Source organism: Henckelia pumila, chromosome 2 (genome assembly GCF_033568475.1).
Source record: "Henckelia pumila isolate YLH828 chromosome 2, ASM3356847v2, whole genome shotgun sequence".
Lineage (NCBI taxonomy): Eukaryota > Viridiplantae > Streptophyta > Magnoliopsida > Lamiales > Gesneriaceae > Henckelia > Henckelia pumila.
The window spans coordinates 153,456,015-153,528,103 of record NC_133121.1 but is presented as its reverse complement, the minus strand read 5'-3'; the positions used below and the strand labels follow the sequence as shown (position 1 = coordinate 153,528,103).

The following is a 72,089-nucleotide window of genomic DNA, read 5'->3' as shown; positions in this document are numbered from 1 at the left end:
AGGCTTTGTGTGATTTGGGTGCAAGTATAAATTTAATGCCTTACTCTGTTTTCAGGAAACTGAGCTTGGGAGAACCAAAGTCCACCAGAATGTCTTTACAACTGGCGGACAGGTCCATCAAATATCCACGGGGTATTATCGAGGACGTGCTTGTGAAAATGGACAAATTCATCTTCCCCGTGGACTTCGTGGTGTTAGATATGGAAGAAGATCTGGACATGCCACTCATCTTGGGAAGACCTTTCCTGGCAACAGGAAAAGCACTTATAGATGTCCAGAAGGGAGAGCTGTTGTTGAGAGTGGGAGAGGAGAAAATTTCTTTTGACGTTTTTAATGCTTTGAAATTTTCTCAGAATAATGAAGAATGTTTTCAGTTAGATGTAGTAGACTCACTCTTATTTGATTATGTGCAGGATAATTTTCAGGAACCGTTAGAGGCTGCACTTGTATCTGAACAGTTGGGCGACCTCAGTGACGGAGTAGAAGAGATGACCGCATACTTGAATGACAACCAGTCATGGAGAAGAGGTGGAAAGCTTAGACTTGAAGACCTTGGTGACCGGAAGGATTTAGTTCTTCAAAAACCAAGCATAGAGGAACCACCTACTGTGGAATTGAAACCATTACCCATTCATCTTAAATACATGTTTTTAGGTGAGAACGATAAGTTACCTGTCATAATATCTTCTTCTTTGACAGATGAGATGGAGGACAAACTAATGGAGGTGCTTAAGAAACACAAGAGTGTGTTTGCTTGGAAAGTGGCGGATATCAAAGGAATCAATCCATCCATATGCATGCACAAGATTTTAATGGAATAGAGCATCAACCCATTAGTCCAACCACAGAGGAGACTAAACCCAAAGATGCAGGAAGTTGTGAAAGCTGAAATGATCAAACTGTTGGACGCAGGTATCATTTATCCTATATCTGATAGTCCGTGGGTGAGTCCAGTGCAGTGTGTACCAAAGAAAGGGGGGATAACTGTCATAAAGAATGAGAATAATGAATTAATACCTACTAGGACAGTTACGGGTTGGCGTGTGTGCATAGATTATAGAAAATTAAATGACGCAACCCGTAAGGATCATTTTCCCCTCCCGTTCATTGATCAAATGCTAGAAAGATTGGCTGGGTATGAATTTTACTGTTTTTTAGATGGGTACTCAGGATACAATCAAATAGCGATTGCACCTGAAGACCAGGATAAAACGACTTTTACCTGCCCATATGGTACGTTTGCCTACAGACGTATGCCTTTCGGATTATGTAACGCTCCTGCTACTTTTCAGAGATGTATGACTGCTATTTTTCATGATATGGTCAAAAATTTTCTAGAAATTTTCATGGATGATTTTTCTATTTTCGGTCAATCTTTTGATGCATGTTTGCATAACTTAAATTCTGTGTTGATGAGATGCGAGGAGACCAATTTGGTGCTTAACTGGGAGAAGTGTCATTTCATGGTGACAGAAGGTATAGTGTTGGGTCACAGAATTTCTGAACAGGGGATCGAGGTGGACAAGGCTAAGGTGCACGTTATTCAAAATCTGCCTCCACCTACGACAGTAAAGGGAGTTAGAAGTTTCCTCGGACATGCTGGTTTTTATCGGCGATTTATTAAAGACTTTTCAAAAATTGCCAAACCTCTGTCCTCTTTGCTCATGAAAGACGCCCCTTTTGATTTTGATTCGAATTGTTTGCAGGCCTTTGAGGTGTTGAGAGAAAGACTGGTGACTGCGCCAGTATTGACATCGCCGAACTGGGAGCTTCCATTTGAAGTAATGTGCGATGCTAGTGATTCTGCTCTTGGTGCGGTACTTGGCCAACGAATAGACAAGGTATTCCGAACCATCTACTACGCTAGTAAGACTCTTAATGAAGCTCAGCTCAATTATGCGCCACCACTGAAAAAGAGTTGCTAGCTGTAGTATTTGCACTAGACAAATTTCATTCGTACCTTGTGCTTTCAAAAATCACAGTCTACACAGATCACTCTGCTATTAAACACCTGTTGGCAAAGAAAGATGCGAAACCTAGACTGATTAGGTGGATCCTGCTTTTGCAAGAATTTGATTTAGAGATCAGGGATAAGAAAGGTGTTGAAAATGTAGTAGTTGATCATCTGTCTAGATTAGAATGCATTTCTGATGATGCACAAAATGAAGTAAAGGATATAGATGATTGGTTCCCTGATGAAAAACTTTTCGCCATAGAGAGTTCACCATGGTATGCACATTTTGCTAATTTTCTGGTCACAAGCACACTCCCACATAATCTATCTTTCCATCAGAAGAAAAAAAATTTATCGGATGTCAAGCACTATTTTTGGGAGGAACCATTTTTGTTTAAAATATGTGCTGACTCAATGATTCGGAGATGTGTGGCGGAAGGAGAAATGCAAAGCATCCTCAGTCATTGTCATGATCGTGAGGTAGGTGGCCATACTAGGCCAATCAAAACTGCAGCGAAGGTACTTGAATGTGGGTTCTATTGGCCCGACCTTTTTAAGGATGCGCGCCGGTATGTTTTAGCTTGTGATAGATGTCAGCGGACAGGTAATATCTCTAACCGAAATGAAATGCCTATGAATAATATCATTGAGTGTGAGATATTCGATGTTTGGGGAATCGACTTTATGAGACCATTTCCACCTTCTTTGACGAAAAAATACATTTTGGTCGCAATCGATTATGTTTCAAAATGGGTAGAGGCTGAAGCTTTTGCAACAAATGATGCACAGGTTGTACTAAAATTTTTGAAGAAAAATATTTTTAATCGGTTTGGTACACCCCGTGCAATCATTAGTGATGGTGGCACCCACTTTTGCAATAAACTTTTTGACAAACTTTTAAAGAAATATGGTGTCAAGCATAAGGTATCTACCCCATATCATCCCCAGACCAGTGGCCAAGTGGAAGTGTCCAATCGAGAGATCAAACAGATCCTAGAGAAAAGTGTGAGTACTAATCGGAAGTATTGGGCACTTAGACTTGATGATGCCTTATGGGCCTATAGGACGGCATTTAAAACCCCTATCGGCACTTCCCCTTATAGATTATTATTTGGAAAGGCATGCCATTTACCTGTTGAATTAGAGCATAGAGCATTTTGGGCTATTAAGAATCTAAACTATGAATTTGCTGATGCAGGTGAAAAAAGATTGTTGGAGCTAAATCAACTGGAAGAATTCCGCGACAATGCATATGACATGGCGGTTTCATACAAGGAACGGACAAAGAGAATACATGACAGGCGTATTCGTCAGCGGGAATTCAAGGAAGGAGAGGCTGTGTTGCTGTTCAACTCCCGGTTAAGACTATTTCCCGGGAAACTGAAGTCTAGATGGTCTGGGCCCTATAAGATCACCAGGGTGTATCCATCAGGGGTCATAGAGATCAAAGATGCCCGCAACGAGTCATTCACGGTCAATGCTCAAAGGTTAAAACACTATGTGGGGGGTGATGTGGATTCCACGCCAGTAATCACCACATTGACTGACCAAGACTAGTTTGGGGAGGGTGAAAAGTCAAGCTCTCGACTTTAAATTGAGAACTACATTCTACTTTTCCTTTTATTTATTCACGTTTTTGTTCATTTTAGTTCAAGTGTTAGAATTTTTAGTTAATTTCCTGTCTTTCTCGAGTTGAGTTCTGTTTTAAAATTTTTTTTTTGAAAAAATGGGGTGCGCTCGCGCGGCAGTTTTTTGCCGCCCGCGCACCCAACTCTCTGTCAAAAATTTTTTTGAAAAAAAGGGGGTGCGCTCGCGCGGCAGTTTTCTGCCGCCCGCGCACCCAACCCTCTGTCAAAATTTTTTTAAAAAAAAGGGGTGTGCGCCCGCGCGGCACTTTTCTACCGCGCGGGTGCCTCGCGCAAAATCAAAAATTTAAAACACCCGATTCCTTCTTTCCTTCTTTATTTTCTCTCTTTCCTTTATCTCTAACCCTAATTCCCTCACAGCCGCCATCTCTCTCACTCTCAATTTCTTCTTCTTTTCTCAATTTCGCAGGTAATTCACTCGATTTCTCACATCTCTCGACATGGCGCCAAAGAAACAGAAGATTTCCACCTCTAGGGCCAACCCATCCCACTTAATAGATGGGAAATTTATTTCTGAAGAAGCAAAGGCACGTTATGAGGAAGCCAAGGCCGCTAGGAATCCCATTCCGGAGCGAGGAATTGATCTTTCTGAAAACCGCACCACCTCCCTTGGCATAGTAGCTCGAGGATGGGCCGAGTTTTGCCGCCAACCTATCGCGGCATTAGTCCCCTTGGTCCGTGAATTTTATGCCAACGCCGCCGAGCGTACCGATAGCACTACCTTCGTGCGGGGTAAGATGGTTTCTTTTACTCCCGCTGCTATTAATGCGTTATTGCAAACTCCGGAAGTAGACGATAGCCAATTTCAGGCTTTTAAGGCCAATCCGGATTACAATGAAATTTCGAATGAGTTGTGCTATGAAGCTAATGTGTGGAAGGATTCGGTGAAATTCATATCTTTTAAGGAAAAAAATTTGCGGCTGGAACCGGCCTTGTGGTATGCTTTTCTGACCCACAGGTTGATGCCGGTGTCCCATACACATGTTGTGACAATGAGCAGGGCGGTGCTTCTCTATGCTGTGCACAAACAATGGCCGATTAATGTTGGACAAATTATCAACCAAGAGTTGTACACTTCCATTCGCACGTCCAACATTTCAATTTTCTTTCCGACCATTGTTTCTTTACTGTGTGTGCAAGCTGGTGTCCCATACAAGGACACAGAAGAATGGTTGCACCCAATGCAGGCAGTGGATAACACAATTCTGAAAGCAAAACACGCCTTCCGCGTACGCGAGTTTTCACTTCCTGGCCAGGCCAGCTCTGGCCCTGGTCAATCATCACGGACTGCACCTCGGCCACCTCCTGCTCGCCGCACCACACAAGATTCATTGAGTGAAATGTCGGCATGGATGCAACATCAGGAGCACTGTCAAGAGGTAAACGCCGCCTACAATGAATCCACCCATGCCATGATGCGAGGACTTCTCGCCAATGCTGGGATGGACCCGGCCGTTTATCCTGCACCACCGCCATATCCTCCACCGTTCCAGTTCCAATATGCTCCACCGGTTTGGGATCTGCCCGAAGACATGGATGAGGAGGAGTCTGATTAGAACCAGGGGAGTTTTTAGTGTTTTTTTGTTTTTATTTTCTTTTACTTTGTTTTAGTTTTGGTGGTGTTAAGTAGCATTGGGGACAATGCTTGTCTTTAGTTTGGGGAGGGTGTGTGTCTTTTGTGTTTTCATTTTTGTTTTCGTGTTTTCTTTGTTCGTTTGAGTCGTTTGTAATGTGGTTGCACGTGTTGTGAATGAAAATCAGAAAAGCCAATGATGAAAAAAAAAAAAAAAAATTTGGGTTCACCGTTTGTTTTTGCTTAAGTCCATGACTATCTTCTTTGTTTGACAAATCGTTTTGAACTAGTATAACCAAGTCGATGAATAGGTCTCAAAACATTCTGTGAGGTACACTTGAATCTGTATTTGAAACACACAAACTTGGATATGATTGAGGCAATTTGTTTGATCTTTGGGCTAGAAAGAAATCTTTCGTGAATTACCTTTAGATGCCCAATTGAGCCTTCACATTTATATGAGCACGAGAGGTGCATAATCTGGATTTTAGGTTGGTGTAATCATCGCTTACTACTGATGATTCTTTTTTTTGCACTGATTGAGATCTGTATGAGTTAACTGTGAATTGAGATTTGTCTAGAACAAGTTCGAACATCCCTCGAGGCGCAATACGGGCATACTGTGATTTAGGAGTGATATAGGCATTTCTTTCTGAATTTCGTTTGTGCCTTTCAAACTACCCATGATTTATTTTGTCCCTAGTACCTTATTTGAGCTTAATAAAAAACGAATGGCATGCGTGAAAACGTGTGGAAAACCCTCATTAGACATTTTTTTCAAGAACCTACAATTACTACCCATAGCTTAAACACTCATTCCTACCTTGTTGGGAGTAAATTGAATGTAGATCATTGATGTGTATGCTCCTACTGAAAAGTTGAGAAATGAATGGTGTGTTGAGTGTTGTTCAAAAATCAAAAGGGGGTAGCAAGAAGAAAAGAAAAAAGAAGGGATATGTTTAAAAATATGAAAATATTGAGAAAAAAATGGTGAAAAAGAAAGAGAAGAATGTTGGCAAAAGGCAAGTGAAAGAAAAGAAAAATCTGGAAATCAATGAATGAGAAGAAGTGCAAATTTGTAATTCGAAAAGAGTAGTCTGTATAGAATGATCATTATTTACTCCCTCTTTGAATTCGTGTCCTTCATTTGGAGCCATTAGCCTAGCCTAACATTATAAGCCGAATAAGACCTATTGACCGAGTTACAGTTGCCTAATATACTAGTGGAGAGGGGTTGTGAGAATTTTGCCTATGGAATGTTGATAGACACAGTTAATGAATGTGGATTCTTGATCAAAAACATGCACACACTATTTTACATTGAGTTATACCAGTCATGAATGTGTGTATTATTGAATGTTTCAAAATCTTGATCCTGATATACCCGAAAAAGTCCTCATGATTCTAGAATGTGTGAATTGAATTTAGAGTAGAGTATTCCAAAATACGGAGTTGCGAGATTTTGAAGTTTGCAAGGTTTGCTAGTTGGTGTTACATTTTCAAAATGTCAGCATGTTGATTGAATGGATTGTTTATTTTGTGGAAAATATTCTGAGGCTTAAGAAGATTGATTTCACTTCCTTGTTTCGTCGTTCTGTTGTGTCTGCATGTTAGTCTATCACCTATTTTGCTCGAGGGCGAGCAAAAGGTTAGTTTGGGGAGGTTGATAGGAGTCGTTTTTATGTGTTTTTATTGCTTGTTTTGTGTTTGTTTTGCTTTTGTTTCGTGTACTTATTGTCCGTTCTTTTCCATTCTTGTTCTTTATATTGTTTTATTATGTTCGTTTTCACTCCTCTGGTTTATCTATTTTTATGGCAGGAAATCACCAAGAAATGCCGATACTTGGTGGGAAGGTGATGCACAGTAGAGGCCATGCAGATAGAACAAGAAGAAATGCAAAATTCTGGAAAAGAAGAAGGGCGCGTGGGCGGCCAATATCTACCGCGCGGGCGCATACACGGTTGAGAAAAACAGTAGGTTGGAACTTTAGGAGGCGCCCGAGCGGCCATATTCTACCGCGCGGGCGCGGTCACGTATTTTTGAGACAGTAGTGCAAGGAGTTTTGAGGCGCCCGAGCGGCCAATTTCTACCGCTCGGGTGCGGCGCACAGTTTTTATTTTTTTATTATTTTGAGAGTTTATTTCGGAGAGGATTCTGGGGAACTATAAATACAATTATTTCTTTAGTTTTTGAGGGTTACACGGGACGCATATCAGAAGACTACCGGCGGCTGAACGCTTGAGATTTCTCTTCTCCGTTGGGAGTTTTTCCTTTTCTTCTTCTTCTGAATTTTTATGTTGAACATCTTGGAGATTGAATTTTTGTAATGAATTCTAGTAGCTAAACTTATTATTTTGTTGGAATCGAGGGGATCCTAATCCCGAAACACTGTAGTGTGATTGAATCACCGGACGTATTGGGAATTGATTTATGTTTATAATTGATTTTATCATGTTTTTCTTTCTATGTTGATGATTAGCTACCCTTAACATAGATTCGTAAATTATGAATTGCTGTCGAGAGATAGGTTTATAATTAGAACGAATGATATAATCCATGGACTTAAAATATGCATAGAGATATGGTATTTAGTACATGTTGATAGCCATAGACCACCAGGTTGAAAGTTGTAGAATTCATAGAACGCAACGCAATCAGTCGTGATAAATAATTAGAGAGATTTAATTACTTCACTGATTTGATTAGTTTGGCATCACCTCGAGAGAGAGTGTCAATGTTATAGGAACTTCTGTTAAATTTATAAGAATAAATTAAGTTCCAATCGTCCAGTTCAATTAGGGAAAAGGTGAACCGAAATTCCAACAAAATCATTTTGAATTGTTATTCTTCACTCTGAGATTTGTTGGCTTGGTTGTGAAATTTAAGTTTATTTATATTGAGTTTTAATTTTAGATGTTAGTTAATTCACAAATCACTTTTTCGATACTTTGTGTAGTAAAAATTGAAAAGACAAATTATTTTCGTTAGTCCCTGAGGACGATACTCGTACTCAGTACATTATATTATAATTTGAATCGTGCACTTGCGATTTATGCGAGCTTAATTGATAGATATATTTACGTTGATTTTTCGTGGTAGTATTTGCTCGATCAGGAGACATGAATGAACCGATCCCGTGCCGGAATGAGAGGGATTCTGAGACTGTGTAGGTATGAGACTGCATAGTTGAGAAGTGCTTAAAAGATTTCATATGTACTACTCATATCAAGAAGGTGCATCTTCTTTTCGGAAGCTCATCATATAAGAAATCCAAAGTTAAGCGTGCTTGACTTGGGGTAATTATAGGATGGGTGACCCCCTCGAAAGTTTCTCAGGGTGCGTGTGAGTGAGGACATAAGCACGCTGGAAAGACTCGTCTTGATACAGTGGGTCATTACAAATGGTATCAGAGACGACCTCTCTTAGTACGGTATGGTTCGAGGACGAACCAAGCGGAAGCTGGTGGGCATGTGACGCCCGGGGCTGAGGAAAATAGGAGTGATCGCCGGTGCCAAGAGGTTGCACGGACAATGAGCGGCTCCTGGTAGGTTTCTAAGTGGAGGGAGACATGAATGAACCGATCCCGTGCCGGAATGAGAGAGATTCTGAGACTGTGTAGGTATGAGACTGCATAGTTGAGAAGTGCTTAAAAGATTTCATATGTACTACTCATATCAAGAAGGTGCATCTTCTTTTCGGAAGCTCATCATATAAGAACTCCAAAGTTAAGCGTGCTTGACTTGGGGCAATTATAGGATGGGTGACTCCCTGGGAAGTTTCTCAGGGTGCGTGTGAGTAAGGACATAAGCACGCTGGAAAGACTCGTCTTGATACAGTGGGTCGTTACACAGTGAGTCACATCCATGCAGACTGTTTGTCTGTGCACTGTGGAATGACCCAGTCGAGCATATTGGTGGGAGTTTGCCTTAGTCTTGATGTGTGTATAGTGATTGCTAGTATGTATAACTATCAGGAGGATGTCCATCGATTAAATTCATGGGTGAATAACCTATGGTCGGGATGATGTAAATCATCAGGGATGCGACAATTGTCATTGCGGCATATGCGTATGACTGCGCAGACCGATGGTTCAAGAAAGGATTTTGTGACATGATTGTCATGTGTTGAGAGTTCCTTATGACACAGTATTGAGTATACTAAGAAACGTGAACTGTGGTTAGTACTAGACTGGATGGTCTGAGTTCCCAGTAATTGCTTTGGGAAGCTTTTTTTTCTTCAGAGTATCATGGGAAAGATAATCAGTCTAAGGAATCATGTGAAGCAATTATGTTGAAGTATGACTTTGTGGCAACTGAATTCTCTTGGAGAGAAATTCGGGCTTTGTTGTGTCAGCACAGTGTTGGGATTGGTGTTTCCTGACTATAGGTGTTATGCATCGAGAGCTTTTGGAACCATTAGATGGTTAGATTAAGTTAATAATTTGACAAATGTCGTAAGCCAGTCAGGTTATGACTTGGTCTTTGTCAGTCTGATATTTTCCTTGGGACGATGATCTCTATCGAATGAATGTTAGTATCCTTCGTGATCAGTGAGATCTTGGTCAGGACGGAAGATGTATCAGTGTTGTGATACATTAGTGTCAAGGAGATTTGATGTTCGTATGTTAGCACACAGACTTTCAGAACCTAGTCCATAGATTTTAAGAGTGCTGAAAGTTGTTCAAACGGTTGAAGCTTGCAGAGAATTCGACAAGAGTCTTAGTGTGTCGGAAGCTATTTTGGCCAGACACTCGAGCAAGGGTCTCTAGTACGTTCTCGAGGTTTGTCCTAGATTTCGAGGACAAAATCTTTTAAGGGGGAGAGAATGTAGTGACCCTTATCCGGAATTAATGATTAATGAGTAATTAATCATGTTTAGATTAAGTAAAACATGATTAAGGAAATTCCAAATGGATTAACGGAGTCCAGAAATGGATCCAGGACGCTAAAAAATGGCCGGGAAGGTTCGGAGGGTTCGGAGGATCCGAACCTGAGATTGGAGGCTCCGAACTTGCATGGCCAGCTGTCCGAAAATATTACGTCATTGATGACGTCACTGATGGGACTTCGGAGGATCCAAAGTCAGGAACGGAGGCTCCAAACAGGATCGGAGCCTCCGAAGTCAAGAACGGAGGATCCGAACCGGATCGGAGGCTCCAAAGACGGGTTCGGAGGCTTCGAACTTCATCTATAAATAGGGGGCCGAGATTTCATTTTCAACTCGCCCCCTCCTTTTTCTCTCTCGATTCCTTAGCCTTCTAGCTTAGATCTAGGGAATTCTAGGCGTTCTTTTGGAATTCTGGGAGTGACATGGCAATCCAGGCGTCGTAGCGGAGCTGTGGCCTAGTTTTGAGGCAATCGCCATCAGTGGGCTAACGACGAACGCATGTATAGATATGGTCTCCTTAAATTATTTAGGAGTATACAATAGCTTAGTTAAGGCTTTTAGAGCTTAATGAATGATGCATGAGTATTTTCATTGTAGAGTTGTTGATAGTCTTGGAACCTAGAGTGGGACTGCTAGGACTGCCTGTAATAAGGTACGTAAGTAATGACTAAGATAGCCAGCGGCTTTTGCATGCTTATATGTTGCATTTGTGTGTCATATTATGCAACATGTGCATATCATATTGTTCTTGTCCATCTTTTGAGATGAGTCATGTAGGGCCGCTCAGCCCTGTTCGGACGATCGATGTCGAGCGCCCCGCGACCGACGGGTTGGCCGGCACTGGCATCTGTAGGACACGGTCTACGTCCGGTAGGAATGAGCAGTGTACGCAGGGTTTGATTCCTTGGTTGTACCACTCATGTACTAGGCGCCATTCTGAGCAGTTATATACAGTTATCCCAGATATGAATACCCAGTCATTTGCATGCATCATATTTATATGTTTTACTCGTGCTTTCGTATTGAGCTTAGAGCTGACGTCCAGTCTTTTCTGTGTATCTGGACACCCCATTTAACGGGGCAGGTGTAGGTGCAGGATTGAATACCAGGAGCTTGGAGTGTCCAGTTACCTTGGAGACAACATGATTAGCTGTAGGTTTTTCCCTATAGGCTTATTTATTCGATTGGGTTGTATAATCGAATTTGTTTAATCGGTTGTATTCTGCCGGTGTGCTTTTATTTAAGTCTTCCGCAGCGATTTATTTAATGCATGCTTAAATATGCTCTTAAACTCTGATTAGGTAGTGGATTCGGGTTGAGTCGCTACATTGTATGTTTGCAATAAAAGACAAAAAAAATGGGCTGTCAAGTTGGCCACAACTCACGGGTCTTCATGAGTGATGCGACTAGTCATTTATATATATAACATATATTTACATATTTTTATACTTGATTCTCCAGAAATTTCACGAGTTGTGTCATTGTAATAGAATCCAAAATATGGGTTGTCCATTTGTGTCATTTATTTACAATAAAATACTCGAGTATTTGTCACGATTTGTCTATTTGAAATAAATACCAACTCACGGGTTCAATTTGTCATGAGTTTTCTAGTAGCAGCTGTCACATATTGTCCATAATCGTGCAATAAAAGACACAAAACATGGGCTGTATAGTTGGCCACTACTCACAGGTGTTGATGAGTGATGTGACTAGTCATTTATATATATAACATATATTTACATATTTTTATACTTGATTCTTCAGAAATTTCACGGGTTGTGTCATTGGAATAGAATCTAAAATATGGGTTGTCCACTTGTGTCATTTATTTACAATAAAATAATCCAGTATTTGTCATGGTTTGTCTATTTGCAATAAATACCAACTTACGAGTTCAAGTTGTCATGGGTTTTCTAGTAGCAGCTGTCACAGGTTGTCTAGTCGCGATCAGAGACAACTTGATAACTGCATTTTGTATGCATTATTTTGTATTATTTTTATATTTGTTTTGCATGCATTCATAATTTTTTATTGTGTTTTTATATGTTTTAATTATTGTTTGTGTATTTCACTCCTCGGTAATTTTTGTAGGAATTGGAGATGCATTAAAGAAAGTATGAACTCGAAACACGCTGGAGCATGCATATCTCTCGCTCGTGCGAGAGATCCAATTCCAGAAGGATGAAAATTTGCGCACGCCCCAGCGTGAAATTTATGAGCTGGTGCGCGTGCCAGAAATTCCAGTAGCAAGGCTTTTTGAACGCGCTGGTGCGCGATATTTTCAAGCTGGAGCGCATGTTTGGAAGACTGAATATTTCGAGAATCCTAATTGGTGAAGGAAACTAGTTGGTACGGGATCCGGGTTACTAGCTTTCCTTGCTTTTCATGTATAAAATAAAGAAACTCGAGCTTGACTCAATATTTAATGATCTTAAACACATGCTAATTCACGAACACTCAAAAGGCTTAATGGCCAGCTTGTCTTACATACCTACCATGGTCCCCACAATTGCACATTCAAGAATAACAAATACAACATAGAGAATGCATTCTTTGAGCAAACAAGGATGTATACCTCGATAAAGTGGCCACAATCCTGGATTGTACCTGCATAAATACATCTTATCTTAATTGATAAAGAATGCCAAGTATAGGTGGTTTAACACACTGTTTTTTACTTGAATGGAAGAAAGTGAAAAGTAGACATAGGTAAAAGCACACCTCGTCTCTTTCTGATAGCGTCTAAAGGCTGAGTCACTGTGTACATGGATTACCATCTTGAAATGAAGATTCTCACTTGCCACAGAGTTGATCTTATGAAAGTTATGATAGCACTTAAAGGCAACAGGGAAGAGCTTTTCCCTCATAAGACGGAACATTTCCTGATGTTTGAGTTTGGTAAAGTTCATATATTGTTGAATTAGAAGACAAGTGCACATTAAGTTAGAAAGTAAGTTATCGCTGACAGAATACTCAGTTTTGCTAGCCAGGAAAGAATCACAATACACTTCTATCCCAAAGAATCATGAATCCAATGAAAACACCGACTTTATGAAACGTGTAAAAATCAACAAATAAACCCCAAAATGATGATTCACAAGCTCCCTCAAGATCGTCGATCATCAACAAGTTGATTAATAAGAGAATAAAGTACCTGAAGTTTTGTAGTGGAAAAATTTGTAGGGCGTGATTGCAGAAATTTGGACAAAACAGATTGATCTACATTTTTTGAATGAGATTGAGAGGCCTCGTGACCAAACCAATCCAAAGAATTTGGGCAGAAAGAAGGACCAACATCATCAAGAAGTGCCTTATAAGTTGTTTTTAAAAAAGTAAGATCACCCCTACTTTTTTAGAGAAGATCTTATTTTGATACTTTAATCCTCCGTATTAGCCTTATATATTTTATTAAATTCTCACCACGCTCTCTGCTCATTTTTTGTAGATAATTTATCAATTTTTTTTCTAAATTAAATAAAAAATAATTTTATTTTTTTAATATATGTTTAACATTTATGATAAATTTAAAACTATTTTTGTATGCATATTATTATTTACATTACTTTCATAGTATTATACCCTTTTGATAATTTCGACAATAAAAAGATCTTATAATAGCAAACATATCAATATCTTTAATTTGTTTAAAATAAGTTCATACAAACACTTTAACAGCTTATTTTTAAAATAAGATCTAACAGAGCTTATAAGCTGTTTATAATAAGTTTAGCCAAACACCCTCCTACTCTTTTATTTTTGCCCTTACTTATTTTTTTTAAAACCAAAACTTGATAATTGGTTTCCCAACAAACTAGATCGACGAGACAGAGTATGCGGTTACCCAAGACGTTGATAGTCCAAGATCGAGTTTAATATGTGTGGCACCACTTGGATCCCGCGGGGACAGAGTGTGCATACTGACGACGCTTGAGTTCTGAGCATGTTATTCCAGATTTTGATCCTAGTGTACCAGAGCATTCATATTTAATGTCACATATAGACTTAGGTACTCATGCTTACGTACTGAGCGAGTATCGCTTTCGTTTGTGTTGTTACCATGGACACTCCATTCGACAAGACAGACTCGCAGGTTGACCAGGAGCTAGATCGGTGTTTGGTCGACGACCAGGGCTTGGGAGGAGCAAGGGTTTCCGTGTGTTTTAGTTATGTTTGTTTATGGTAATTTATGTTGATTCAATTTGGTTGTATATTCATTTTATTTGGGTTTTCAGTTTATTCCGATTGTATTCTACCGAGTTGTTAGATTAGTTAAGTTTCCGCAGTTTACTCTGTTTATATTTTTGTTTAAATTAATAGAAGCCTAGAAATTATGGGAGGACGACTCTAACTAATAAGATTTATTGGACGGATTAAAATTTAATTTTAAAATAATAATAATAATAATAATAATAATAATAATAATAATTACTGTAAATAAAAGAAACAAATTCGGGCCGATAAACCACAAGCGTTCCCGCTCTTAAGCCCTAGGGTTTATAATGACAGATTCCATTTTATAATACTCAACGAGTCTCCCCAGTTTCACAACTATTCCAGGTATCTTATTCAGTTATGGAACTTGATATGGAGACTTCTCCCAGCTATTTTGACCCCGAAGATCTCAGCAGCAGAGAACGGTTTCGTCGATACGGGTGATTCATTTGGTTACGCTTTTTGTTCTTTTCATTATGTTTCAGAAATCTAAAGCTCAAATTTTACATTGTTGAGTCTCTATTCATCTTAGCTTTCAAACATTGTATAAAATTTGATCTCCCCGCGTTAGATTTTTTTTATCCGCCGGAAAACTCAAAAATCTTGTCCAAGACGTTATATTTTGTCGTTACACTATATAATTCTGGTGAACTGAAAAACGCTGTTCCTCTTCCTCATATGTATGAATCCTAATATATGGACCGTGTAGCGAAATTGTGCTTTCTTTTCCTTGTTCTACGAGTCCTCTGCATTTTTCTTTGTCAAAATTGTTGTTTCTAATAAGGCCTCGCATCATGGGTCACTCCTTACTCAATTGGAGAAAATGCACGCACGTGAGAGTTACTGGTGTTCCACACTAACGTGTACCTTTTTATATATCCATTTGATAAGATTCTTGACTACAAATGTTAAAATTTTACTCTGCACCATTAAATACATTTTATTCCGGTGAGTCGTGCAGATTTTATCCACTATCAAGTTTGTTTATACTAGAAGGCATAAAAGCCCATTTAGTCAGTACTTGGGATGTGGAGAATAAGAGTACGAGTGAGGAAGCAGTTGAGGAGTTAGTTATGAAATATTTTTCATACGTACTAGCTTGGCTACGGGGTTACAGATTCCAAATCTGGGATTTATTTGTTCTTCAGAATTATTATATTTTAATACAATTTCTTCCATTATCGTTCCATATCTTCTCTATTACTACTATTGTTGATGTCCAGTGAACCAACCTAATTTTGGTCCGACCTGCCGGGCTGAAGAGATGACCATGACTCGTTCAAAAGCTAAGATTGACGCTCTTGAGAAGTATGTGTTGGAGATGCTGGGAATATTGAGTAACTTACTAAGGCGGTAGCCATGGTTGCAGAATCACAAGTGAAAATGGTAGACTCACATGCCCTGTTGGAGCAGTTGGTGTTCGGGAAGGTCATTGATGATTGAGACGTCTCTGTCATACATGATGATGGAGGGGTGCACGACGATGAAGGTCGTGGATCCTGTCGAGACTCTGTAGGATTGATGGATGATGACATGCGCTTGGCGTTGCGGCGAGTGGAGATTCTAGATTCAATGGGGTGGACCCTCGGGCTTGTCTCGGCCGCGCTGAATTATATTTCGAACTTCATGGTACGCCAATGCATAACAGCCTCAAGTTGGCTCACATTCATCTGGAAGGGCTAGCATATCACTGCTTCCAGTGGCTCTGCTTGAAGATTTCGAACCTCAATTGGAACAGATCTGCAGAAGGATTGATTCGCCGGTATGGGGGAGCAAGACGGCAAACCCTTTTGTTTTACCTTCTTAATTGAAACAGGACACACAATTGGTGGATTCTTACATTGAATAATCTGAGGTGTTGCTCGCCCAGGTAGGCGATCTCACGGAAGATCAGTACCTGGGATATTTTCTGTCTGGCTTGCGTGAGGAAATCAGTTGGCGAATTGGCATCTACAATCCTCACACCATCTTGAGGGCAATGGATTTGGCCCGGGCCATTGAAGAAGAGGTTTTTGGGCATCAAAGGAAATATCCCTACGGGCCGGTAGCCGTGGGCTTTTGATCGAACAGATGGGGAGATCTTTAGAATGGGCCTTGGGTGTGTCCTCAGCTATGGGATAGAGACGAAACAGTCCTGGCCCTAATTTGTGCCATAACCCAAAATATGAGAAAGGGGGAGCGTCAATCCAAGTGTTGTTCAACAAACATCGACGGGATAAGGGGACGTGCTTCAGATGTGGCGAACCGTTTCATCCTCTCCATAAGTGTGCTCACAAAGCCCTATGCGTGACACTTTGGCCGATGATGAAGAGGAAGTTGAGTTGGGCATGAAGCAACAAATGGTAGGGACACGTGGAGTGAGGTTGAAGTAGAACTTAGCAAAGAGTATGGCACATCGGAATTACCAATGTGCTCGGTGGGTGGATTTTCCCATCCCAAGACTATGAAGTTGCGAGGAAAGGTAGCTAATGAAGTTGTGGTGGTGATGATCGACAGCGTTGCTAGGCATAATTGTCTCCAGAGAATTGACCAAGAAATTGGGACTTCCCATTGATGATTCAATGCGATTCGGGGTTCTGTTGGGTGATGGGTGCCACGTAGCTTGTCAAGGGGTTTGTCATCAGTTGGGCATGGATTTAGAGACGTGCGCAACGACAGTCATAAGGTATTTGTTTGAGTTGGGTGGCGCGGATGTGATTATAAGGATCGATTGGTTGAGAACTTTGGGAGAAGTTATGGTGAATTGGGAAAAGATGAGGATGAAGTTTCAGCAAGAAGGGCAGGAGATGATATTGCAAGGGGATATGACTCTTCAACCTAGCAGCCCAATTTCTTTTTTTTTTTAATAACTTAATTTCCTTGAAAGAAAAGACCCAAAGCAAACCCTAGCAGCCCGAAAAAGAGTGCAGACTCAAGAGCGACTAAGAAACCAAAGAAGTCAGCAAGCAGAAAGCTATGAATTTATTAATTATATTTGAGCTTTGGATTGTGACGAGTCAATGGAAGATTTAGATGATTGAGGAATTTTAATCAGAAAGCTATGAATTTATCAATTATATTTGAGCTTTGGATTGTGATGAGTCAATGGAAGAAGATGAATATGATTTAAATGATTGAGGAATTTAAATCGTGTTACTATCAATTAATTAATTATAATTTGCTTTGCGTGAAAATTATTTAAATTTAATAGCATTTGTCATGTGTTGATATATTTATTTTAAGATTAAGATAAATAAATGTATATTTCTAATTTTTAATTTCTAAAAAATTAAAAGTGTGCGCCTTGCTTCGATACAGCGCGCCTCGCCTTGCGCCTCAGGCTCCAGGGCCTCGGTGCGCCTTGCGCCTGTGACAACTATGCTCCATGCACATCTAGGGGGCTGCTGGTTTAGCAGATGAGTCTGGGAATGCTCAGCCAGCTGTGATCCAAAATCTATTACATCGGTATGCCAAAGTGTTTGACCAACCTAAAGGTTTACCCCTGGAGATGAGCCAACACCATACCATCCGAATTAAGGATGGTTGCGGGCCTATTCAGGTGCAACTTGATAGATACGCACAGGGCCACAAGGATGCGATTGAAAGGCTGGTGGCAGAGATGCTTGCAGCTGGCGTGATACAGCCGAGCCATAGTCCTTGTTCCAGTCTAGCAATCCTCGTCAAAAAAGAAAGATGGTAGTTGGAGGATTTGTAGGGATTACCGGGCGCTAAATGAAATCACCATTCCCAACAAATTTCCCATTCCGGTGATTTGACGAGTTAATGTATGAATTGCACGGGGCTGCGTATTTTTTGAAGTTGGAATTATGGTCGGGTTACCATCAAATCAAGGTGCAACCTGCTGATGTACCAAAGACAACATTTCACTCTCATATGGTGCATTACAAATTCCTCGTAATGCCCTTTGGGCTGAAAAACGCCCCCTCGATGTTCCAAGCCACCATGAATGAGGTGTTGCAACCTTATTTGAGGAAGTTCGTACTGTTTTTTTTTTTTGATGTTATACTGATTTACAACAAGGGGTGGGATGAACATTTTATTCATCTTGAAATGGTGTTGAATTGATGTTGAGGAGAATCTACATTTAAACCAGAAAAAGTGTGGCTTCGGGCTTTAGGAAGTGGAGTACCTAGGCCATATCATATCTGTTTTGGGTGTAGTTGTTGATCCACGGAGGGTCGACAGTATCCCGCACTTGACCACGACCTCTGAATGTGAAGAGGGTGCGAGGAATTGCCACAAATTCATTAGGAATTATGTGAAGATTGCTAAACTATTAACAAAGTTACTCGGAAAGAATAATTTCTGGTGGAGTGACTCTTCAAAAATGAAGTACTTAGTACCGAATGTCTTACAACCCAAACTTTGAGGAAGACTTTGAAATTGAATGCGATACGTCAAGGAGGGGCATTGGGGCTGTGTTATCTCAGGATGGGAAATCTTTGGCTTCTTACAATAAAGCTTTGGCTGAACAAGCCTTGGCCTAACCCTAATTCACGTATGAAAAAGAAATGATGGCCCTGGTTTTGGCTATTCAACATCGGCGGCCATATTTGTTCGGTCACAAGGTCGTGGTTATGACCGACCAGAAGTCATTACGATCCTTGCTTCAACAATGTATCATCACACCAACCAACAACATTGGTTGGCCAAATTGATAGGCTATAGTTTGAGATTAAGTACAAGGCGGGAGTGAACAACGGGGCAGTCGATGGCTCGATGCATTGTCTAAGAGGGAAAGGACAACGGAGTTATGTAGTGTGTCAATACCATTTTGGGTTGAGTTTGAGGGGCTGCGACGGGTAGCGCATAATGATCCCGTGTTACAGTAGGTGATTAAGAGGGTGGGTTCGGCCACCGAGTCCATGGGACCCTATAGGATGGTCAATAGTAATTTGCTACATGAAGGAAGGTTGGTGCTACCTAAGAGGTCTATTTGGGTTCAGAAGATATTGGACGAGTGTCATACTACACCATCGGGGAGCCATTCGGCGGGTTACATACACTAAAGCGGGTGGCAAGAAATTTCTATTGGGTGGGAATGAAGGTGGAAGCCCTTAAAATGGTAGCTGAGTATGACATATGCCAAAGACACAAATACTTAGCAATGAAACCTTCCGGATTGGTACAACCCCTTTCCATTCCAGGGGCAGTGTGGGAGGATGCGTCCATGGATTTTATCATGGGGTTACCAAAATCGCGGGGTTTTGATGTGATAATGGTGGTGGTGGTTATGTTATCCAAATACAACCACTTCATTGTGGGTAATAAGAGTGAGAAAGGAGTTGAGCAGTTAGTTATCAAATATTTTTCATACGTACTAGCTTGGCTAGGAGGTTACAGATTCCAAACCTCTAGTACAGATTCCAAACCTGGGAGTTCTTTGTTATTCAGAATTATTATATTTTTACACAACTTGTTCCATGACCATTATCCTTCCATCTCTTCTCTGTTGCTGCTATTGTTGATATCCAGGGAACCAGCCTAATAGCATGGATTTAAAATACGATGTCTCTATCTCTAGGAAATATTACAGAAACATCATTTGGATACATTTTATGTGGGCCAAACTTTTATGGGTATTTTGTTTAAATTCTCCTGATTTGATGTGAAAGAAAAATTAATACGTGCAGGAAAAGACATCCAGGTTCAAGCCTGTCGCCACACCATGATAATTCAGCTTCAAGATTTCGTAATGCTGCGCTTTTTCTCGAAGACATAAAACATGAGGTTGAAAGCCTCGACACAGATAATTATGGAGTGCCTTTTGAATCTGCTTCTAAGAGAAAAGCATCCGTTGAAAGGCTGGAATCATCCCGGGTGGATGTGAGTGCTGATGCAATACGCCGACGGGAAAGTGAATCCCTGAAGATTTGCAAACAGGAAGTTGATGTGGGAATTGAAAGTGGTGACAGTATGATCCAATTGTTTGCTTCACTGCTGGATAGTGCCCATCAAGGTACATGTGCAAAGTTGCACATTTGTGCTGTTCTTTGATGTAGCTTCAAATAACGTCATCTGAAAGAGTGACAATTGGACTAAAGATTGAACAATGTGGGTGAAATTATTTTTCAGACCTTTCTCATACATATTCTCATAAATATTGCTCCAGACCTGAGCTATGGCTTTTTGCTAATTGGGCTAAAGTGGAAATGATGTAGGTGAAAATATGTTTCAGACCTTTTTATTAAATATTGCTCCAAACCTGAACTATGAATTTTGCACTAAAAATTTCTTCTGGAGTTTGTGGTATCCATCGACCATTATTGATTCCCCCTCGGGCTCATCTTGCATTCGGGAGGTGGATTCTACTGCCCAGGGACTTTTTTCTATACTCAAGGGTTTTTAACCTGAGATTCATAAAGGGAATTAATTGCCAATATTTTCTTTCTTTCTTTTTTGATCAGAAACAGCCTACTTTTGTTTATGTATTCGTATCATCTCGAGGACTTATGACGTCCTCTTTGTTATGACGGTGTTTTCCTCAATATATTTTATTAATACACTGGTTGGTGCCTTCAAATCCCCACCTTTAACTTTTTTAAAAATGTTGAATTCCTAATTTTCAATGTTTTCCCGCAACTATGACTCGATCAATATTATGTACTTGCAATGATCTTGTTTCGTATTATTTCATCCATAATTCTATTGAAGATCTCAAAACCTATATATGTTGAATTAAAACTGCTGTTAACAGAAAGTGATTATATGTTGCTAGAACTAGTATTAACCCGGGCTCTAGAATGTGTTAAATAATGATAAAGAAAAAGAATTTTATTTCTCTTACTCATGGTAAATGAGTTTGAACACTGTCTGTTTTCTTTGAGCGCTACAATTATTTTGGCCTTCATGCTGAATAATTCGCTCTATGCTCAATTTCTGCATTGAGGATAACCAATTTAATTTACAAGCTGAAGGGGAGTAATTATGCCTGTTTCATGATCATTATTTACTGTGAAGTTAACTTGGAGGCAATTTGTTTGTCTTCTTAATTTTTTCCAGCTTTTGGCACTCTTTCAGTTGATAACAATGTAAATTTAGTATTTGATTTACTGGTTGTCTGTTATATTGCAGGCTTGATGCCTATTTCTGAGCTGATATTGCAATTTGAGAGTTCTTGCCGCAAAGTTTCTGAGTCGATTAGGTATTGACTTAATTATTGTTATCTTTCATTTAGCTTTTTGGGGATGTCATTGCTGTTGGAAGTACTGATATAGTACGATCCATAGGACGTTTTTGTCCCTGATAATGATGAACACAGACTGTTTAAAGTTATGGCAAGGGTTTCTAATCGGTTCAATATTGTTGAACTGCTTTTAGCACTATACGTACGCGTTAAAGAAACCTGTCGAGCACGTGGTTTTCTGTTGATATGACAATCATCGAAGCATATGGACTGAGGTTTCAGCATTTAATTGATGATCCTGAAGCCAAGGGACAATAGCACATAACTAAAACTGTGATTGATTGATTAAACTTTTGTTGCCTTCCCAAGGTTTATCTATGCTGATAATCATTATAAGGGCCTCTACAAGAAGGAATTGAAGTGTTAAACTATGCGACTGTTACTGATATATTGATTTTTTCTGACAGTGTAGTGTATCCCAAAGACTTCAAACCTCCATTGTCTTGAAATGGTGGTTTCTGTTATCACCATATTCCTTGGATGCATAACATATCATGTACATCTGTTTAAAGTGAATTTTGACCCACTCCCATCGCTCGTTTGTGAAACTTCCTGCCTTTTCATGTATGTTTGTTCCGTTCATTTGCTGCTTGAAAGCATCAAGTATCACTTTTTAGCACCTACAGATAAATGTGTCAGTTGTGGTTTTTCTATCTGATGATCTGACTACTTTTTTGTTGTTTCCCTTGCAGATATGGTTCCAATGAGAGGTATAGAATTATTGAGGATAAACTGATGAGGCAGAAGGGTCGACTTTTGCTTGATGAAGGAGCTACATGGTCTCTTCTGTGGTACCTGTATGGGAAAGGTACTAGAGCATTTTCTACCCCAGTGAGGGCGATTTTAGTCTTGCAACTATGATGCGTCTCTTTTATCGATTTTTTAATCACTGGAGTCCTTGATAGAAAATGCCGTACAAACATCAAGCTGTCGCCTAGGAACCTAACTTTTGAAAAAATATTAACAAGCCAATTGCTCAAATTGACCAGAGCATTAACTGTTCATTTAATAGTTTTCTTAATCCGTGGAGGATTTCATCTTAGTCAGACGTTACGGACCACAACCATTAATTTGAGTTGTTTGAATTTTATGTAATTCATCACTTGTTTTTCAAGGCCTTGTCATGCCAGTCAGTAAACACACCAATTATTTTTAGAGTTCTCTACCTGAATAGCCAGACCTTGCATAACCAATTGGATTTTCTGCTGTAATGATTTCACTGGCAATAACTTTGCGTTCCTTTGGCAGTTCTTTTACTCATGTCAATTCTCTGCTTTGAGGTTTCATGTTCTTTACCTGTTTCAACTTGGAACCCAATCCCTGAGGCTAATGTACTTTGTTATGTTAACACAGGAAATGAGGAACTTCCTGAAGATTTAATCATGGTGATCTATTGTCCATGGTTGAATTTCTCCTTTAACGTGTATCTGTGCCATATACAGCAAATAAAGTGCACTTTATCATGAGGCATACTATATACTCACCCATTCTTTCTTGTTGACTAATAGAATGCTGAGTTAATATAATGCTTTCTGACAGTTCCCTACAACTTCACATTTGGAGGCATGCCAATTTGTTGCAATTGATCATACAACCCAGTTATGCCTTAGGATTGTTCAATGGCTTGAGGGACTAGCATCCAAAGCTCTTGATTTGGAAAATAAGGTATATTATCTGGTTTCACCTTGAAATGGTTTTCTTTGGGTGCATTTGATAGCCATGATGGCATAAGGATGAGGTACTATCCAGCATCGTTCTATTTTTAATTTCAAATTTGTCGGCTTTTTTTAATATTTGAAACACTGTTCTTGGGTGATAAATACTGATAATTTATCCCTTGGTCATGACGGTTGTGTTACCAGACCAAGAGAATGAACTAGGATAATTAGTCCGATGAAAATGTCTCGACCAGTTTTTGAAGCCCAGTTCTTTCACGGTTTCCCAAAAAATGGGTAGCAATAGCAGAAGTAGCGGTTGACGAACAGTAGTATTCATGACCACAGTGAAGGCAACAAAGGAAACGACTAGTGGAAGATGGGTTTAAGGGCAAGACCATAACAAGAATTTTATATATATCTCAGTGAACCCAAATCCAAAGGGAGCAAGTGATTTTTTTCACTTCCAGTAGTTTTCATTCAACTTGGAGGTACTTAGTGCCTGCCATAATCTTTTGTACATACTCGATCTAACCACAAATTGAGATCCCCGAATTAACATTTCAGTCCAACTTTCTGCTACATCAATATCTGTCTTCTTCATATCTCATCTTGGCATTGGGGAGAACTGATGAGAAAGCTATGCATAAGAGATCTCTCACAGTTCAGATTAAACTTCACATAGGAAAGAATGGGCTTGCAATTCAAGTTTATAAGAGATGAAGTGGAGTGAATCTGATGTAAATAGATATGTCAGCAGGTGGTGGGGGATTCCTCTTTTAAGGATCTTTATCCATCCTTATTCCAGTTATCATCGGTTCACAACAAACCTATCTCGCACTTTGTTCAATCTGAAAATTCCTCTGTCTCTTTGGTCATCTCTTGGGACTTGCATTTTAGGCGGGATTTGAAGGATGATGAAGTGAACGAGCTAAGCTTTTTGTTAGGGTCTCTAGAGAGCGTTAGGCTAGTCGAAGGGGTGACAGATACTAGAACATGTGTAGGGGATCCTTCTGGGACTTTCTCGGTCAAATCCTTCTATGGGTCTTTCTTTCCAGATATTGGTTTTCCTTCATTTCCTTTCTTTCATGATTTGGAAAATTCCTATACCATCGAAGGTACAAGTTTTCTCGTGGTCAGCGGTGCAAGGAAAGCTATCAACTTGTGAGACAATGCAAAAGCAGCGGCCTACTTTCTCTTTGCCCGAGTTGGTGTGTGCTGTGTCGGCAAGAGGTGGGGACACAGGACTGTATCTCTTTATTCATTGTCCTTTCACGAGATGTCTATGGCCCCGAGCATTGGAAGAGCTGGGTATCGTTTGATTTGCGCCGAGGACAACGAGGGAGTTATATGTTACTGATCTTGGTCTAGATCTTGGTAGGGGGAGAATTTTTTGGACAGTGGTGGTATGCTGTATTTGTTGGTCGGTTTGGTTGGAGAGAAATAGAAAGATTTTTGATGATATAGCGGAGTCGGGGCAAGAGTGCTGGAAAAGATCAAGATTCGGATACCTACATGGATAAGGAGCAAAAGGAGTTTACTTGTACTTTTTCAGAATGTTTCCATCTCGGATTTATTACGAGACTGGGCGTTTGCATTTTGTTCATAAGGATAGGTTCTTGAAAGATAGGATCATGATAGCCTTCTAGGCGATGGCGGATCACTTATCCGCTTTCTGTAAATAATCCTTTTATAATAATTTATATAATATGTTTTTTTTCAAAAAAAAAAAACAATATATTATAACAATGACTTAAGCTTTGGGGGGCTTGGTGCATGATATCTTGTCCGCCTTTTGTAATTAATAGCGGATTCTTATATAATATGGCATATATAAATATATATATATGTTAGAACCCCAACTTATGCCAAGGAAGGAATCTAGGGAAACAAATATCATAGGAGATGATTTGGATGCAGAAATCATGGGAATAATGTATTTGACAGTGATTTGAGGAATCCTATTGCACGATAATAGGTGAATAATATCTAGCTGTGGGCAAATGCATAAAAGGAATTAAAGGCAAGTGCAAAGAATGGGAAGATAATTTTTTGGTGGTAGCTCCTCAATACTACCCTGCTTATCTTTTATTTCTGGTCGAAGACAAGAGCATAGTTATTAAAAGCGCTCGCCTGGCTGCGCCTAGGCGACAGGCGCAGCCAGGCGCACCCATTGCGCCTGGGTACTGACCCAGGCGCATGTATTGCAACAGGCGTGCCTTAGGCGCGCGGCTGTGCAGAGTCGCACAGCAGGAGAGAAGCGCACAAGCGAGCGCTTCACTCCTGTTGCACGCAATTTAGATTTTTAATTAGAAAAAAACCCTAGTCCAACCAAGTTTTAAGCCCAATAACTAAAGCCCACTTTTATTTAATAATAAAAAAGCCTCCATGCATGTTAACGGCGCAATAGTCTCTACATCTCCCTCAATCTTTCTGCTTTCAATTATATTTTCACAATTTTCTGAATATTAGAAAGGAAAGAAGACTGCCCAAAACAACTTTTGTTTTCTGATTTCTATTGATTAAAATCAGGTAACCTTAGAAGGCAGCTAGCAGCCCTTCTATTTTTCGTTTTTCCTATTCCTCTTGGTTACGGCTTCCAGTTTTTCAATTCATATCATGTCATTAACATTCTGCTTCACCTTTTATCTCTTCTAAAGCTTATCCTTGCCGAAAAATGCCGAATTTTGAAACAGCAAACATTCGAAAAGATCCGGCATGGAATTATGCAACCTTATTATACTTATGCTATGCACTTATGACTTACTATTGCATTTTAGATGATTGAAGTTTGTATCATTCAAGTTTTTCTTTAGTCATGCACTTATGATTTAAGCCAGGTTATATATTACTTAATGTTTTATTTCTATTCTTTGATATTTTTGTGAATTATATCTAATTTATGTAAAATTATAGCATACATCACTTTATATATGAGGAATTATAAAATTTATGGCTAATACTCTTTACTTCGATAAAGCGTGCGCTTCGCCTTGCGCCTCAGGCTCCAGAGCACGCTAGCGCTTTTGTGCGCCTTACGCCCTAAATAACTATGGACAAGAGATAAAATCAGAATTGATTTATTGTATCTCTATGATTGTGGAGATTAAGTTTGTTGATTAGAATCCCAATTTATAGGATTGTATATTTTGCTCTATATAGACCACGGTTGCTTATAAATTAAAGCGTTAGTGATGGTTAAATTAGAGTGTTAGTGATGGTAGATATTCAATACTAAATTATAATGGAATATACATATTTTTAATCCCAATGTATTGTGTTCTCTTTCTCCAACATGGTACCAGAGTCGTATGGCGCGGTCCATTAGGAACTCGACATTTTTCCTTCAAAGTTTCAGCCCTAAGTTGATTTACATTTCTACCATTTATTTCCGCTAGCAAAGATCCGAGAAAAATCCGAAACCCCTCATTCCACCAGTGAACTGGTGGAACCTGCTGTGGCTGAATTGCAACAGATTCATTGTGCCTATCGCATAAATGGGAAAAATTATCTGAAAATTGCCCTAGTTAGTCAAACTACGGTGAAGGGGAAGACAAATTAGCCATCTCATTAGTCCTGGCCCCAACAAGGACAATCTTAACTTTGCAGTTTGGGAAAAAAAAATTCGTTCTCATGGAGGGGCTACACAGTTCCATGATGAATCTCCAAAGTTTGCTACACTGATCAAAGAGCTATGAACAGTGGTGATTTTTCTAGTGCTTGGACAAGGAGAGTAGGTGTTGAAGTTTTGTGATGAATGTACCATGGATCGGTTCGCCCAGAGTTTAGCACCCAGGAGTTGGCTAAATGGCTGTTTGAAGCATTAAGTTTAATGGAAATAGGAAACTTACCAGAATATGTCAATGATCATAGACCTGTTGTCTTTCCAAGGGTGTTCAAGAATGCCCTTAGCTGCTCTATCTCCTTGTTGAATTCTTTGGGGGTGTGAAGAATGTAGATGTTCAACAGGTTCTTGGGCAGAGACATAGGCACACCCCCGACTTCTTTGCTGCTTCCCTGTATTTCCCTTACCCACGTGTAGAGGTATGCCATGAATTTCCAGCATCGATCTAGAGTATTGATTGGAAGTTGAATGGTTGGGGTGTTGGACAAATGAAGAAATTGGAAGATACTTAGGAGATATGATAATTTGACTTCACAAGATGTGAATCCAAAAGAAAATAGACAACTTCTTGATAATATTATATTTTTATCAATAAAAAATTCATATAACCTGCCCTCCAAGAATTATCTTCGTAACAACATAATGACTTTGGCCCAATGAATTTAGGCCCATGTCAGTATCACATTCTTGACCACTTAAGCCCCATGGACTTGAATTCCTAACTATATTACATCTTGATGTGAAAAATGCGTTACTGCATGGTAATCTTGAGAAGTAGATCTATCTGGACATTCCACCTAGATATGAAAAAATATGTGAGAAACGGAGAAGCGTGTAGATTGAAGAAAGCTCCATATGGACTCAAATAGTCCCCAAGAGCATGGTGTGGAAGACTCACGAAGACTGTGCAATCTATGGGGTACAATCAAAGTCAGGGTGACCATACTTTCTTTGTGAAACACTCGAAATCAGGGTCAGTCAGCGTATTATTTCTTTATGTCGATGACAGTGTTATTACATATGATGATTAAAAGGAGAAGCAGGGCGTTAGACAATGGATAGCAGCAGAATTTGAGATCAAAGATCTCATAAGATTGAAGTACTTCCTTGGCATGAAAATGGCATATTCGAAGCTAGAGATCTTTATCTCCCAACAGAAATACATAACTGATTTACTTTGAGAGAGGGCTCAGAGGGGGAAATTAGCTTGTAAGACTATGAGCACACCCTAGAGTTTAATCATGAGCTTGGGGGCATCGTAGAGGATGACATGGTGAGGAGAGAGATGTATCAGTGTCTTGTAGGAAAACTTATTTATGTTTCGCGCACAAGACCAGACATAGCCTATATTGTGAGTTTGATTAGGCAGTTCATGCATAGCCTGAAGGAGGTGCACTATCATGCAGTTGACATAATACTTCAATACCTAAAAAGGAGCCCAGGAAAAGGAATTTTGTTTAAAAAGAGTGACACTGTGATACTTGAAGCCCGCAAAGATCCATTTTATGCTGGGTCAATCAGTGATAAGAGATTGACTACCAGATTCTGTATCTTTTTTTGGAGTATATCCCGTGAGTTGGCGAAGTAATAAACAAAATGGTGTAGCAAGGTCAATTGCAGGATCAGGATTTAGAGCTATGACACATGGAGTTTGTGAATTGCTTTGATTGAAGATCATCTTGGAAGATCTAAAGGTAAAGTGGATTGGGCCCATTAGTCTTTAATGTGATAACAGATCAGCAATCAACATTGTTCTAATCCATTTCAGCATGATCGAACAAAGCACATTGAAATTTGCAAACACTTCATCAAAGAAAAGACGGATAGTGGCTTAATTTGCACACCCTAGATATCATCAGCTAGCAGACATATGCACCAAGGGATTGAATGGTCCACCATTTCAAGAGATTGCTTCAAGCTGAGAATGAAAGATATCTAATTCACGTGCTTGAGGGGTTTTGTCGAAGATAAGGGATAAAATAAGAATTGATTTATTGTATCTCTATAATTGAGTAGATTATGTTTGTTGATTAGGAAATCCCCTAATTTATCGGATTGTATATTCTGCTCTATATAGACTAGAGTTGCCTATAAATTAGAGTGTTAGTGATTGTAAATATTCATCACGAAATTATAATGGAACATACATATTTTCACTCACAAATTACTGCGTTCTCTTCCTCCAATAGTTCCCAAGTTGTTGACATGTTACATTGTTTCCTGCTGTAGTTTTCCAAATATGGCTCCCCTTCCCTTTTGCAGCCCCTGTAGCTTGAACGAACTTACATTATATTTTCCTGTTTGTGATTGTTTTGGATTTTAGTTGTTTTGTTATACATAGGGGTGGAACCTATCAAGGTAGTAAGTGATGGAGGCAAAATGCGAATAAAGGTGAAACTATCTGTGGTAAAGTGGAAAGAAGAAAGAGTGGCGAGGAGGTGTATTTGGAAAGATATAAAAACTTATTATTTTATACGCATAAAATTGTCAAATTGCATAAAAGTATAAAATATATTTTCTTCTATCGAGTCAAGCCAAACTTTTCTGTAGTTATCTCACATCATTCCTTAATCTGCAATGTGTTGCAAGCACAGATTCAGAACTCAAATTGTATTGCAAATTGAATAAAAATATTTTCTCAGAGATAACTCTGTACATTTCCTTAGCCTAAACTAGTTACAACCTTTAAAAGAAAATAACCGAATGAATCCTAGCAAACTACCACTCCCCACGTTTTATTCCTCTTCCCTCACACATCCAGATTCTTGCATGGGTTTGAGACATGGGCTTGAGACTGTTGGGCCTAAGTCCAATATATAAAAGCCCATAAGAATATAGTCCGTAACACAATGTATCTATCACTCTGAAATCTCTCTATTTTCCCATCAGCCTTCCAAATACACCCTTTAGGCTTCACAACACTTGTGCCGAGTTGATGTAAAATTTAATTCTGCAGGTTCGGGGATCTCATGTGGGTACTTACCTCCCTAGCTCTGGTGTGTGGCATCATACTCAACGGCATCTAAAACAAGGCGCCTTCAATCCAAAAACTGTTCACCACTTGGATTTTGATGCTCCAACCCGTGAACATGCTCATCAGCTGCTTGATGACAAGGTAATCCTTCCAAAAAGTCTTACATGTGAAATTTAAATCTCAGGTCATCATCACCTTAAATTTTCTGCCTTTAATAGTTGTTTAAATATTAGAATATATGTTACTCACTGCGTTATACAATTATGTTTTAGAAAGTTCTATGGGATTTTTTCTTCTTGAAACATTGTTTTGTTGAACCAAAAGCGTTTGGTCTAGTGGGGCTCTCACTGGTTGAGAGTTTTTTAATCTCACCCTGCTTCTTGTCTTTTTCTACTTTGCTGATGGTTAGTTTTTTTCTTACTTTTCAAATTGCAACTCCTCCACTGAAGCTCAGCAGCTCATATCATGTTTCTGATGCAGTAAAATTCATTCTGCTTCCATATTGTTTATGCTCTAGTGTATTGTTGAAAGCATATCTATTAATGCAGAAACAAGATGAATCTCTTTTGGAAGATGTCTGGGCTTTGCTGAGAGCTGGAAGGCTAGAAGAGGCTTGTAATCTCTGCCGATCTGCTGGACAGGTACAAGGATCAATTAAATTTTTGGTTGTGTTTAAAGTTTTTTTTCCTGTATATACTCTAAGACAGAATCTGATGTCATTACCTGATGACAACACTCCTTTGGCAGCCATGGAGGGCTGCAAGTCTGTGTCCCTTTGGAGAGTTCAGTTTATTTCCATCTCCTGAAGCCCTAAAGAAAAATGGCAAGGACAGAATGCTACAGGCTATAGAATTGGATAGTGGAATTGGTCACCAATGGCATCTTTGGAAGTGGGCCTCTTATTGTGCATCCGAAGTAAGTGATGAATAAGCTACTCAGAGTGGATTGCCTGTGCTGTTAAGCTTGTTAAAAAAATGCAATTAGAAGTTCGAAACATGTTATTGCTTCTGTAATTCTCTCTCTATATATGCTACTGTTGAGTTTCCCATGACTAGACATATATACCGTTCGATTTTGGTGGTTCTGTAGAGTCTCATGTTCATTCATTCAAATTTGTAATCATGTACTTTTCTCTGTCACATTTAATGTTCTGACTAGGATTTGGTATATATTTTGAGTCTCATAGTTGCCGATTTCTCAATGAACGCATTGTTACCATTCATGGTTTATGTTATCAGAACAGATGCCTTCTGATGGTTTATCTTTATATTTATATATATATATATATATATATATATTATTCTATGATAGAAAATTGCTGAACAAGATGGTGGAAAATACGAAAGAGCAGTGTACGCAGTCCAATGCAGCAATTTGAAGCGCATTCTTCCGGTTTGTACAGATTGGGAGGTATGTTATCTCTTAGTCATGCAGCACTTGATTGCAATTGTTGTCTTAGGACTCTTTGAATGAATTTACTTCCCATTAGTTAACCTATGAAATAGTTATACTTAACAGTTCCTAAGACTTTAATTGTTTTCTAAATTCGTTCACATTTATTTAATTGATTAAGCTACTGTCTCTGTTGAATATAATTGATGCCTCTGACAAGAATCCCACGTCTTATTCTTCTAAGACTTTTTAGTGAGCTACTACATTTGTTCGCAAGTTTGAGACTTACTAGGTCTGATTGCTTTTGGGGAGGAGATGTAAGTTTTACTTGATGCTCAAATTTTCTGAAGTTGCCTTTCTTGTAAACATTTGGCAGTGCTCTAACCACAAGACAGCGGGCAATCCAAGTTTGAAGTGAGAATTCACTGGCATACTGCTTCATTATGTTGCTTTTCAATGAGAAATAGGTGATTGTGTACATCCAAAGAACAAAATAGCTAACTTTTTCTTACTCATGATAATTTTTAAAAATAAATGGACAACCCTTGTGGCTTTGCCTATCAGTTGAATTGATGAAAAATTATGTATTTTATATTTCTCGCTTTGCAGTACAGTATACATAGGGACAGGTCTAGTACAACATGGGGAAACAGCCTTGTAAGATACGTAATCACCTATCGATTGAGAAAAATACAACAAAATAACAAGAGTAGCAAGATACGAATTAACATAAATGATATATTTTACAATCAGATATTCTTAGAATCTCCAACAGTGAGCTCCCTTAATGGCTTCAGCAGGTTTGTTAAAACTTACAATGGCACTGCTCAAGGGTTTGTGAATGTTACCTTTACACCTTGCTGTAAGCGTGCTTGTTCATTGTTGTAACTTGTCAGGTTGAGCAAACCTGGAGAGGTGTCCTTTTGGTTAGTCAAACTTGAGAAGGGTGGATGTTACGGACCTGGGCCTAGATCTAAATAGCCCAATAGGCTTAGAAGAGTCTACAAAGAGTGTATGAAATAAATATGTGAGGAACGTGAGTTGGGAAGATTTCAGTTCAGTTTTCTTAAGAGTGAATATTAACTAGCTTGTGCTAGGGACTAGCTTGGCTAGGGACAGAGATTTCTCTGGGTTATCTTCTCTATTTCCAGTTTGTTCATCTTTTTATTATTATATAAAAAGTGTGGTTGTATCAATTGGTCCGACCTGCCGGATAATTTTTGGGAGAGAAGAAATGGCAGCCACAAAAACTCACGATCGAACACTGCAAGAGATTTTGGAATTGGTGCAGGAGACTAAGGCGATATTGGATAAATACCTCAAAAAGAAAAACCAGATTGATGGAAGAAGTTTCACCTTGAATTCCAGAAACGTTACCCAAAAGAGTACGCACGATCAAGCTGAAGAAGAAACTAGTGAGGAACAGGCTGATGTGCAGGAGAGTGCAAAGGACGATCATAATCCATTTACAAAGATGCCGATCGATGACACTGACATGGAGGAAATATCAGTACCAGATTTTGTGAGAGTTAAGGAAAAAGGTGAATTCTCATCAGACGAAACGCTTGGCATTGAAGCTGAACCATACTCTGAACTGACCATTGGTTCTCCGATCAATCACCGAGAAATCACGTTCAGTTGTGCGGAGGATCCCGCCCATCCTTGGTTTCACGGGAAGAAAGAAAGGGTTAGAGAAAATGCGATGCATCGTCGGTTCCAATGGGTTAAAAAAAAGAAGGCTCCAGATAAGGCAATAGAACCATGCAAAGGAATCGCCGATTGGAAGACATGGCGGAGGAATCCAAAGCTTCAAAGCGAAGGGTTGGAGACTCAAACAATCGAGTGGGCTTGGGCTAAATTACCATGCATAGTCCTGGTGTTTAAGGGCAACCCTAATAAGGGTGGGCTGAATGCAAAAAGGCCAGTATACAAAGAGATTAATAGCTGGGCCATGGAATGGGCCCGATCTATTAAAAAACACTCAGTTCAGGGCGATGTGCGTCCATTTATCAGCCGAGGCGCAGATCGAGAATGGAAGAACGAGCAAGGGGTGTCGCGCTTGATGTTTCTCCACGAAAGTAAGGCGGGAACAAGCATCCGAGTAAGCCAATTGCAAACACCTAAAGAAATTGGAGAAAAGAAAGGGCGGGGCAAAGGCTTCAATGAAGTCGATAGCCAACAACCTATAAGGAAGTGGAAAGAGAATAGGAAGGCAGAGTCAAGATTTAAAAGGGCCAAAGATTGGAAATTGACGATCATACATCAACTTTTGGATCGAGTGAAAGGTAAGTTTCAACTTAATAATCTGAGATCCTTTGATATGATTAGTGGATATGCACTTTTGGTATGGGAGGACAGTGATGGCAGCCCTACATCCTTATCAAAGGAGTTGGGCCTGCTGCTCCTTAAAAAGGACATGGTTGAAATATGGGTAGGAGATGTGTTTCATGATAGGGTGATTGAAGTGTGTAAAGGCCTGAAAATAGGAGCTTGTACAATTACAATGGATAGAAGAGTTTTTAGAGTGAAAGGGGTGGATTTCACGCTAATAATTGCTTGGACGTTATGTTTGGATGAGATGGCTGCATCAATTGTGCACTGGATAAGAGTTAGATGGCTGTTTGGGCAAGAATCTCCCTTAGATTTGGAGATTGATATGGCTAATAATTATGAACCAGGGCAGATTTTAGGAAGAAGGGTCAAACGCCAAGAGGATGAAACTGATAAAAGGAATTCAGTTAAATCCTTCTTTGAGTCTTTCTTCCCGGTCGAGCGATTCCCTACTTTCCCTCTCTTCTACCCAATCTGGAAAGCACCGATTCCGACAAAGGTTCAGTTTTTCTCATGGACAGCTGCGTTGGGGAGGCTGCCTACCTGCGATTTGATTCAAAAGAGGCTCCCGAACATCTCCCTTAGCCCGAGCTGGTGTGTACTATGCAAACAGGGGGGGGAGACTCAGGACCATTTGGTTATTCACTGTCCGTTTTCTGGTTTCTTGTGGAATCTTGCCCTCAAGGAACTGGGACTGTCTTGGGTAATCCCGAACTCAACAAAAGATCTTTTTGCTATGGATCTAGGAGGTCGGCTTGGACAAAAAGGGAGAGTGTTTTGGTTGATAGTGACTCACTGCGTATGTTGGTCGCTTTGGCTGGAGCGGAATAGAAGAATTTTTGATGATAGTGTAGAAACAGTTGAGGAAGTTTGGGACAAAGTCAAATTGAGAGTTTCCATGTGGGCTCACAAGGGTTCTAGCTTCCATTCTTTGGCTTTTTTAGACTTGTATAGGGATTGGAAATTGGCGTTGATTTAGATGATTTTTGCCTTTGTTTGCAAAGGACCTAGTTAGCTTTTGTGGACCGCTGGTTCACTTTTTGTATCTACTTACTTCTCTATATATATAAAATTCTAGTTTCCTATAAAAAAAAAGATAAAAGGAAGCTATCACTCAGAGCTGCTGGATTTCTTTTTAGATTCAATGCTGCTCTCGGGAGCGAAAGAGGACTCAGAGACGCTAATTTTGTGATCATGAAGTCCAATACAGGAAAGGCGGGGAGGAAGGGTTGTGGTGGAATGACCACTCAAGACTCTAAGAAGGTGGAGTTGAGTGATTTCTCTAGCAGATTTATTGTCAACAAAGCGCATTTTGGAAAGAATAAGCTTCGTGATTTTTACTCAAAGTTGCAGGAATTTAACAATGAGTTCTTCGATCTTGGTTTTGAGGTTATTGTCTTTGATGTTGGCTGGAGGTAAGCAAGATTCATGGTAGATCAAGTTTCAAGACTCATCCTTGAGGACAAGGCTGATTTTGAAGACGGTGGTATTGTTACGGACCTGGGCCTAGATCTAAATATCCCAATAGGCTTAGAAGAGTCTAGAAAGAGTGTATGAAATAAATATGTGAGGAACGTGAGTTGGGAAGATTTCAGTTCTGTTTTCTTAAGAGTGAATATTAACTAGCTTGTGCTAGGGACTAGCTTGGCTAGGGACAGAGATTTCTCTGGGTTATCTTCTCTATTTCCAGTTTGTTCATCTTTTTATTATTATATAAAAAGTGTGGTTGTATCAGTGGATCTGTAGTTAGGACAAACCTCAGTGGTTTCAATGTTATCTATCCTATGTTTAATCGGAAAATCTCATTCTTGGGTTTGATTTGTGGGTAAATTTTGGATATTAACTTGTATCTAGTTCTTGAACTTTCCATGTTCATGTTCTTGTTGATTTTGATGGTGTGGCAGATAGCAACTGCCATACATGCTGAGGGCAATATCTGCACACTTCAAACAACACAACAAAAACAACACAAAAGCCTTTATCCCACTAAAAAATCAACCTCAAAAGTTTGATGTTCTCTCTCTCTCTCTCCTTCCTCTCTGATCATGTTGAATAGGTGTTTCTATAATGGCATAAGCATGATACATATGAGTTCTTTGGCATTGCTTTCTGACATCATTTATGTATTCAGTATCATGTAGCACTTTCACTTGCTCAAGCTTAGGTTGTATTAATTATCAAAATCTGAAGCTATATTTGTTTTTCAGTCTGCTTGCTGGGCAATGGCCAAATCATGGCTTGATGCCCAAGTTGATATTGAAATAGCTCGTGTGCGACCAGGTGGAACTGACCAGTCTAAGAGTTTTGGGGAGGCGATGGAGAGGAGTCCTGACCAAGGAGATGTTTCTCATACAGTTGGTGGGCCCGATAGTTGGCCACAACAAATCTTGAATCAACAGCCCAGGAACCTTTCATCTCTCCTCCAGAAACTTCATTCAAGGTGAACCTGTTATGTTGATTGAAGTTAAATGAGAAAGAATGAAAAACATCTTTATTTATTCTATTATTCTGCCTTTTTCATGAGATGGAATACTACTGATTTATAGAAGTTCTACCCTATCAAGATAACTGTAAAGATATTATCTTATCTAACTTTAAATTTTAAATGACTCCTATCTACTAACAATTCAAATGATTAGGTTGGATGCAGGGGCTTCGGATTTTAGGAAGTGGGTGGGGGATTCTTCGGGTCTTTTCTCGGTTAAATCTTTCTATGGGTCTTCTTTCCCTAACAAGGATTTCCCTTCGTTCCCATTGTTTTGGAAAATGTCTATCCCATCGAAGGTGCAAGTTTTTTCGTGGGTTGTAGTGCAAGGAACGCTTTCAACCTATGAGACTTTGCAAAAGCATTGGCCCTCTTGTTCTCTTAGTCCAAGTTGGTGTGTGCTTTGTCTGCGGGAGGTGGAGACACTGGACCACATATTCATTCACTGTCCTTTCACCAGTGGCCTTTGGTATAGGGCTTTGGCGGAGTTGGGTTTCTAGTGGGTAACTCTGAGGGTGATCTAGGGCGCGAACTTGGTGGGAGGGGGAGACTTCTTTGGACGGTGGTGATTCATTGTATTTGCTGGCACGTTTGGCTAGAGAGAAACAAGAGAATTTTTGAAAATAAAGCAGAATCGGGAGTTACGTGTTGGGAAAAGATCAAACTGAAGGCTTCTTGGATTAGGAATCATAAACAGTTTGCCATGTTCTCGATTCTAGATTGTGTCAGAGATTTGAGTGTTATATTTTGTTGGTATTTAGTGGGTACTAAGGGTTCCATCTGCGGATTTCTTATCCGTTTTTTTGTAATTATCACATGATTTTATATATATATATATATATATATATAATATGATCTCGTTTCTTATAAAAAAAAAAGTAATTCAACACCCCTCAAGCTGAGCTATAGATGTTTATCATGCTCAACTTCAAAATCATCTCTTTGAAGTTGGGTCATAGAGTGCTTTTGTCAAGATCTCTGCCACTTGCTGCTGAGTAGGAATGTATCTAAGATCCACAATTCTTTTCTCAACTTTCTCACTGATAAAGTCTCCATCGATTTCCACATGCTTTGTTCTATCACGACGAACATGATTCATGGCAATAATTATTGTAGTTTGATTATCACACATTAATTCCATTTTACTGATGTCCTACTCGTAACTCTTTTATAAGTCTTTGAAGCCACATTCCTTCGCAGATTCCATGAGCTAAGGCTCGAAATTTTGCTTCCGCACTACCACGTGCCACTACCGACTGCTTTTTGCTTCGCTAAGTGACGAGTTTCCCCATCCAAATGTACAATAACCTGATGTGGAACGTCTATCATTGGGGGAGCCAACCCAAGCTGCATCATTGTAAACTCAGACATTCCTGAAATAGGTTTTCTTTAAGAGTGGTCATTTTCCAGGAGCTCTTTTTAGGTACCTCAATACTCGATACACGACCTCCATGTGTTCCTCATTTTGATTATTCATAAACTGACCGATGACACTTACAACAAACCCAATATCGGGCGGTGTGTGAGATATATTAGCTTCCCCACCAAATTTGGTATCTTCATTTTATCAACCAGCGGGCTATCATTCCTCATTCTTATCTTGACGTTTGGATCCATAGGTGTATCAGCAGGTTTGCACCTTAAATGCCAGTTTCTTTCAAGAGATCCAAGACATATTTTCTTCGGGACATAGAGATCCCTAGCGATGATCTTGCCATTTCCATTCCCAGAAAGTATTTCAACTGTCCTAAATCCTTCATCTCGAATTCTTTTGAGAGGAAACATTTACATGAGTCATTTCGTCCACTTGGTCTCCTGTAAGAACAATATCATCAATGTATACTATGATGATCGACTGCGTACCTCACTTTTCGGAGCTGCTCCCAGACAATGATTTTCCGTTTCTCTGAGTGTTTTGACGAACAATGTATCATCAGATTGACACTGTGTATACCCATATGTCTTTAGAACACTGTTGAATCTGTGGACCATGTTCCGGGTGATTGTTTTCTTAGTCTGCATACCTTCTTGTTGTTGGTTTCGAATTCAAATCCAGGAGGAATGTTAATTTAGACTTCTTCTTCGAGATCTCCATTTGAGAATGCATTTTTGACATTAAGTTGATACAATAGCCAATCTAAATATGCAGGAAATGACAAGAACTTTGACGATATTCAGTCTGGCCACCGGTGCAAATGTCTCTTGATAATCAATCTCATAAGCTTGTGTGTACCTTTTTGCTACCGGGCGTGCTTTATACCGTTCAATGCTACCATTAGCCTTGTGTTTATCCGTGAAAATCTTCTTACATTCGACTTCCTCTGTCCCGGCGGAAGATCGGTGACTTGCCAAGTGTTATTCTTTTCAAATGCTCTTATTCATCAAGGGCAACCACCTTCCAGTTTGGATCTTGCAAGGCCTCCGTGATGTCTGATGGAAATTGAACCTAGCCTAAATTTGTCACAAAAGCTTGATATCCAGGTGATAAATGATGCAGAGATGCAAAGTTACGTATTGGAGTACAAGTTCTAACACCTTTTCTCAAAGCAATACTATCATCATGTTCAATTGCAGGAGAGTGGGAGTCCGTAATACCTAGATCAAATTTCACGGAATCTGGCTACAAAAGAGTGCTTTTTGGCTATCAATAACTGATCTTGTGTAGGACCTTGAGGGATATGTCATGTTTTAGATGTGTATATGGATAAAAATCCTGGATGCTTGAATGGGGGACTTGAAGTTGAGGACACGAGAGGGCATTCGGTTAATAAGATATGCTGCGGTAAGAACTGCATCGCACTAGAAATGGCGTGGAACATTATTGTGAACAACAAGGATCGAGCAACTTTTAGTAAATGACATTTCTTATGTTCAGAGATATCATTTTGTTACGGGGTATAAACGCGAAAGGTTAGGTGGACTATTCCCTTGAGTGATTAAGTAATCACCCACGACCGAGTTGTAGAAATCTCTGGATTGGTCAGTTCGAGAATCTGAATTTTTGTCGAGAATTGTGTTTGGATCATATTGAAGTGTTGAAATATTTTGGATGTTTCAGATTTGTCTTTCATTGAGAATACCCAAGAGAAATTAGTGATCATTGACAAACAATAAGAACCAGCAAGACACGGTGATTTTATTTACATGTGATGGACCCAATGCCAGTGTGAATGAGAGAAAGAGAAGATGATGGTTTGTAAGGTTGTGGTATAAATGTATTTCGGGACTTTCCAGAATATTGCGGCATGGAATGGGATGATCGAGGATTATTCTGTTCATCATCGTAAGAGAAGGATGGGTGCTGGTGAGGCAAGCGCTGAACCATGCCATACTTGGTCAATGGCTGTTATCTCTCTGATACCATCAAGTTATATGAAAATAATGAAAGAAGTTTTATTCATTCGGTTATTCTGACTTCTTCAAGAGATGTACCACCAATTAATCTATAGAAGTTCTACTCCATCAAGATAACTATGAAGATGCTATCTGATCCAGTTTTAAATTTAAAATGACTCCTATCTACTAACAACTCAAATGATTATCTAAACTAATAATATCTGTTCTTCGGTTATTCAACACTGATGACTTTCTTTTTTCTGTCTCATGACTTATTGATGTAACATTGAAATATATAGTGACACTGTGCATGAAGTGGTTGCTCAGGCATGCAAGGAGCAGCAGAGGCAAATTGAGGTAACTGTCTCTGTGATGGAAATCTTTCATTTAACTTACATGCATCACAGTCTTCGAAGTCATAGTTGCCAATCCACTTTGGATCATTAACTAATTTAACTTTAGAAACTCGGTGGCTCTGGGCATTGCCTGAAAAATCGGGCGGCTCAAAACCTGTCTATGAGGGTAACAAACTGCCTAGGCGGTTCAAATATTTTTTTTAAAAATATTGAATTAAAAATATTAATAATTTTTTTTAAAAAAATGGTTAAAAATATATATGCGTATTTTGTTGAAATATATGCACATGAAAAATTTATGCACATTAATAAGCATGGTCGAAAAAGTGTTAATGAAAATGTTGAACACATTTATGCATATTGCGACTAATTTTAGATATTATGAAATATTTTGTATGTTTTCATAATTAATTAAAATAATTTATAAAAAACCGTGCAGACGGCACCTAGGTGCAAGCCGCGGATAACTGCCCGCTTACCGTCTTAACACTTTTTTGAACCTTGGAACTTTCACAATTGGAAGTGATTTAATTCAATGTTAGCTCCCATTAATTGGTTGACTCCCATTTTCTTATATATATATGAGAAATTTTCAGCTGCCCAACCATATTTTCCCACTTGGTCCGCGACCACTAAAACCCGGTAGTGTGTTTTAGTGGTTTTTGTTTTTTTTTTCGCATCACTAAAACTCACTACCGGGTTTTAGTGGTAGCGGACCAAGTGAGAAAACATGGTTGGGCAGCTGAAAATTCCTCATATATATATATAGAAATATATATGTTAGCCTAAATAGCCCCCATCAATTGTTTGTTTTGTCATCAATCCTAGGTCCAGCTCAATCGGTTTTTCACAATCACAAGTTGATTATTAACTTTTGTGTTTTCGAAAAGGAGAAACACTCTAAAAGCTTTTTGGGGGACCAATATAATTTAATGAAAAAAAATTAACATCGGGTGGAAATTAAAGATTGAGAATCTTGATTTAAGGTTTGCTAGCTTATATTAAATATACAAGGGCATATAGGAAATTAATTAACTTAAATTAAATAGACATTAATGACTAACTTAAATTAAATAAATATATAAAGGCATATATGAGCTTGATTTTTTACATCTTGTATAGTAACTATCAATTGAGAAGTGTTGAACTTATTGCTCTATTTTCATTGACAAAAATGTGTATTCAGGTTAATCTTATGTTAGGAGACATCCCTCATTTGCTAGACCTCGTATGGTCTTGGATATCACCTTCCGAAGATGTTCAAAATATTTTCAGGTACCTGATACTTTGTTGGATTTCGAGATTATATACCATGTAGAAGTAAATATGCTTTTCTTTTTTATATTTGTAATTTGTTTATTATTTGCTATTTACTTCAGCAATTTGATGTATTTTCCGTCACTTGGATTTTACTTTCTCTGAGGCTGGTGCACGAAGTGCAGGATGAAATAATGTCGGTAGTAGTTGGGGCGTGGATTCCGATGCCTTTTTCTGAAATTTATGCTTTTTTCAGGCCTCACGGAGACCCACAAATGATGCGTTTTGGTGCACATTTAGTGCTGGTGCTTAGATACCTACTAGCAGATCAAATGAATGATGCTTTCAGAGAGAAGATGATGACATTTGGAGACTTAATTATACACATGTAAGAGGTTATTTTTAGCTAGGGTCGTCCCAGTTCAGGACTTCTTTTTTATGCCTATAATTTAACAGTAATGAAAAAAGGTGCCTGTCCTACCTATACGTGGTGGTTTGCCATTTCATTTTTGGTGCAATTTATTTTGAAGTGTACTGTTGAAGCCTGGTGACTTGTACTTGTAGCTCTCATGATGATTAACCCTGTTCCTAGTGCTCCTAAAATTGGCCCTTCCCTTTGACATTTCATCTATTCCTCTTATGTTTCTCCCCATGTATTGCATACCGTTTGTCAAGGATATCGATGATTGTATTTTATAAAAGCTTTGCTGTATGTTCTAAAGCTATCCATTTATATTTAAGCCCGGCATGCTAATAGTTATTGAATGCGTAAGTCTATGTCCATAAAACATTAATAAACGGTTTATTTCTGCTTTTTATGCTTGTTCAGCAAATGAAAATTTTGAAAGCTTAAAAAAACGAAGGTATATTTTGTGGCTACTAGAGCCCATTGCAATAGTTTCCCTTCCTGGCCTTACATACTTAGGTGCTTTACTGCTTTTAGCATTGGAAGTACGTAAAGTTTTCAAAGTTATCTCGCTACAAAGCAGATAGTTCGTTAAGCTTCTTGCACTCTGTGCTTGTTGAAGTTTAATATCTGGTTCTCATCATTGAGAAGTGAAAATGAGGCAATAATATAAAGTTTATAATTTTTACTAAATGCCCCCATGTTCAGCATGCCCCCATACATTTTAGTGCAGCTTTGGATTTAACATGCTCTTTTACTGCTTTTGGTATTCATTATTTTTTTTAACTAAAGTAATGTCTGTTTTATTTATTTAATTTTTTTTGTGGTTTTTCTTTGGTGATGCTATTCAGCTATGCCATGTTCCTGTTCACTACGCAGCATGAAGAGTTGGTAGGGATCTACGCTTCTCAGCTTGCTCAGCATCGTTGCGTTGATCTCTTTGTCCATATGATGGAATTGAGGCTGAATAGCAGGTCTATTGCCAGATGTGCTTATCCATATACCCAACTTACGATAGTCCTGCGACATTGGCCAGTTTCATAAGCTTAATGAATTTATGAGCAATGCATTTCAATGATAGTTGACATAAGTTTATTTTGTCAATCTGTTATTTCCTTATTCATTGAATGCATATTCTCTTGTTTCTTTTTTGACTGGGAATCTGGGATTGTATGAGATCTATTCCACCATTGTGTGGAAGACAACTTATATATACCACTTTCGTGTTTACAAAAAAACTCCTGTGAGACCTTGTGTCAATTTTATTGAACGGATCTTTGACCCCACCCGACCCGACCCGACCCATGGATATATTACTTTTTATGTCCATATTATTATTTTTTACTGCAAAAATATTATTTTTTCGTTAGTTATATTATGAAGAAATAATCTGTAGTATATACAGTGAAAAATCTGCGACACATGAAAAGTATTACTTTTTATGTCCAAATTATTATTTTTCCCGCAAAAGTATCATTTTTGGTTAGTTATGTAATGAAGAAATTTTATGTATTATTTCTGATTTGAGTAGAAAATATTACTTTTTTATATCAAAGTATATTGTATAATATATGCTGATTTGAGCGAAAAGTATTATGTTTGTATCGATTGGGTCAACCCTTCTCACGAATATAGCCCATGACCGTTGCATAGGAAACCTACTCTAGAGTATATACAAGGGATATCTAATCTTAAAATGCATTTCATGTTTCGCTTTTTCGCCTGGTGAGTGCCAGATTATTTGATTGTGTTTCACCTTGAGCTCCTCTCTATACAGTGTTCATGTGAGATACAAGATCTTTATCTCTGCTATCGAGTACTTGCCATTTTCTTCTGAAGATGATTCCAGAGGAAGTTTTAAACAAATACTTGATCGGTATTGCTTTTATTCTTGAGCTTTTCTCCCTCACTAAGTTGTGAAGAATGCTGAATAAAAGCTGCTTCTGTATTCTTAACAGAGTTCTGTCGAGATCTCGAGAAATTAGTATTGGAAAATATTCCAAGTCATCAGATGTTGCAGAGCAGCATCGTACGCAGAGTCAACAAAAAGCTATGGTTATTCAATGGCTGTGCTTTACGCCTCCCTCAACGATTAATGATGCCAAGGTTGTTGCTGAAAGGCTTGTTCTCCTTGCACTCATGCACAGGTAATTGTTATTTTCACTTCTGATGATGATCCGTCATTATGGCTTGTAATACTAGTCCGTGTTTGTGCATCCTTCTTCCATTCCATTTAGATTTTAGAGAAGCTGATGAGATGAATGAGTTTTCTGTGATTTGCTTGCATTTACACACTTTTCCTGGGATTCTCTCTTTTTTTTCTCCACTCATACCACAGATATTTCTGTTAGTTTTCAGTAACTACTCATTTTTCTTTGCCTGAAGGAGGAAAAATCATAAAAGAAGATAATTTAACAAGTCGTTTTGCTCTCAACATTATAATTTTGCTATCTTTAGCTGAATGATAGACTTCCTTTTTGTTATAGCAATTTATTGTTGAGGGAGTTTGCTCTCATATCAATGTGGAGAGTGCCAGCACTACCGATTGGGGCTCACACAGTGCTTAGTCTGCTTGCTGAGCCTTTGAAACAACAAACAGAAATCCTTCTTTCTGTTGAGGATCATGATGTTTCTGAGAATCTGAGAGAGTTCCAGGACTGGGTATGCCATGTTCTGTTTTGCGTTGTTTCAATGATTTTGGTACCGATTACTGATTCTGTTCGCTATTTCTTGCAATTGATCAGAGCGAGTACTATTCTTGCGATGCAAAATATCGCAGTTGGCTAAAGATTGAACTGGAAAATGAGGAGGTTTCGCCTAGTGAACTCTCAAATGAAGAAAAGCAGAGGACCATGACAGTGGCCACAGAAACTCTTATATCATCATTGAAGTTGCTAAGTAGTAAGTCATATTATTTTCATTGATGCATAAAGGAAAGATTTGTACAAGTATTCTGACACATTTGTTCCCTTAACGGGGACAATGTATGTCGTCTTTTTCTGGCATTCTGTAATGATTAATTTATGTTTGTGCTCATATAATAGGAAAAGGTAATCCTTGGCTGGTTCCAACGCGAGGTCATTTCTATGAATCTATGGAACCGGTATTTCTTGAACTGCATGCTACAGCAGTTTTATGTTTACCCTCTGGTGAGTGTATGCTCCCTGATGCTACTTTGTGCACAACGTTGACAAGTGCTTTCTACTCATCCGTTAGCGAGGAAGAAGTTCTGCATCGAGAATTAATGGTAAACCTTGTTTCCTTTTGTCAGAACCATGTGCTTATTACTTCACCCATTCTGTATTCCTGGTAAATAGAGGTATAAGAAACACATTACTGAACTGGACAATCTGGTATGTTCATGCTTCTTTTTTAAATGGGAGTATGCAAGTTGCTTTCCCTTTTTAAGCCAGCAAGCAATCATATCTGTTGACCGACACAACTTAAGGAATCAATTAGCGTTAGATTAGGATTTAATTGTAGGAATTGATTGTGTAAATCTCTGTAATTAGTAATTAGGGATATTGTTGCCATAATTATTTGTATTGTTTGTACGATAAATTAGAATGAGTGGAATGAAGAAAAAAACTCTGATTATCATTCAAATGTCTTCTACTTGTGTGTGTGGCATCCAACAACATCCCTGCTTATTACCATGAGTCAAATTGAGAACGATAAATCTCTGGAACGATTGATGATATCAAAATTTCCAACTGTGAAGAAAAATCTCTACTTTTATGAGTTTGTCTCCTTTTGGTGTTTCTTTCTTCTACTTTCGTGAGTATTCTAGAAAACTTCTTCATAGAAATGTTTTCTCCTCAACTCAACCAAATACAAAAAAAACAATAAAAAATATAAAATAATAATAATAAAATCTTCCTTGGCTCTTTAGTCTGGAGATATTTGTTTCTAACTCAGCTGACAATATGAAAATACATGAGCAGTTTATGAGCATCATCGTACCCCAATCCTTTACCTGTCTACTATTTCCTTTTGAATACTTGATCTTACTGTGTGCATCTGTTTAGCATATCTTCATACAAGGAACACGATAGATATTCTCTTCTCTTGTGATACGGACACTGACTAATGATTATGTGGGACGTGTTTTTTTTTAATTAGGTTTTGTGGCTTTTGTATTTTTTAGGTTAAGATAAGAAGATTCAGGATATTGTATTTACCTCTATGATTGTTTTACATGCTAGCAGAGTAATTACTTCTTGTACATAATTGAATGAGTTGATCTCTTGCATAGTTCATTTTTTTTGTTTATGGAGTCAGGCACGCCCTCTTAAATCTTATTTTCATGCATTAGTTGGACCGTTGTTTGTTGGTTTATTTATTAAGTTCTTCAGGTTTCAGTGAGGTCTTAGTCAATAAATCCAGAATCGCACATGGGATCTATGTTGTAATGTTGGTGCCTATTTAGTGCAAGTAATGAATTAGGAACATTCTCTTTTTGTCAATCCAGTTTGGTTGTGTTTGCAAGGTATGAATTAGGAACTCTGTGTATGTGTCAATCCAGGTTGATTGTGTTTTTCACTTTGCCCATGCAAGTTGCTCATGTGTTTGTTTTATGCTCAAATTCTATTCTGGATATGCAGGTGAATGTTTCCATCTCAGCTAGGGATAATTATTGCATTGAAGTGGTTCTTCGCTGCTTGGCAGTGGAGGGTGATGGGCTTGGACCACACGATCTCAATGATGGTGGAATTCTGGCGGCTGTCTTGGCTGCTGGATTCAAAGGTAATAACCTGCCAGTGGCTACAATCATTATTGTATCTTACTTTAATTAATTCTGCCTGTGCTTTGTGCCTTTCACTTTAATTAATTTCTTACTATTGCATAAAAGAAATGGTGTTGGAAGAGATGGCATTCTTGCGTTTTTTTATTTTTTATTTTAAAAAAAATCCCTTTTATTGGTGGATTCTTGGACAATATCTGCATCAAAACACCTTTTTTATCAACTCACACATGATTTTTGACTCCAAAACACATCAAAACACTCATTTGAATCCAAAAACCAGATTTACTCTCCTCAAATCCTTACACCCAACCCATGCTTCTAACTTGTCGAGAATGGCTTACGCTTCACGGATATACAGCATCACACGTCGTTCCTTTGAAAGCATTGTGATACCTCCCTCGCAAGAGAAACATCAAAACATTAAGATATACACATCAACATAAAAAATATATGATATCGCTTGGATAATGTTTCAAAAATTAAATAAAGCTTGCCTTTGTTTTGTCGGTAGGGAATAATCCGGACTCTGGTAATGCGATTCTAGCCTCCAAACGAACGAACGACATGAAAATCTTCCTAAACTTGATAGTGAAATCGAAACTAAGGGGAGGAGAGAGAGGACGGCTGAACGTGAGATAGAGAACTAGGGTTTTCTTTTCCAAGTTTTGGGTTATATATTGCCACAATAAGGATGAGCCCCTGGGCCACATACTAACATAATTAAAACCTTTTCCATACCTTTTAAACTTTAAAATAAAACACTAATATTTTTATAAAAACTTATGCATAAACTTTTCTCATTATAAAAATTCATAGATCTTGTTCGTTGGCTAGCCACGATTTTCTTCGTCACCGGAATTCTATCAATACCTGCAAATCATCAAAACTAACTTTTTGCGTAAAAAAATCATAATTTAAACATTTAAGCTTATATATTTTCATAATAAACTATTTAAAATCATACAACACATAATAAAATATTTAAAACCATATGATACATAATAAAATACTTCAAACCATAAGACGTAGAACAAAATATTTAAAAATAAAATAATGTAAATATTAAAGTATTCACTTGTATTTTTGGGGTGTTACAATATACGATAACTCTATCAGTGTTTGTGAAATCTGCGCCATACCTTACACACCATTAAATTAATCTTGTGTTTCAGGAGAGCTTTCTCGATTTCAAGCTGGAGTTACTATGGATATCTCCCGCTTGGATGCGTGGTACTCGAACAATGATGGTTCTTTGGATGGGCCAGCGACTTACATAGTTCATGGTCTTTGTCGCAAGTGTTGTATTCCTGAAATTTTTCTTCGATGCATGCAGGTACGGAACTACTGATAGTTTTGATGTTGTTAAATAACCATCATCCATGTTGTGGATATGCTTTAGTACCCAATTTCTTATGCGGCAATTTTGAAACTTTTACAGAATAAGTGAAGTGTATTTTGTTGTCTCATATATAAGTGTACTTTGCTCATCTTTAGGTCTCGGTTTCACTGATTAAGTCAGGCTATCCACCTGAGGGGCATCATGAGTTAATTGAGCTAGTCACATCACCTAAAACAGATTTTCTTCATCTGTTCAGCCAGCATCAATTGCAGGTAAGCTTGAATTTAATTTTTTCCTTACCTTTTTTCCTCACCTCTTCTGGAATCAACTCTTCTAGTTTGAAATATAATTCGTCACTTCTCCAGTTGTACCTGTACACGCATTATCATGATTCTGATGGAATATTGTATTTGGATAATAATTTCAAACTTCTTGTTATCTAAATGGATAGAGAGAAGTATTTTGATGCCTTTAGAATAGACCACTGTACAGCAGTGTTCTAAATGGCGGTCGAGGAGGCCGCCTAGGCGGTAGACGGCCCTCGACCGCCCCGCCTTGGCATTAGGCGGCCTCTTCAGGCGGCCCCAAGCTGTCCGGCGGGCGAGGCGGCAGTGGCGGGCTCTCGGGCGGGTGAGGCGGCCAAGGCGGTCAACAAATTTTAAATTTTAGTCAAATGTCAGAGTCAAGTAAATTTAAAAACCTAGTCAAAGTCTACCAATTTTAACACCTTAGTTACTTGAAAACACTATCCACTTTTTTTTGTTTTCCACTTTTGCTTCAAGTCTTCTCACCATCAATCACTAGGCCCGTCGCCGCCAGCAAGCCTTTAGGTTAGGTTTTGTATATTTAACATACTTTTACATAATTTAAGCCAAAGTCTAATGATATTGTTTGAGATTATGGGGTGTTAGTATAATAAAGATGACTAATATATGTGATTACATATAAAAAAATGCTAAAAAAATTCAACTAGGCGGTGCCTAGGTGTCCGAGGCGGTAGGCGGTCACGGACCACCCCGCCACCGCCTCCCGCCATTTACAACACTGCTGTACAGTGAGGACTCGGGGTATGGTGTTTCATGAACTTTCAGCATGTCCAGTTCCAAACGTTAATTTACCATCATAATATTTTTTCATTTGTGTTGGCGTGTCGTATTATTTTAACAGATGGAGCGTTCCTGTGAGATTTTTAGAGCTACCTATTATTGTTTCTTATTGATATGCTGATTAATATTGAAATGTATACTTTGAATCCAGGAACTCTTACTATTCGAGAGAGAGTACACCATATATGAGATGGATCTTGAGGAGGAACCAGAATCTTGACTCGCATAATGTGAAATTCTGGGTCGCATTAATTGAGCATTGATACACTAATTTATATGGAGCCAGTTTCTTCCGCACGGGAAAGCTAAATGGACAGCAACAGTCCGGATCGCACGACATGCTCCAAAATCGTCCAAGGATGTCAGATATGAGCGTTGCTCTGCGCTGGAGGAATTGGGCTGATGATATCTGCTTTAATTTAATTTTGTTATGTAGTCTCTCAAATTCATCTTTCCGGGAAATGAACTTGATATAGATTAAATTTGCTGTGTAAGTTGCAACCACAATCTGCTAGTGTTATATTTTTTTGAAGGACTGAAAGGGTTGATCTAATTATTATTTTGTGAGAATATTATCTATGATTATTAGGATAAATCATTGTAAGAGTTTTGATTGATAACATAAATCATTGTAATAGTTAAATGATAATAGGATTAAGGTATAGCAGAATAAAAAGATAAAACTGAAGATAAATAGTTAAATGATAATTTAATAGGATTCAAGGTATATCATAAGATGATAAATGATAAAATGTTTGTATTGATTTTGAAATATTATATTATAATATAAATCTATACGAAATATTCTAGATTCGGTTTGGATATGTACTTTAAAAACGTTTTTAGTGTTTTATAAGTGAAAAAACTTAAAATATGTGTTTGGACAAGATTTTTATAAAAAGTGTTTTTAAGTATAATTTTTTAAGAACACTTGAGAGATGTTTTTAAATATTTTTAGAATAAAACTATGAAATCAAAGATGAAAAACATTACTTTTGTGATTTTAAAATGTTTTTATAGAATAGTTCTTCAAACACATTTCTTAAAACAATTTTAAAAAAAATTATTAAAAAAATTAAAAAAATACTTTAATAAAAACGTTTTATAAATACATGTCTAAATAGAACCCCTAATGTTTTTAAACACTAGAAAATAATTGGGTTATTTTTCCTCTTCATTGGGATACAAATTCTTATCTTCATTTAAAAAACATTCAGAAGCACGTTTGGTGGAAGGCTAAGTTTTTGTGACTAGGCAACTTAAAAAATTGGTGGAGAATAAGGGTATAAACGTAAATTTATTTTATAAATATTTATAGGAAAATCAGATACGTCAACCTTTAAATTTTAATTAATGTACGTATGATAACTAATGGAACACATATTTCTAATTTAAACATGAGATGATCCCAAAATATAAAACATCAATTCACCACCAATCTATTCCTTCACACAGATCCTAAATAGAGAGGAGATGAAATTTAGCGCATAAGTCAAAATTATATCTCGTTATTGTATTCCATTTGAATCAGTCAAGTCTCCACGATGTGTTTCACGATGTGTTTCACGTATTTCTGTTGAGATGATATGCAGTTGATGAGTACCCACATCCTGCATCCCTCTGAAGTTCAGTTGGACTGTGATTTGACCTATGTGGAGAGAGCAATTCGCATCTTAGGTCAGAAAGATAAAGTGTTGGGGAATAAGATTATTCCTTTCGTTTCGTCCAGTGGTAACGCAGGCACAGAAGAAGCCAATTTATGAGTTGGAAAGCCAAATGCGTGCAGAGCATCCATAGTTATTTGAGTTTTACGTTGAGGTTATTCTGAATGTAATTGTATTTCCGTTGTATTTCCAAGATGTAGATTTAAACATCAATTGACATGTAACAAATGATGTTATTCATTTTCAGTTACTCTCTATACTTGATTTCGAAGACGAAATCTTTTTAACGAAGGAAGAATGTAAAGACCCCACTTCCATTTCACATGATTAAGTGTTAAAACAAGATTAAAAGTTCATTACTTGAGCAAATCAAGTTATTAAAAAGTTCAGGACCAGAGGATGATAGTTCGGAATAACTGAAGAGTTCGGAACTACCTAAAAGGAGTTCAGAAGCATCGAAAGAGATCGAAAGTTCCGAACTAAGATCAAAAAATCTGTTGGTTGCATAGTCAGTCAGATCAATGATGTGTCAAAAATGCATAAACATGTAACAAGTTCGGACGTTCTGAATTGGGTACGAACCTTCCGAACATATGTGTCCACTGAGGTGTCAAGACACTGTTGACACGTCGTTGCATGCAGAGTTAGGATCTATCGATCATGAGATCATATCTTTCGATCTCCGTTTATAAATAGGCCTCTAGATTTCTCATTTTAGTGTATGTTTTAGTTGTTACCTCTTGTTCTAATATATATTTTGAGTGATTCTAAGTCATATTATCGAGAGCGGGTATTTAGCGAGGTGCTTTTGGAGCTATCGCACAGTTGTGCTCAAGTTGTGGGCCTTTGACACCAAAGGATTATCGATGGACTCAAGTACAACCTTGGACTCTTAGTATATTTTAGATATAGCTATTAGCTTAGTTAAGACTTTTAGACAAGTTTTAGGGACACAATATTCACTTGATCTATTGGCTTGAAGCCTAGACTCGGTGCTTCTAGAATTGATACATAGAGGTGTGAAAGTACTATCCGAGATATCATGGTTGAGTATGCATTTTCTATGTGTTGCATTTATATGACATGTTTTTATGTGCATATCTTAGTTCACGACTTTTATGCTACATACATTTCATCTTGAGCCTATATCCTTGAGATGCCTAGTTAGTGAGGGTCTCTCAACCCTCTTCTTATGATTGGACTCCGAGAGCCGCTATAGTCGACTACGGTTATTAGGGGTTTCTTGCCGATGATCTAGGCTCGATGCGGAAGCCTCCTCGTAATGTGATGGCATAGAGTGCTACACATCATGGTGTCTCTTCACTGAGCATGTTGATCGTATCTTGACCCTTGGTATCCCATACACTTGCATGCATTCATTATATATAATATGTATACTAACATTCTCGTATAAGGTGTTTTATCGCGCATGTCCTTGGTTTTATTTCTTGGACACCTCATTTTTTAGTATAGAACTTATGTTGGATGGACCTGACGGGATTAGAAGTTGAGCTGGCAAGAGTGGATGTGTCTGGAGTGACCTTCTTTGTTGTTGGATCATCTGGGTTTGTATGATACTTGGTATTTACATGTGTTTTCGATCGGTTGTATAATAATTATGTTTAGGTTCCGATGTTATCTCTTTATGTTTTCATCACGATAAATACATGCTATTAAGTTCTGTTTAATAAGTGATTCAGGACGGGTCACTACATTAACTAAGAAAATGAAGTGATTAAACAGTTTGGAACCAAACAATTAGATATCGGATCATCCGAGTGTTTGGAACCACCGAAGTTGAGTTCAGAAGCGTTGAACTAGATCAGATGATCCGAACAAGGATCAGATGATCCGAAGGTTGCATGGCCAGTAAGATCAATGAAGTGTCAAAAGTGCAAGGACACGTGGGAGATCGGAACTTCTGAAGGTGACTTCAGACCTTCCGAATTAGGTGTTCGTTCAAGCGTCAAGACGTTGACACGTCGTTGCATGCAAAGATCGAAAGTTCCGAACCTGAAATCAGATCTACCGTTTTTCACCTATAAATAAGCCTAGAGATTTTACATTTTAGTGTTTTTTGAGGTGATTCTCTGTCATTTCTAGTGTATTTTTTAGCGTTCTTAGCCATATAATAGAGGGTCGAGCCATAGCGAGGTCGTAGCGAATCCGTGCTCGAGTTTTGGGCCTTCGACAGCAAAAGGGCTGATCACGAATGCAAGTTAAAGTCTAAACTTCTAGTAGCTATTCGGATTATTTAGTGAATCAGCTAATACTTTTATACAAGTAATGGTGCTATGGTATTCACTTGATTTATAGGCTTGGACCTTATATTGTCGTACCCTAGACCAGTGAGGATAGATACGTAAGTATTGTCTGAGATATGCAGCTGAGTATGCATGCTTGTATATTGCATTTATGTGTCATGATATACATGTGTCCTACTTTATTCATACATTGCATGTGCATATATCATGTTGAGTCTGTATCTCATTCAAGATATCCGTTCTAGTAGGGTCTCTCAGCCCTATACTTTTGATATACGATCAGACACTAAGAGCTACCGTGATGGCGAGGACCAATGCTAGGGTGACTAGAATGCTTTTATCTGGGATCGGGACCAGAGACAGATCCATGAATTAGAGTTAGGAGAGGCTTGAAACATAAAATTATCTATAATAGAATACATCTACATCTTTAGTTAAATCTCAACTGAAAAAAATAATTAGAAGTTAACTTAAATTTTATCTTCAAAACTCACGTTAAATTGAATGTTTTCTTGTTTTTTTTTGTGTGATTATATGGTCAAAATTTATTTGACCTTTTATTTTAGATTTTTGTGTGAATCGAAGATTTTTCCTTCACAATTTTTATAACAATTATTGTAGGGGCATCTTGGGAGGTAGCATGTGGATATGAACATACAAGTTTTTTGGTTAAAAAATTGTATTTGGAAAGGTAAATTATCCAAAAATATAATATCAAACTAAATTGGTGTCGATTTTATTTATAGACTACATATCAGTTAATAAGATATTATACTAGTAATTTTGCAGTATCAAATATTATTAGGTAGCAAAATCCAGATGTTCCTTTGCTAGAATAATTGGATGAGATCATAGTATACAGACTTTAAAAAAATAAATATCATGTCGAATTGTTTAATATTTAATTAATAGCGTAAACTAACTATTTAGCTTACATTTGGGGATAATTAAATGCAATCAAATCACTTTAAGAAAATTGGGCTGGGCTGGAAGGGGTAGGCTTTGGAGAAAAAATTTAAATAAGTAGTTAAAAAAAATATTTCTTTGGGCTGTGCTACAACCTACTATAGCCCATGCTATGATCTGTCCCTGATCGAGACAAGTGTGTGAGCTACCTAGAGGATTTGACCCCAGATTACACTACTAACTCCCGGCGCCTAGTCTGAGCAGAATTGATCAAGTTGACCAAGTTTTTCCTATCACATCATTTCGCATGCCCATGTAAGCTTTTATACTCATTTTTTATGTATTGGGAGTTGGTCGCTCATGTCCTTCATATTATCTTTGACACCCTACTCGGCGGGACAGACCTCAGGTTGGACGAGGCAAGAGGCTCGAGCAGGGTTTAAAATGGTGCTAATGACCTCTTGTGGAGGTTGCTTCATTTTTTTCAGTGGTTATCGGTTGAGTTATCTAATACAGTTCAATTTGGTTTCATAAAATGATATTGGTTTCGGTTTTTATTTCCGATTTTATTCCTTTAGATTTGTTTTGGATTAATCTTATCATTTCTGTAGTTTTTTTTTTTGGTATCTATACTAACTGTTTATTTGTTTAGGATAATTGCATGCTTAAGTGTCTCGCTAGTAGGTTATCCGGGTTGGGTCGCTACATTTATGGTATCAGAGCATGCATGGTATTTTGGGACTTAGATAAATGCATTTTGGGAATAATGTTTGTTACTATTTTCAGATGGTCGGACACTATGATGAGAGTAGTCGTAGAAGTTTGGGCGTTAGGGTGATGCTAAGAGACATCTCTGAGGACCCTGTCATCATCGTGAGGTGGTCCCGTTGTTATGAGCTGCACCAATCCCTCTAGATGGGACCTAAGCCTTTGGTGGGGGTGAGACTCCAAAGGCAGTGGAGGATTGACTTGCGAAGATGGATAGTTGTTTCCATGCTTTCTAGTGCACTGAGGAGAAGAAGATGGATGCTGCCACTTTCCTACTTGAGGGACGAGCCCTCAAGTTGTGGAGATCCGTGTCCGCACAGTTAGTTCACGAGTAGAGATGGGTACTTTGGGCATATTTCCTGGATTTTTTTGAATATGCATTTTCCTCTAGCTCTTCTTCAAGAGAAATCTATTGAGTTGCTGAATCTTAAGCAAGGAAGTTATGACAATCGATGAGTATCAACAGAAGTTCATCGACTTGTTGCATTTTTTTTCCAAACATCAATTTTAGTTTCGAGGCCAAACATTACCATTTCTTACAGGGTTTGAATCAAGAGATCTTTGATCGTATAATTTTTGATGATCCGACGCCATATGAGGGATTGGTTAACGGTTACCGTCAGTTAGAGATTAGTGTGAATAGTGTAAAAGCATTGAATTTTTCTCGACCTGCAAGTTCTCTTGGTTCGCGTTCTAAGTATTTTAAGAAGAAAGGTTCTTCGTCTTCTTCTGGCACTGATGGATTGTTTTTGTTTACAAGAAGAATAAGGAGGGCCGTTGTGAGAAATGTGGAAGGAAGAATTTTTTTAGAGGAGTGTCGTAGAGCTTCTGGTGCATGTTATCTATGTGGTGAGATGAGTCATCTGAAGAAGGATTGTCTGAGTCAGGGAGGTTTTGTTGGATAAAGGTTATATTCATCCACGTTTTTTGCATCGTGGCGCGCTCGCACTGTTCGTCAAGAAGAAATATGGTTCCCCACATCTATGTATCGACTATAGATATTGAACGAGTGATGATAAACAATAAGTATTGACCGCGTTAATCGGTGTGAATAAATTCAACTGGCAAGCGTACCAGGTCAAGTAATAATATAGTGGACAAAGGTCCAAGTGTCGAACCCACAGGGACTGTATAAAAATGATTACCAAAATATATTTATTTCTACTTAATCTAGACGAATTAAAAAGGATGATTTCATATTTTATAAAAATTAATAAAATTGCAATAAAGATCAAATTAATTAAAACGCAGCTGGAAACTTTGGATTAACTTAAATTTGGAAAAGTTCGATCAAGGACTCACGTAGGTACCAGACAATTCATGTAACAAGCAGTAAATCTAAGATATCAGACTTAATCGTAATTCACGGGAATTTTCCTAATTTGTTCGAAGGACTATTTCTAGAACAATCAACCTATTCAAATATTGATGAACTAATCTTTCGTAATTCTAATCAAATTTGAATGCATAAATTGCTGTGAAAATTCAGTAAAAACCTAAACCGCATAATGAAATCGAATTCTATTTCTAGTCAGTTTTACACTATGTTGATTATCGAAGTGATCAAAATCGAGACCTCCTCTGTCGACTTGGAATCGATTAACAAGCAAACAAATAACTGGCCAAGAAATTTGTAAGACAAATATAAATTCGATAATTAATAAATTCAAATCAAGTCTAAAAATCCCAAATAAACAAATGAGTTTTATACATAAATTGTCTGGCCCAATCACCTGGCCTTGATCGAAAAAGAAAAACTACTCACAATTCATAATTCAAAACCAAGTTTTAATCATGAATTGATAAAAAAAAATAAAAGAAAAGAGAAAAGAATTCTTCTCCCAAGCGTGTAGCCGTCTCTGCCTCCGTCTCCAACTCAGAAAAATTGTGGAACCCTTGTAAAATAATAAAAACTCCTATTTATAGTGTTTGGAAAGCCTTAAAAATTAATTTCCTAGTTGAAATATAATTTTCGGAATTTTCTGGCCCGTCAACACGCGCGCGTGCGCCTTGGAGTCCTCGCGCGCGCGCTTCATTAAAATACAGAGACTCAGGTTTCCTCTCTCGCGCGCGCGCGAGATAAAAGCTCGCCCGCGTGCTTTCTTCTCAAAATTCTCTGGAAATTCCTCTTGCGCGCGCGCGAGATAATTCCCTCGCACGCGCGCGCTCTATTCTTGCTGAACATGCGCGATAGCTTCCTCCTCAGCGCGATTGCTCACCTTCTTAGCGCGTTAGCGCCCCTTGAGGCGCTAAACTCCCACCAACAGCGCAACTTTTTCCTGCTTCGAGCGACGATTTTGAAAAATTCATATCTTAAGATCTAGCCGTCGGATTGACCTGAAACTTGGACTGCAGCTTCAAAACATCTTGAACTTTAATCTGAATGGTGGAGATCGGATTTGTATCTCTCAAAAATTAAATATGATTTTTATGTCAAGGCTGCTCTGTTATTCGCTCTTCAAAAATCCAATTTCCTACAAAATTAACCGGGGAAGTGAAATACATACACATGAACTAAAACACATAAAAAACACATAAAAATAATATGAACTCACACAAAATATAAATACAACTAACACAAACTAACGCATACAAAATGAACTTATCAACACCCCCATACTTAACTTTTGCTCGCCCTCGAGCAAGACATGCAAAAACAAAATGCAAACAAAAACATGAGTAAGGATGATTCATAAATGTGCAAAGCCTCCGAGAAGTTCAATCACAAAACCAAAAACACAGACATGCTCTCAACTTTTCATAATACACCTTCGGTTTAACGTGAACGTGTGTGTGTGAAATGTCATTCCAGTTTCATGCAACTTAGATCGAATTCCGTCTCAAATCTGCTTAGCAACGTATGACAATTCAGTGCAAGTTTCACTCTTCAAGTGCTCATTCCTTCCAACAACATCTAGACTAAACTCACCTCCCTTGAGATAATAAATTACACACCTCCGGATTTTGCATCCGGTATTGCTTTAGCCCCAATAATTACCCGCTGACTTAGCTACAACTGGATAGGATATGAAAAATCATTCTATTTTTTCTTTCTAATCCCCTCGTCTATAGCCCGGATGGAGCATCAATCCCATTTAATCCGCATACTTAGCCTTAAATTTAATTTTTATTATAGGATTTTAATCCTTTCAAGGCCCGGATGGAATTGTATAAAACTTTTTTTTTTCTAGGTGCGCCCAAGATCATAAGTGTAAACTAGAGCCTCATCAAAATTCATAGAACACAATCAAGATCCACAAATCACCTATTGCCGTGCAATGGTCAAACAGACAGAAACTTCATCAAATCTTTCGCTACACTCCACTGGTCTAACAAAAGTGCTTATAAATATTCACAGTTCAACCTACAGTTTCTCATGTCAAGTCAAGAGCAAAAAATTTTTTTCAAAAATTCATTTTTTTTCAAATAAACTTCATCATCATTGGCTATTATGACTCATCCAACTCATGCAAGACAACATAAACACAAAACATAATGAAATGCATGAATACAAACTATATGCAATAGACTATACCAAATGAATGCAAACACCAACACAAACAAAACTAATCTACCCCCCATACTTATCCAAAGCATTGCCCTCAATGCTTAGAACAATAAACAAAATGCAAGACAAACAAAAACACAATGAAAACAACAATAACACTCCCCTGGTTTTCGATGCATCCTCTTCCTTCTTGACAAAATCCTCTGGGACGGTATCAGCAGTCTAGATTATCGGCGAGCACGACCAACTGGCATGGGAAAGAAACAATAACCAAATAAAAACAAAAATAAAAACCAAAAACATAATAATAAAAAAAAACACTGGGTTGCCTCCCAGCCAGCGCTAAATTTATAGTCTATAGCCTGACTATACTCCTCTTTGAGTGGCGAAATTCAAGGTGGTTTATCCACCGTCTGTGAAAAACTCGAATCAGTCCTGCACTTGCATGCTACATCATTAAAGAACTTGTGCAAGGGATTAATTCCTGCAGACAACTGCACCTGCAGACATTTACCAACATCAGCATAAATTACATCAATAAAATTAACATGAGAGCAAGATTTGACAGTTAGGCTATCGGTAGCCGACTTAAACATTTTAAAAACAACTTGCTCATCATTCAATCTCAGAACCAACTCTCCCTTCTCAACATCAACTAGGGCTCTACTAGCAGCAAGAAAAGGACGCCCTAAAATCAGTGGAACCTCACAGTCCTCATCCATGTCAAGAATAACAAAATCTACAGGGTATATAAAGTGTTCTATCTTGACTAGGACATTCTCTACGATCCCTCTCGGATATTTAATAGAACCATCAGCAAATTTAAGAGAGATAGTAGCAGGTTCTATATTTTCAACTCCTAATTTTCGAGCAATAGAATAAGGCATTAAATTAATGCTCGACCCAAGATCACACAACACATTATCAAAAGACAAACTTCCAATATGACAGGGTATAGAAAAACTCCCTGGATCCTGAGATTTTGTTGGAAGCTTCTTTTGCAACACCGCCGAGCACTCCTCCTTCATTGTGACTTGCGTAAGATCATTCAGCTTCTTTTTATTTTTCAACAAATCATTCATAAACTTTGCATATCTCGGCATCTGAGCTAAAGCATCTGCAAAAGGTATGTTAATATGCAGTTTCTTGAAAATTTCAAGAAACTTTTTAAATTGAGACTCAAATAATATTTGCTTAGCTCTACGGGGGAAAGGTAAAGTAGATAAATCAACATTTTCATTAACTTCAAATTTTGAACTCTTACCTTTCTTACTTGCCTTGGAGGAATTTTCAACCCGCACATCTTCCATAACTTCTGAACTTTTCGGCCTCTCCATGGTCTCTTCTTCGTCCATCTGCTTCTCCTCAGACTGTGCTCGAGTCACGACCATAATAGCATTCACGCCTCTTGGATTTGGTTCAGTGTTGCTAGGAAACGCTCCAGTAGGACGAGTAGAGAGTTGGGTTGCGATTTGACTCATCTGATTTTCCAACCTCTGCATCATAGCTTCTTGATTTTGTAAACGAGCCTCAGTACCCGCCACATATTTCATCATTATTTCCTCGAAGCTCGGCTTCTTCTCCTCTTGCTTGGACTGCCAGTTCTGATTATAAGTGTTGTTGTAGGAGTTGTACGGCTGCCGTCCTTGATTTCCCATAAAATTTACCGCATCAACTTCAAACAACTGCTGATCTTCTTTCAGATTCCCTTGTGCTGGCGCTGTTTTCATGAGTGCCACTTGATGTGTTAGAGAGTCGATCTTAGCGTTCAGGGCCATCAAAGCATCGACCTCCAGAATTCCAGCCTTCTTTTCCTTCTTTACATCCGGCCATCCAATGTTACTCTCTGCCATATTGCCTATGATCTCCCACGCATCAGCTGGCGTTTTCCTGAATAGACATCCATTGGCAGCAGCATCCAGCATAGATCGAACCGACTGATCGGCTCCGTTGTAGAACGTCTGGGTCTGCTGGCTTTGAGTAAGATTATGTTGAGGACATGTCCTCAACATCTTTTTGAATCTAGTCCACGCCGCATGTAGAGATTCTCCCTTCTTTTGCTTGAAAGATATAATATCAGAGAATAACTTAGCCATCTTCGTAGGAGGGAAATATTTCTTTAAGAATTCTTGGACAAGTCCCGTCCAAGTAGTAATAGAACCAGTCGGCAGGTCATCAAGCCACTCCAAGGCTTCGCACTGTAATGAGAAGGGGAATAACCGCAGTCTCACTGCATCAGAGGTTACCCCATTGACTTTGAAGGTGTCGCAGATCGACAGGAATCGCTCCAGATGAGCGTAAGGATCTTCAGTATAAGTGCCTCCAAACCGTGCTTGAAGTTGGATCATCTGAATAGTGGAGGGTTTAAGCTCAAAGCTGTTCGCCTCAACAGCGGGGCGAACGATGCTGGATCCATAACCTTCAACCGGAGGCCTAATAAGATCCCAAACAGTGCGGTTGTCAACTTCGTCAGCCATCTCTTCCTCAGACTCAGAATCAAGCTCTAAATTAAGATATTTCCTAGCTCTCCGAATCCTGCTAAGTGTGCGTTCTATCTCCAAATCGAGTGGTAGAAGATTTTTGAATAGTCTAGATCAACGCATGCACTAGAAGATGAGTACCTGACAACACAAATAAAAAAAAAATTCAGAAAGCAAATAAATAAAAAAAAAATAGTCTAATCTCAAGAGAAATAAAAATTTTGATATCAAACAGTCCCCGGCAACGGCGCCAAAAACTTGACCGCGTTAATCGGTGTGAATAAATTCAACTGGCAAGCGTACCAGGTCAAGTAATAATATAGTGGACAAAGGTCCAAGTGTCGAACCCACAGGGACTGTATAAAAATGATTACCAAAATATATTTATTTCTACTTAATCTAGACTAATTAAAAAGGATGATTTCATATTTTATAAAAATTAATAAAATTGCAATAAAGATCAAATTAATTAAAACGCAGCTGGAAACTTTGGATTAACTTAAATTTGGAAAAGTTCGATCAAGGACTCACTTAGGTACCAGACAATTCATGTAACAAGCAGTAAATCTAAGATATCAGACTTAATCGTAATTCACAGGAATTTTCCTAATTTGTTCGAAGGACTATTTCTAGAACAATCAACCTATTCAAATATTGATGAACTAATCTTTCGTAATTCTAATCAAATTTGAATGCATAAATTGCTGTGAAAATTCAGTAAAAACCTAAACCGCATAATGAAACCGAATTCTATTTCTAGTCAGTTTTACACTATGTTGATTATCGAAGTGATCAAAATCGAGACCTCCTCTGTCGACTTGGAATCGATTAACAAGCAAACAAATAACTGGCCAAGAAATTTGTAAGACAAATATAAATTCGATAATTAATAAATTCAAATCAAGTCTAAAAATCCCAAATAAACAAACGAGTTTTATACATAAATTGTCTGGCCCAATCACCTGGCCTTGATCGAAAAAGAAAAACTACTCACAATTCATAATTCAAAACCAAGTTTTAATCATGAATTGATAAAAAAAAAATAAAAGAAAAGAGAAAAGAATTCTTCTCCCAAGCGTGTAGCCGTCTCTGCCTCCGTCTCCAACTCAGAAAAATTGTGGAACCCTTGTAAAATAATAAAAACTCCTATTTATAGTGTTTGGAAAGCCTTAAAAATTAATTTCCTAGTTGAAATATAATTTTCGGAATTTTCTGGCCCGTCAACATGCGCGCGTGCGCCTTGGAGTCCTCGCGCGCGCGCTTCATTAAAATACAGAGACTCAGGTTTCCTCTCTCGCGCGCGCGCGAGATAAAAGCTCGCCCGCGCGCGTTCTTCTCAAAATTCTCTGGAAATTCCTCTTGCGCGCGCGCGAGATAATTCCCTCGCGCGCGCGCGCTCTATTCTTGCTGAACATGCGCGATAGCTTCCTCCTCAGCGCGATTGCTCATCTTCTTAGCGCGTTAGCGCCCCTTGAGGCGCTAAACTCCCACCAACAGCGCAACTTTTTCCTGCTCCGAGCGACGATTTTGAAAAATTCATATCTTAAGATCTAGCCGTCGGATTGACCTGAAACTTGGACTGCAGCTTCAAAACATCTTGAACTTTAATCTGATTGGTGGAGATCGGATTTGGATCTCTCAAAAATTAAATATGATTTTTATGTCAAGGCTGCTCTGTTATTCGCTCTTCAAAAATCCAATTTCTTACAAAATTAACCGGGGAAGTGAAATACATACACATGAACTAAAACACATAAAAAACACATAAAAATAATATGAACTCACACAAAATATAAATACAACTAACACAAACTAACGCATACAAAATGAACTTATCAAGTATCCTTTACCGTGCATTAATAATCTGTTTGATCAGCTCCAAGAGACTTCGGTGTATTTGAAGATTGATATGAGATATGGGTATCATCAGTTGTGAGTTCACGATGAGCAGTATTCATGGATTTGATAAACAAAGTCTTCAGGGACTATCTTGATAAGTTTGTGGTCGTGTTTATCGATGACATATTGACTTACTTGCACGGAATAGATGAGCATGCACATCATTTGAGGATATTCCTATAGAAATTGCAAGAGAAACAATTGTACACTAAGTTGAGCAAATACAAGTTCTGGATTGACCGGGTGGCTTTCTTGGTCATGTAATTAACTAATTTTTTTTAGGAGAAAACAACATTCATTAAATCACCAAAATAAGTCAGATTTTACAAAATGAGCCAAAACCCTTGGACTAGAATCAACAAAATCCAAAAGAGTCCCACATGATATACCATGAGCAGCTAGGAGATGTGCTATATTATTAGCTTGATGACGACAGCAATGTAGCTCCCAAGAAACAATGTTCGCATTCGAACTGTAGTTCCGAATAAACGAGATGGTGGCTGCATCTGGTGCAAACGGAGAAGGATTTAAAATCGCCGAAAACAATTTTTTTGAATCCGTCTCGATAATAAACGAGATGGTGGCTGCATCTGGTGCATCTGTTGCTTTGTTTGTATGTGTGCATTGCAACAGGTGTTTCAGGGTCGATGCGTTAGGACCATGAGGGCTATGGATGGAGAGTATAAGTGGAATTCCGAGTTTTTGTTTAGCTAGTTATGTCTAATTTGCTTTGAAGAGTCAAATATTTTTATTTTGAGAAAAGATGTATTTTAATCTCGTTTTTATGGTTTTAGACTCATTTTGGATTGTATGTTGTAACCATTTATCGAGATTTTGAGCTTCAGAGGTTTTGAGATTTTTGACAGAAGGTTGAAAACTTGTACAAGAGCAGCTGCGTCCATTTTAGCGCCTCTGCACTAAAAGGCGGAAACTTAGTTTCTGCCTTGGCGCAGTAGCGCTTAAATTTAGCGCCTCTGCGCAAAAAGGCAGAAAGAAGCGCCTCCCCTCCCAGCAGGCAGCACAGAAGCGCCTGCTGAGCAGTGCTTCTGCGCTACCTTTATAAAAAAAATTGTCTTGGATTCGGTTATGCGTTGTCTCTTCATGTGTTTCACCCGGGGTCCCACATTAGGTGGTATCAGAGCGTAAGTTTCTTGGACTGAGTTAGAAGTCTGTGAGTGGGGTAGATCGAGTCCGCTTGATTTATTTATTTCACATTGGATTGATTTCATTATTTGATTACATGAATTCCATGCAAGCATGCTTAACTATTTCAGAATTTTATGCTTACATGATTATGTGTACTGATTGTAAAAGTGTGCTTTATTTGAGAAACAAATCAGAACCAATTCTTAATCAGAACCTGAACTCTCATGAGAACGCACGAGTATGCGATCAGAGAATGATGGAAACATAATTGCTGAATATTATATTGTAAGATAAATTGTGTACTAATATTTTGAATAGAAGATATGCCTCCTCGTCGAGCACAGAACGTACCACGGACAGTGGTAATCCCTCAGAATGAGCAGGTCAGTACTGTCAATGATCCGATGGATGTGACTCCAACACCAATGGAGTTCTTACTAAAGATATTTCAGTACTTCAAGCCACCGAAACTGAAGAAAACGGAAAATTCAGTTGAATGTGAAAGTTGGTTTGAAGATATTGATTAGTTATTTGAGTCTCTTTACTGCTCTGATGACCGTAGAATTAGATTGTTTGTGCATCAACTTCAGGATGTTGCCAAAAGCTGGTTGATAAGTGCTTTTTGTGTGCATTATTTTTTGTCTATTTTTCATGCATTTGTATGGTCTCATATCGTTTTATGTGTTTTTTATGTGATTTAAAATTTATATGTGCATTTCACTCTCCGGGTTAATTTTATAGGAAAATGGATTTTTGAAGAATGAATTACGGAGCATCCATGATTCAAAATTAATATTTTATCTTAGAAAGATCCAAATCTGATCTCAATCGTTCAAAATCAAGTTCAAGATGTTTTGAAGATGTTGTCCAAATTGCGGCTCGATTCGACAGCTATAACTTGAGATATGATTTTTTCAAGAAACCTGCGTGCTGGAAAGGATACATGCACGGACCCAGGCACGGACCTGGCACGGGGTCCATGCATATCGCGAGAAAAAATTATATTGGATCAAAAAGTTTCTCGCTCGAGCGCACTCTTACAGCGCTCGAGCGAGCTCGACGTGCAGAAAAGGAAAAAGTAAATTTTCGGAAATAAAAACTCTTCTTTTGCAGGCTTTAATTCATGGGCTTTCAAAAGACATAAAAATAGAAACGTTTAGGCGCATAGGAAAGGAGGCAGAATAGAACCATTTTCTGAGATCTGTCAAGAGAATGAAGTAATTGCGCTAGATCAAGAGGAAATAATTTTTTAGGAACCTTCATGCAAAGAGGAGTCAAAAGTGACAGTGGAGGAGAAAGAAATTTCCAAGGCGACAGATTTGACCTCGTCAATAGTCTTTCCATGTACATCATTAGAAGATCCGTTCTTGCCATTGACGCCATCTCCAAAATATTACATTCTCCATGAGTTTCAGCCTAGATTCAGAGTCCCATTCCAAAAGAAAAAGTTCAGACCGAGTGTTGTTGGACCGACAAGCTTAAACTGCATATATCACGCCAAGCTTGAGGGCGTAGGAAATCAAGATCCATACGTAGAGTCATATGATTCTTACTATGGGCGACAGCCGCTCTTTGATGGTTGCTACTGGAAATTCAGGCGATAGACTATAAATTTAGCGTTGTATGGGAGGCAACCCAGTGTTCTCTTTTCTTTACTTTTTATTGTTTTTTTTCTTTTTATTATCTTTTGCTAATCCACCGCCTTACCCGCTGCCTTTATTTGTGCAGTTTCTGGCCCTGCTTAGAAGAGTTACTGTTGGAGTTATATAGATGGAGGAAGAGAACGAAGCATAAACCAGGGGAGTGTTATTTTTGTTTTCATTGTGTTTTTGTTCGTCTTGCATTTGTGTGTTTGTTTATGAATTTTGTTCATGGTTTCTATAATATTGAGGGCAATGCTTTGGATAAGTATGGGGGGTATACTAGCGTTTATTTCATTGTATTTTGTGTTTGTGTTGCATATAGTTTGTGTTAGTTTTGTTGTTGTTTGCATGTGTGTTAAGTAGGATGATGAATGTGAGCTAATGATGATATGAAGTTTAAAAAAAATTTGGTTTTGCTCTTGACTTGACATGAGAAACTGTAGGTTGAACCGTGAATATTTTTAAGCACTTTTGTTAGACCAGTGAATTGTAGCAAAAGATTTGATGAAGTTTCTATCTGTTTGATGATTGCACGACAATAGGTGCTTTGTGGATCTTAACTGTGTTCTATGAATTTTGATGAGTCTCTAACATTGCACTTATGATCTTGGGCGCACCAAATTTTTTGAAAAAAGAATTGAATTTTTTTTTTAGTTTTGAAAAACTCAACTCCATCTGGGTCATGGACGAGGAATTGAAATCCTAATTACCACGTCCAAGGCTAAGTATGCGGATTCAATAGGGTTTATGCTCCATCTGGGCTATAGACGAGGGGATTCAAATCCAAATCCTATCACAGTTATAGCTAAGTTTGCGGGTAAATATTGGGGCTTAAGAAAGTCGAGTGAAAAATCTGGCGGTGCGTAAAAATAATCTCAAGGAAGGTGTGTTTTTTAGAGGTTGTTGGAAGAAATGGACATTTGAGAATGAAACTTGCACTGATATGTCATAGGTCGCTAAACAGTCTTGAAACGGATTCTTTTTCAGTTGCATATAGCTGGAATAACATTTCACACACACACGTTCACGTTAAACTAAGGGTGTATTATGAAGAGTTGAGGGCGTTGTTTTTTTTTAGTTGATATAGAACTTCTTTGAGGCTATTTATCCCATGAATTTTTCCTACTTTGTTTTTGTTGTGTGTTCGTTGCATTGTCTGTCTTGCTCGAGGGCGAGCAAAATTTAAGTATGGGGGTGTTGATAAGTGCATTTTGTGTGCATTATTTTATGTCTATTTTGCATGCATTTGTATGGTATCATATTGTTTTATGTGTGTTTTTATGTGATTTATTGCTTATATGTGCATTTCACTCTGCGGGTTAATTTTATAGGAAAATGGATTTTTGAAGAATGAATTACGGAGTATCCATGATTCAAAAATCATATTTTATTTTAGAAAGATCCAAATCCAATCTCAACCTTTCTAAATCAATTTAAGATGTTTTGAAGTTGCTGTCCAAATTTCGGCTCGATCCGACGGCTATAACTTGAGATATGATTTTTTCGGCTCGATTCGACGACTATAACTTGAGATATGATTCTTTCAAGAAAACTGTGTGCTGGAAAGGATACATGCACTGACCCAATGGCACGGACCTGGCATGGGGTTCGTGCATATCGCGAGAAAAAATTATATTGGATCAGAAAGTTTCTCGCTCGAGCGCACTCTTACAGCGCTCGAGTGAGCCCGACGTGCAGAAAAGGAAAAAGTAAATTTTTTGAAATAAAAACTCTTCTTTTGCAGGCTTTAATTCATGGGCTTTCAAAAGCCATAAAAATAGAAATGTTTAGGCGCATAAGAAAGGAGGGAGATCGCACGCACAATACAGAGAAGGAGGCGGCTAGGCTTGGAGATTGGAGATCTGCTCCATCGTCATCAGAGTTTTTATTTCTTTCTTTTTTTTTTGAATTATATTTTCATTTATTGAGTAGTTTATTTTCAACCAAGAAGGCGTGATTAGGCCGAACAAATTCATGTAGAAAACTTGGATGTTTGTTTGAGATTTTTCAGAGTTGATTTTATTTTATTGATTGTCAGATTTATATTTGTCTTGTGAATAGTCTGATAAACTGTTTACTTGCATGTTAATCGATTCCAAGTCGACAGAGGAGGAATTGATTTTGATCACTTTGATAATCAACACATGGTAAAACCGACTAGAAATAGAATTCGGTTTCAGTGTGCGGTTTGGGTGTAAACTGAATTTTCACAAATATTTAATGCATTCAAATTTGATTAGAATTACGAAATATTAATCCGTCAATATTTGAGTAGGTTTGATTGTTCTAGAAATAGACCTTTGAACAAGTTAGGAGAATTCCCGTAATCTAAGATTAAATATAAGTCCTAAGTCAGCTACATGTTACATGATTTGTTAGGTATCTGCGTGTGTCTTGGTTGTCTCGTTTTAATTATATTTATTTTTCAGTTATTTTAATTCTTATTATTTTTAGTAATTAAATTTCTATTTAAATCGTTGTTTCCTTCTTTATTATTTTTTCTAGATTAAGTAAAATAATTAAATCTTGAGAATTGACTGCAGTCCTTGTGGGATCGATACTTGGACTCTCTGTCCATTTTACTATTACTTGACCTAGTGCACTTGCTAGATAACCGAATTAAGCGATCACTGGTGAATCACTTCTAAAAAGGATTTGGAGAACAGAGGTACGACTATTACCTGGAATATTTTTAAAACTGAATTCTATTAGTGTTTCTTTCATGTATCATACAGAAAGGATAAAGGGGCTGATTTTGCTAGCTTGAGACAAGGTAGTTGGAACATTGAAGAATATGTCGCCAAATTCTCCAGTCTGTTGAGATTTGCACCGCATATAGCCGAGAATGAAGAAGCCAAAGCTGACCACTTTATAAACGACTTAATCCTGTTGTGTTTACTCTGGTGAATAGTGGAAGACCTTACAACTTTGTTGATGCACTCAATCGAGCTAAGGGATCAGAGACTGGTTTGATGAGACAGAGGGAAGCACCGTTTGTATCTCCGCCATCAAGACAGCCATCGCATCCGCCACAGGTTCAGCCACAAAACATAATTGAAGGAGGTAGTAATAGCAGTGGTAGAAGAGATTTTTTAAGGCCGAAAGGGAAACATTTTAAGAAACCAGGTAGTAGCTCATCGAGTTCTAGTGGACCGAGGCAATTTAGTTATGGTCAGAGTTCTGGTTACTTAGTTGTGTATTGCAGCAAATGTGGAGGTAGACATCCTAGTGAGCAATGTAGAGGAGTTTCTGGTAGCTGCAATGTATGTCATCAGGTTGGACATTTTGTCAAAGTATGTCCTCATCGTGGTTCAGAAAGAGCACTAGGTGCAAGTTCTTCGAGATCTGTAAATCATCCTAACAGGAAATCTGTTGCAGTGCACTTATTTCAGCCACAACCACAGAATAGTCCAGGAGGAAGTCAAGTTGTGAGCCAACCTCCACGACAACAAGCACGAGTCTTTGCACTCACTGAAGATCAAGCTCAGGCTGCACCCGACGATGTGATAGCAGGTAACTGTCTTATTTATGGTTATCCTGCGCATGTGTTGATAGATACTGGTGCATCCCATACATTTATATCTGAAAAATGTTTTATGTTGCATTCATTTCCATTTGAGTCATTACCTGCTGTATTTGTTATTTATTCACCCTTGGGTGGAGGAATTGTATCTGTGAGACTGGTTAGAGATTGTGAACTACATTATGAGGAAAATGTGATAGAATTAGATTGTATAGTGCTTGGTTTATTAGATTTTGATTGTATTGTGGGTATCGATATATTAACCAAGTACAGGGCAACCGTAGATTGTTTTCATAAAATGGTCAGATTTAAACCAGTAATGGCAGATGAATGGAAATTTTACGGTAAGGTTTCGAGAGCTAAGATTACTTTGATATTTGTTTTATCCATGACATCTTTACTACAAAAGGGCGCAGAAGGATTCTTAGTTTATGCAGTTAATGTATTATAATCTAGCCCAGATTTGGTAGACATACCAGTGGTTAAAGATTTTGCAGATGTCTTCCCAGAATAAATTCCGGGTTTGCCTCAGCTCGGGAGATATATTTCAGCATTGAATTGATGTCAAGTACACTACCCATATCTAAAGCTCCTTATAGAATGGCACCTGCTGAACTAAAAGAATTGAAAGACCAGCTTGAGGATTTTCTTGCCAAGAGTTACATTAGACCGAGCGTTTCACCTTGGGACGCTCCGGTTCTATTTGTACAAAATAAAGACGGGTCCATGAGACTTTATATCGATTATCGTCAACTGAAAAAAGCCACGATAAATAACAAATATCCGTTGCCTTGAATAGATGATCTATTTGACCAATTTCAGGGTTCATCTGTTTATTATAAGATTGATTTAAGATCGAGATATCACCAACTAAGAGTCCGAGAAAAAGATGTTCCTAAGACTGCATTCAGAACAAGGTATGGCCATTATGAATTTATAGTCATGCCGTTTGGATTGACAAATGCTCCGACAGTGTTTATGGGATTAATGAACAGAGTATTTCAGAAGTATTTAGATGAATTTTTTATAATCTTCATTGATGATATTCTTATCTATTCCAAGAATCGGACTTATCATGCAGATCACTTGAGAATAATTTTGCAGACTTTGCGAGCAGAACAATTATATGCTAAACTGTCTAAGTGCGAATTTTGGTTGGATCGAGTTGTATTTCTTGGGCATATTATCTCAGGTGATGTAATTTTTGTTGATCCCAGCAAGGTTGAGGCAGTGATTAACTGGCCTAGACCTACATCTGTTTCAGAGATACGCAGTTTTATGGTAGCAAGATACTATTGCAGATTCATTGAAGGATTTTCAGCATTGCAAAGCCGATTACTCAGCTAACTCGGAAGAATGAGCCTTATGTTTGGACAAAAGCTTGTGAAGCCAGTTTTTTTGAGTTGAAAAAGAGACTGACCAGTGCACCGATGTTGATTATTCCTCCAGGTACTGGTGATTTTACTGTCTATTGTGATGCTTCTCACAGAGGTTTGGGATGTGTACTTATGCAAAAAGGTCACATGGTAGCATATTCATCAAGACAGCTGAAGCCACACGAGACCAGATATCCTATTCATGATCTTGAACTCGCAGCTAATGTATTTACCTTAAAGATCTGGTGTCACTACTTATACGGTGAGACATTTGAAAAATATTATGATCATAAAAGTTTGAAGTATTTGTTTTCGCAGTTTGAATTGAATATGAGATAGAGATGTTGGTTAGATTTGTTGAAATATTTTGATTGTGAAATAAAGTACTATCCAGGAAAGTCTAATGCAGTTGCTGATGCCTTGAGTAGAAAGATATGTTCTTTATCCTTATCTACGATAGGTGTATGTAGATTAATTGAAGATTGTTGTACTTCTGGTTTAGAGTTTGAGACAAAGATACAACCTATCAGAATCTTTGCTATTCAATCTGAACCAGAATTGTTGGTGAAGATCAAAGAAGCACAAAAATCTGATCAGAATATACAGAGTTTGGTAGTGAAGGTCAGATCTGGACACCAGTCAGAATATTGGGTCAGTGATAATGGTGTTTTATTTGTGAATAATCGTATTGTTGTGCCAAATATTTCAGAATTGAGACAGAAAATTTTGAAAAAAGCACATTGCATTCGATTCAATTTTCATCCAGGTGGCAGAAAGATGTATAATGATTTGAAGAATCAGTTCTAGTGGAAACAGATGAAAACCGATATGACAAAGTTTGTGTTCCGATATCTGAACTGTCAACAAGTTAAAACAGATAGAAAGAGACCAGGTGGTCTGTTGTACAGTTTAGCCGTTCCAGAATGGAAATGGGATCATATTATCATGGACTTTGTCACGAAGCTACCAAAATCAGCAAGAGGGTGCAATGTTATTTGGGTAGTTATAGACAGATTGACCAAGTCTGCCTGATTTATTCCATATCAGATTACTTACAGACATGATCAGATGGCAAATTTCTATGTCAGAGATGTTGTAAGATTGCATGGTGTGCCTAAATCTATTGTTTCAGATCGAGATCCTGGGTTTGCTTCTCATTTATGGCATAGTCTTCAGGAAGCTCTTGGTACTTGACTACATCTGTGTATAGCATACCATCCTCAGACTGACGGACAGTCAGAACGGACTATCGTAGTGCTAGATTTTGGCACTAGCTGGCAAGATTCATTGCCTCTTGTTGAATTTTCTTATAACAACAGCGATCAGAAGAGTATAGGGATGACTCCTTTTGAAGAATTATACGGAAATAAATGCATATCTCCATTGTATTGGGATGATATTTTGGAGGCACCAGATGTCGGGCCAGATATGATCAGAGATATGGCAGAGAAAGTGAAGCTAATTCAGATGAGAATGAGAACAACTCAAGACCAACATGCCAAGTATGTGAATGTCAAACGCAGACCTTTGTATTTTGAGCAGGAGACAGAGTATTTCTGAAGATATCTCCATTTAGAGGCACTGTCAGATTTGGAAAGAGAGGCAAGTTATCACCGAGTTTCATTGGGCCATATGAGATTCTTGATAAAGTTGGTGATCTTGCTTATCGACTCGCACTTCCTCCAGCTCTTTCTGGTATTCATGATGTATTTCATGTGTCTATGCTGCGAAATTATCAGCCAAATACATCTCATATTCTTCAACCAGACGAGGCAGAACTTGACGAGACTTTGAGTTACTTCGAGCAACCGATACAAATTCTTGACCGTAAAGAGAAGAAACTCAGAAATAAGTCTATTCCATTAGTAAAATTACAGTGGAGCAGACACGGAGTCGAAGAAGCAACATGGGATATGGAACAAGATATGAGACAGAGATTTCCGGAATTATTTCATTGAAGTGAGTTCTTACTTCAGTCTTTTATTCAGTCTGTTATACTTTGTACTAGAATTGCATGCGATTTCGGGGACAAAATCATGTCTTAGAGGGGAGGAATTGTAAGGACCTGAGAATATTTAATTTGAGAATTTATGAGATTGAGATTTAAATTCCGAGATTCTTAAATTAAAGAATTGAATTGGAAGTTTCAAATTTATTTAGGGACTTATTTGCAAATATCAAAGATTTCAAGGACTAAAGTGCAATTTATATTGAAATAGTGGAGTACACTTGCCATGCTCATATTAAACCTTGTATTATATGTGATGATCATCAGATTATTTGTAGTGACCCGCACCGTGATCACCTACTAATCAGAAGCTTAAGAATGCATTTAACTTAATTAAATAAATCAAAAATTAAACAGCGGAAAACTTAAACAACAATAAAATATTGTTTACAACCATATCGAATAAAATTCAGTATATTAACCCAAATGCAACT

At 38.2% G+C, this 72,089-nt stretch overlaps 2 protein-coding genes across 2 annotated transcripts in view; both read left to right on the top strand.

Moving 5' to 3' along the window:
- The window catches only part of LOC140878731 (uncharacterized), a 2,562-nt gene extending 1,741 nt beyond the window's left edge, over window positions 1–821 (top strand). Inside the window, exon 1 of the mRNA XM_073282344.1 lies at window positions 1–821. This exon is cut by the window's left edge and continues 1,741 nt beyond it. Within this exon, the coding sequence (XP_073138445.1) occupies window positions 1–821 (821 nt within the window).
- Window positions 822–14,535: 13,714 nt separating this feature from the next.
- LOC140879619 (nuclear pore complex protein NUP107) lies at window positions 14,536–49,109 on the top strand. Its single transcript, XM_073283412.1, has 24 exons — window positions 14,536–14,715; window positions 19,909–20,234; window positions 21,350–21,419; window positions 22,154–22,269; window positions 22,815–22,846; window positions 23,001–23,126; window positions 29,698–29,856; window positions 30,264–30,356; window positions 30,463–30,630; window positions 31,027–31,125; window positions 35,646–35,878; window positions 39,559–39,616; window positions 40,802–40,890; window positions 41,129–41,260; window positions 42,130–42,252; window positions 43,056–43,154; window positions 43,237–43,425; window positions 43,765–43,939; window positions 44,023–44,179; window positions 44,323–44,525; window positions 45,883–46,024; window positions 47,198–47,358; window positions 47,520–47,636; window positions 48,622–49,109. Exons 1-24 carry the CDS (start codon window positions 14,636–14,638, stop codon window positions 48,688–48,690), a joined length of 3,216 nt encoding a protein of 1,071 aa, XP_073139513.1. The 5' UTR covers window positions 14,536–14,635; the 3' UTR covers window positions 48,691–49,109.
- The last annotated feature ends 22,980 nt before the right edge of the window (window positions 49,110–72,089 follow it).

Bases quoted from the DNA above. Each gene is read 5' to 3' on its own strand.
- LOC140879619 (XM_073283412.1), top strand. From the start codon at position 14,636: ATGGAACTTGATATGGAGACTTCTCCCAGCTATTTTGACCCCGAAGAT. The intron at 43,940-44,022 runs GTATGCCATGTT...GCAATTGATCAG, and splicing joins TGAGAGAGTTCCAGGACTGG to AGCGAGTACTATTCTTGCGA. The intron at 44,180-44,322 runs GTAAGTCATATT...CTCATATAATAG, and splicing joins ATCATTGAAGTTGCTAAGTA to GAAAAGGTAATCCTTGGCTG.